This window comes from Vipera ursinii (genome assembly GCF_947247035.1).
Source record: "Vipera ursinii genome assembly, chromosome: Z".
Classification (NCBI taxonomy): Eukaryota; Metazoa; Chordata; class Lepidosauria; order Squamata; family Viperidae; genus Vipera; species Vipera ursinii.
The window spans coordinates 36,702,155-36,774,017 of record NC_139517.1 but is presented as its reverse complement, the minus strand read 5'-3'; the positions used below and the strand labels follow the sequence as shown (position 1 = coordinate 36,774,017).

General features: G+C 45.4%; 2 protein-coding genes and 1 long non-coding RNA gene across 3 annotated transcripts; all 3 read right to left on the bottom strand.

Annotated features, from left to right (window-relative positions):
• Window positions 1–15,299: 15,299 nt before the first annotated feature.
• LOC310650268 lies at window positions 15,300–19,844 on the bottom strand. The gene is made up of 3 exons (XR_014494336.1): window positions 19,795–19,844; window positions 18,201–18,275; window positions 15,300–15,324 (listed from the first exon to the last, which is right to left on the bottom strand). It is a non-coding gene; the product is annotated as an uncharacterized lncRNA (long non-coding RNA).
• A 1,614-nt stretch (window positions 19,845–21,458) lies between these two features.
• Window positions 21,459–29,833, bottom strand: LOC310649269 (leucine-rich repeat-containing protein 37A3-like; the record flags this gene model as incomplete). Its single annotated transcript, XM_083377569.1, has 4 exons — window positions 29,560–29,833; window positions 29,210–29,281; window positions 22,635–22,706; window positions 21,459–21,543 (listed from the first exon to the last, which is right to left on the bottom strand). The coding sequence occupies exons 1-4, from the start codon at window positions 29,601–29,603 to the stop codon at window positions 21,459–21,461; spliced, it is 273 nt and encodes a 90-aa protein (XP_083233695.1). The 5' UTR covers window positions 29,604–29,833.
• Window positions 29,834–33,806: 3,973 nt separating this feature from the next.
• Window positions 33,807–64,981, bottom strand: RDM1 (RAD52 motif containing 1; the record flags this gene model as incomplete). Its single annotated transcript, XM_083376292.1, has 7 exons — window positions 33,807–34,132; window positions 37,164–37,252; window positions 38,328–38,417; window positions 40,428–40,593; window positions 60,574–60,696; window positions 62,707–62,886; window positions 64,898–64,981. 7 exons carry the CDS (start codon window positions 64,979–64,981, stop codon window positions 34,052–34,054), a joined length of 813 nt encoding a protein of 270 aa, XP_083232418.1. The 3' UTR covers window positions 33,807–34,051.
• Window positions 64,982–71,863: the final 6,882 nt, after the last annotated feature.

Genomic DNA, 71,863 nt, shown 5'->3' with positions numbered 1-71,863 from the left:
CAAAGACTCAGGGCGCCTTACAATCTAAGAAGCACAAATCAACGTGCTTAGCAATAGCCTTCATTCTATGTATATGCCTGCTTATTAGGGCTTTTGCGCCCCCCCCCAAGCGGCATTATTACAAAGTCAGCTTTTTGCCCCCAACAATCTGGGTCCTCATTTTACCTACCTCGGAAGGATGGAAGGCTGAGTCAACCTTGAGCCTGGTGGGACTCGAACCTGCACTAATTGCAGGCAGCTGGTGTTACTTAAGGAGGCATTAGCCCACTGCTCCACCAAGGCTCTAAATTAAATTAAATTTTAGCTATAAATTAAACCCCTACAGAAGACTGTTTGAACTTGAGTTTTTCCTCAAGCATTAGAAGCAGGAACTAGGGAGCATAATATATATGCTTATTTTATGGGATTTTTATAGTATGTTTTTGTTATTTGTTTCTTGTATTGGCTTTATTTGAATGATTTTTTTAAATATTGCTTTTGTACAGATGTCACCAACCAGAGTTAATATTTAATATATATATTTCATAACGTAAGTTTTACATCGTATTATTTTCTAAATAAGTAAAACATTCTTCTAAACTGTTCATTATCCCCTTCCTAGAATGGGTCTTTCTGGGACTCCCTATCTCCACCGCCATTAACTGATAGTCTGTGTTTTTTATTACTGGAATAGTCATTTTTTATAGGAAAAAGCTGTCCTTGATCTTGCTAGTTCTTGTCTGAGAGTGAAAATGGGTTTGTGTGCTATCAGCTTTACCTGCAAGGAAGAAAAAGACTGATGTCTCCCCTTCCTTGATGTGGATATAAGGAGACAGGAAAATGGTGGACAACTAGTGTATACCAGAAATCCATGAACACTAATCAAATCACGAACTTCACAAGCAACCACACCATGGCACATAAAAGAAACTGTGTCCAGACCCGCTTTAAGAGAGCCAAAACACACTGCAGCACAAAATGCCTAAGAGAAGCAGAGGAGAAACACCTTTTCAACATTTTGAAAAGCCACACAGCAAGACGCAACGTGGAAACAAGTCCTGCCATCCACGAAAGGAACATCAGATGTAGTCGCCAGACTACTACAGAATAACCATAGTACACAAACCCACTTTCACTCTCAGACAAGAACTAACAAAGCTCAAAGGCAAAATACGGAAAGAAACAACAACAATGTAATATACAAAGTCAACTGCAAAAATTGTAACCAGTTCTACATTGGACAAACAGGATGACAATTAAAAAACAGAATTCTTGAGTGCTAGCTGGCAGTTAAGCAGCATGATCCAAGTCCCTGATCTCCAAACACACTGACAGCGAACAACTCCTTTTCAACTGGGACGAAATCATTGGCCACACCAAAACCCATCATGCACACAAATTCTTTGAAACCTGGCACTGTACCAATGGATCTATCAACAATACTTTGACTTTGAACCAGCATGTTAATCAATAAGGAAATGGACCCCACCCAAACCACCAATCAGTGACAGAATTGACCACCTCCTCCCCAGTTGAATTTTGTGCACCACATTTTATCTGAAACCTCACTGAAGATATTACCTAGTCTGGGAGCGAGCTTAGAGAACAGACCACTGCTGAAACCTACAACTGGAGCTATGAATATTCTCAAGAATTTGAAATGTGTGTGTGTGTGTTCACCAACCCCTTTTGGGAAAGGGGCCACACAAGTGCACAAAGGTGCATTTGGGCAAAGGGCACATGCATGCACAGTACCATCACTCCCCCCCCCCCCCGGCCAGTCTGCAAAGCCTGAAAGTTGAGGACTCCTGGCTTGAAGTATTTATTCAGTTCTGAAGGGGGTTATCACGGAGCTTTCTGATCCAATGTTGTGCCTAAAAGCTTGAGCTTCATCACCTCTCTCATTTTTCCTGCAAGTGACAACTGGCCTATTCTTCAACCTGGGTCTTGAAATTTCAGTTGGCCAAAATAATGCCACAAGATTTTTGGAGACTGAGCAATTTGCCATGTCACTGATTTATTAGCTGTACAGAATGTTTTTGGGCTCAACATCCAGTGCTCTTTTGAACTGAGATCAACATTTTAGAAATATCACATCTCAGTTTGAATCATGGAAGCCTTCTCAAAGGTTGTTTTCAGGTGCTCCTGACGAAGGAAGGAAAACAGAGTGTTTACACTAAAAAAGAATAGCTTTATAAAGTTAATTTTGTTATTTTGCCTTCAAGTGAACATTGTTTTATTCCCCAGCTTTTTTAATATCCTGTTTTTATTTTGCACTTTAAATGTTGTAGGTTCTTAGTTGCACTATGAGTTTTATTTCACTCCCTGCTACTTTTTATGTTATAATTTATAGTCATAATTATAGTCGCAGATATGCACAGATCTGATATTGTATTGTTATTTGGGAACCTGTAAATATTAGTGAACATTTTATAGAGATGCGATAAAAAAAATGACAAAGGTAGTCTTGGCTCCATACAAACATCATGTGAAGGCTCTACACAGTTGTAAAACATATTTCTGGCACTAGGAAATCTGTAGATTTTATCAATGATAGTCACCATGGCCATGAATAATAAGAACCTTAGCCCAACAGAATTGCAGTTGTTCCAAATGGGATAATGGCTATTCTGAAATGTTTTTAAGTATTAGGATAAGGATAGCAATAAAAAGATACATGTCAGATAATATATTTACTATTCAATATAAACCACAAAAAATTGTACAGTGGTTTAGATGATGTACAGCTCTATTCAAGCTAAGGATGATCAAACTATAATAGGTTTTCTTCATCTTCTTCTCCTGAACGTCTGTAGATATAAAAAGAATAAAAGATGATATTGCAATGTGGTTATTAAATTAGATATTCTTTCCATCAGTCTGTTCAACTTTTGTCAACTATTGTCATTATAGTAGAACCAATATCCTTATTCTCAAATGCTTCTAAAATATGAGGGCAATTTGGAAATAAACCTCCGTCTGGTTATCAATGACAGAAACTCACAGATATAGAACTTTTATTATACACATTAGAAAACTACATTACATTACTTTTTGACATAATCGCCATTCAAATTGAGATACTTATAATATCTTACAAGATTTGAAAATAGTCACTCAGTGCCAAATCTGGGCTATAGGGGGTGACCAAAAATCATGAACCAACACCACACTGGAAGTCAGCATGCCCAGACGCTTATTATGGATGGCTTGTCTGAGTTTTCATAACGTTTCACAATAGACTTCTGAATTGATGGTCAAACACGCTCCATGAAGTTCACTTACTTCACTCCTTTGGCATCTTCGTATTTGGTGGGATTATCTGTGGCACCACTTCCGGTGTGGTATTGGTTCACGATGCTTGTCCGTACACCACTAGATACACCCAAGAACTTTTGAAGCAGTTCCGTTGGGATGGTTTTGATCAAACCCCCCCCCCCGCATTGCCCAGATTTGGTGCTGAGCAACTACTACTAAGGAATTTCAAACCTTGTGACAAGTGCCTCAATTTGAATGGCGATTATGTCAAAAAGTAATGTAATGTTGTAATTTTCTAATTTGTATAATAAGAGTTCTGTATCTGTGAGTGTCTGTCATTGATAACCAAACAGAGGTTTATTTCCAAATTGCCCTTGTAATTATCTATATAATACTGTATATCTATATATAATATCTCTATATATTATATATATATTGAGGGGGCATTATTTTTTCTGAATAGAGAAAGAATTTTAGTATTTCAAAACTATTGAATTTCTGCCATGCTGAGTAGGTACCATGCAGAAAAGAGCAACTGCTCATAGCAAAGATCAAAGGAGTCCTAAGACAGGCCTGTCACAATTCATTCTGCTTCTTGATTACTCCTGCTTGGCTTTTCTAATTGTTCAAGCAGCTAAAGTTAGGAAGATAATAGAAAATAAAAAAGATAATGGTTTCCCCCGTCCAGTTGTGTCTGACTCCTTTCTCCATTCATCTGTTTCTTAACCAAGGGAGCCAGTGTGTTCTTGTAGCCCACATGACTACACACCAAAGACATAGGAAACATATACCCACTGAAGTGGCACCTATTTATCTACTCACGTTCACATGCTTTCAAACTGTTAAGTGGACAGGACCTGGGACAAGCTATGTGAGCTCATCATATCAGGGGGTGCTCGGGTCTCGAACCCAGACTGTCAGGTTTCCAGCTGACAACCTCAATAGAAAATCACAATTTCTTTTCTTTTCTTTTTGGTTTCATGTAGAAGCCAATGACTGCTTGAAAAGAATATTGAGAGACTGTAGGCAAGATGGCAAGAATTCAAGTGATGCAAGTGATGCTTTCATCCATATTTCCAATGGACATGTTGCTGCTAAGAATCAGAGCATCAACAAGGTAGCCACTCTTTGCATTCCTATTAGCTTTTCCTACTGATGCCTAACTTGCATTATTGATACAACACACTGCCTTGTGGGAAGTAAACTCATTTACTGAATTAGCCCAGCTTCCTGTGCTGTCACAACACATGGAGCAATAAATTAGCCAACCACATTTTGGCCTAGCATCTCATGTAAACCCAGCCTAAATATGGTTGCTAAGAGGACAATTCAGGTCCTGAGAATATTAACCATTCTAGAAGTTGCTAATACAGAACACCGGATGAGAAGCAATTTCAACAACACTCTAAGAGAAGAGAGCTCGGTAACCACCCACAGAATCTTCTCACAACAGCATCACTTTCTACCTAGGGTAGGGAAAGAGAGAAGGGAAGCCCTAAGGTGAGCAGTAAAACAAGCTTCCAGAGGCTTCCTGCGGGCCTTCCAACAGGACTGAGGTAAAATCTATTGTGCTCAAGCTTCTCTTTCTTGACATGCTTGAATGAAAGCAATCACTTACAACATTAATAAATATTGTAAGCTGCCTGGAGTCACCTATGTGTAAGTTGGGTGGTTAAATGCATTTGTTTAATAAATTAAAAAAATGAAATGCATGTTTCTCTGTCCCACTAAACAAACATATTTTATGTGCTAGTAAAATTATTTCAATAGGTAGGAGGAATACAATGGATGCAGCTAAAACAAAATACTGTTTATTTCTAGTAAACCAGTGTTTGGAAAGATTCTTACTGAGAAATCCAAATGTAAGTTTACTTAGGAGTAAAACACACTTATAATCTCTGGGGTAGATCTGTGAATTGGTTATATAGATCAAGATGCATATTTTTTGTATAAAAAACCCAGATTTGTAACATGTAGAATATAATACTATCTTTGCCTATTCAGATATTTTAACTAGTCCTTTTTGTTTCTGTTTGTTTCCTTTAAACAGCCTGGAATCTTTTCCCCTAGTTTGCCAACTCAGCCTCATCCCTTAGCTTGCAGTCCTGAGTAGTATAGCTAATTCTGTTGCAAGATACTTTCTTTACCAGAAAGTAAAGACTGACTTCTAAATGTGCTTTTCCAGATACTATTAAACCAAGCTAATATGAAAAAAATCATTATATATTTTAGCATACATTGGAAAATATGAAAAAAAACCCAAACTGAATATATTAAGAAAATCTGGAAAGTCTGGTGTACATATACAAATTCTTATATTCCCTCCCTGAACTGCAATGTTCCTAGGCTAGATTTTTTCAGAAAGGACTTTTTCTCTGAGGAAATCTAAATCTGACAAACATAGGAAAACCACCTAAAAATCATTGAAGCATGAAGCTATTTTTTTCACATCTTCACATCTACAAATGGTACACCATCTACTGTACCTTTGCTTTGTATGTCCTATATTCCATTGAAGAAGCACTTAAAGGAAAGTCTTCTCAGGGAAAAAAAACAACCCTTCCATTCTCTCTTTATATTTTTACCCATTTGCATTAGAGAGGAATAACAGGTTTTTTAGAAATTTAATACAAGAGAAAAAAGTTTATTATTTTTAATTATTTATATACACTTCATTTGTTCTTGGTTTGCAGCCAAGCAGATTTTACAAATAAATATAACATACAACTTTGCAAAATCTGTTTGACCAGAGAACTGTATGCAGCTTATCCGAACAGAAATATTGTAATTTCCACATTTCATAATTTAACAAAGCTTCCTGGTCATGTCTGAGATACTGCTTCAACAGACGTAGCAGCCTGATTGTGGAATTCCATGCCACAGCTTCTTTCTTATGGTACTTTACAATACAAAGGCCGCAAAGATTTCAGGGGGAATTCCAGTGAAGGGCATTGCCTTAATCAGGGGTGTCAAACTCAATTTCATTGAGGGCCGCATCAGCATTGTGGTTGCCCTCAAGGGGCCGGGTGGGTGTGGCCAGGGTGGGCGTGGCCTACTGGGTAGGCGTGGCTACAGTGCGTATGGCCTACTGGGTGGGCGTGGCCAGCTCTACATCGTTCGCATCAAGGGTGCCTATGGGGGCCTGGGCAGGAGTGGGACAGATCTGAGGGTCTCTGGCAGAAGGAGGGTCTCTGGGCCAGGGCCAAGGCAGTGGGGGCCGTTCCTTCACTGTTTCCAGGATGGCTTCGTGGGCCGCATGAAACCACTTCGCGGGCCGGATCTGGCCCCTGGGCCTTGTGTTTGACATGTCTGGCCTTAATATTATTCTCACTCTGAAATTGATGTGATTTTTAACACTTATGTTTTATTATTTTATGTTTCACTTTAGTTTTCATGCTATATAGCAGGGGTGTCAAACTCGATTTCATTGAGGGCCACATCAGCATTGAGGTTGCCCTCAAGGGGCCAGGTGGGTAGGGCCAGGGTGGGCGTGGCCTACTGGGTGGGCGTGGCTAGAGTGCGTATGGCCTACTGGGTGGGCATGGCCAGCTCTACATCATTCGCATCAAGGGTGCCTATGGGGGCCTGGGCAGGAGTGGGACAGATCTGAGGGTCTCTGGCAGAAGGAGGGTCTCTGGGCCAAGGCAGTGGGGGTCATTCCCTCACTTTTTCCAGGATGGCTTCGCAGGCCACATGAAACATTTCGCGGGCCAGATCTGGCCCCCGGGCCTTGTGTTTGACATGTCTGCTATATAGTATTGCTCTAGCAGAGTGCTTTATTAATTTACCAAACATTTCCATTTCTAAAAAGAGCAATTTGTCCATAGGTTACTGCAAGTTTTCTGACTGTTCTTTAAAGAGCAAATATAGGATCCAATTTAAACATAAATGCAAAAACAAAACTGAAAAAGCCTCCAATCTGTTAGAATCAGATAGACAGAAAAATTATAGAAAATTTCATCCACATGTATGCAATAGAAACTATACAATGAATGTACTATGTAGTATGTATTTGATACTCCAGAACTGGAAAGGTAAAAACTGCCTTTAAATAGGAGAACTGAAAATCTTTTGAATTAAAACTGTTGCAGTGAAGCATAAAAAGAATCACCAGGTAGGATGAATACAGATATTATGAAGGATGTATGGAACTTTCTCCAATCCACAACCTCTGTATGCATTGGATTATAGTTCCCATTGTTTTGGTCCTTACCCGAGGACAATAAGAGCTAAAGTCTAACTTTAAGAAAACAGAAATATTGTCTTAGTTCCTTAATATCTGCCATGATTTTTTTAAAAACTCCATTTCATATTGTCAGAAATATTCACTGCTCTTTCTGAAATAGCTGGTCCTTTAATACGAGAATTGCTTTTGCTGTTTTCTAGTTTTTCGCCTTCCTTTTCCTACTAGAACTTCTTTCTACTGTTGAACAACGAAATAAACAAGTTATGAGACATTTTACACAGTAGACATCCTGTAAATGTGGATCTGCACATGCATTCTGAACCACTTCAAAAATTCTTAAAGAGAAATAATCCTGACTTGCACACTGAGGCTACTTACACTTTCTTTGAAGTGCCTTTGGTTCCTCTTCTACTATTCCTGACGTACTAGCAAAAAATTAAAATTAAGTATTACTCTGGAAGCAGTTTGAATATTTTATCATTACCTGCCTAGCTTGCCTAGCCATTTATTTATTTATTAGATTTAATTGCCACCCATCTTGTTTCAAAGCAACCCAGCATTAAAAGTATTAAAACCGTAAAAGATAAATATTTCAAAGATGCTAAATTTTTTTACAATCAAAGATAAATAAAAGATAACTAAAAGGGGGAATGAGCAGGAGGTGCATTAAGGGGGAGGTGGGTTGCCTCTTAATTAATCAATTAATCAATGCAGTGTGATGCTCCCCCATTGGGGCTCCAAACCATCTGGCAGGCCCTTATGAAAGGTCAGATGGGTGGGATTTCACCTTAGGAGATAAGATGTTCTAAAGACCTACAGCAGAGAAGGTCCTTCTCCTGGAACTGGCCATCCAACATTCCTTGACTGATGGGGCCTGCAGCACATCTCCCCTGCTGGAGTGAATGAGGTGGACAAATCCCACTGGGGTGAGATGGAACAATGCCATGCAGGGCTTTAAGGGTAAAAACCAACACTTTGAATTGTACCCAGAAGCAAACCAGCAACTAGTGCAGCTTGCAAAGAAGTGGTGTAACATGGCCCTCTAGAAGCCAAGAACTGCTTCTGCACTCTGCACCAGTTGACGCTTGTATGGCTTCTACATTCATTGGATCTATCATTTTATTTTATGTTTCTCATTTTTCTTTCTCCCTTCAACTGCAGTCATGAGGATTTTATGAATGTGACACTAACAAGAAGATGCTCTTTCATCACACATTGTGGTTTCTTCTGTTGGGATTGGAGAAGAGTCAACCTCATATTTAGACCTTCTTATCCAAGTCCCAGTCAAGTTGGAATATACTTCCTAGGTAAATGAATTTAATAATAATAATAATAATAATAATAATAATAATAATAATAACAACAACAACAACAACAACAACAACAGTAATAATTGGAAGGGATCTTGGAGGTCATCTAGTCCAACCGCCTGCTCAGGCAGGAAAGCCTAAATGGCTGTCCAGTCTCTTCTTAAAAACTTCCAGTGTTGGAGCATTCACAGCTTCTGGAGGCAGGTTTGTCCACTGGTTAATTGTTCTAACCATCAGGAAGTTTCTCCTTAGTTCTAGGTTGCTTCCTTCTTTGGTTAGTTTCCATCCGTTGCTTCTTGTCCTGCCCTCAGGTGCTTTGGAAAATAGCTTGAGGCCAGCATCAAAAACATTATACAAGGCATGTCTCCATTCCTATTATGCCATTAAGCAAATAAATTTTGTAGCATCAACTGAATTCAATTCAATTCCAGCTAGAGAGAGTGAGAGGTTTTCATATAATGTTCTTTCATAAGGGTCAAAATTAATTACGCCTCCCTGGATGGGGAGCACTCTCTGCTGCTCAAATTTCGGCAGCAAATTATTTTGGGTGGTTTCCTGCACTCAGTTAGTAACTCTCATTTGAGGGAGGGCAGTCTGTAAAGTTGCTTTTTGCCTTGTAGTTTCAACCAGGTTAGCAAGTGCTAACCTTTTGCCCCTCTGGACCTGAAGTTTTAATCTGAAAAGAGAGGTGTGGTTGTGAGGGATTAACATAAAGATTTTTCAGTGAGAAAAAAGAATCAATGACTGGCACAGAGAACAATGTCTTTTTCTGTTTCTCAGTAAGAAGCTGTTTCTTTTCTCCATCATCTGTTTGTAAAAAGGTTCCAACATGGTCTTTGTAAGACTAATAAGAAGGACCAAATCAAGTCCACCAGCCAGAGGTTCCTTATCAGAATTGGAGGTGGAATGAATACAAGCTCAATATGCCCATTTAGTTACCCCTATTTGCCCCACCACCACCAATAATTTTACAAAAAAAAGTTGCATTCTTCCTGGTGATATTACTATATCACTGCCACATCTGCTGTGGCTCTTTAAGGTTGAACATATATTAAATCCTATCTCCAGCAATGTGGCCATCTTGAGTTACAGTGTTCAAGGAAATGTTAGCTCTTCACTAAAGCAATATATTGAACATTTGGAGAAGTTTATCTTTTCATCACTGGACTGAGATATTGTAGGTTAATAAATTAGTATAAGGATCTCTAGAAAACTTATTACAGCTTACCTTAATCAAAATAATTATTTCAACAATAACCACCATCGTTGTTGCCACTGAAATACCCAACATCAATATTTTGTAATACCCAGATTGTGAAATTCCATGGCTTGGTATCTGCAAAGTTAAACAAAGAGAAGGAATATGGAAGATGGGCCTTCATATATTTCAACATCTTCTCCATCCTGACTAATGATACAGAGAGCAACATGTATTCGTAAGCTAATATTTGGTTAATTTAAATATCTTAGCCATATCACCCCATCGGTATAATTTAGGAACAACTTACTATGGCTTATCTTGAACTTAGAATCCTGGTATATTAGTGGTTTATACTTTGCCATACCCAAGGCCCTTATCAATTCATGATAAACTCAAGGCAAGACAAAGGCAAGTTTCAAAACACTTGCTCCCCCTTGTAATTTTCCCTGGCAATGTTTTTGCCATCTTGAATACCAGACAGATGGAAGAATCTGGAATTTGTATGCCAAATCACGTATTAGCCCCAAAAAACCTAATAAAAAACCCATTTTATTTTTAAAAAATGTAGTTATTTTGAGGAAAAAAACCCACGGGCAGAGTCTTATAAATACATGCTCATAATAAACCCATTTTGGAATTACTAAATTACAGTGAACATGCAAGAGATATATTTTATAAGAGGTAACTTTACAAAACATTAACAAAACTCTTCATAAATCACTGACAAAATAAAGTCCTATAAATATAGATGGGAAAAGTATTATTGCTGCTAGGACATGGGAGATACTACCTATATGTGTGAGATTTTTAAAAGGTTTAAGAAGAGGCAGGAAACAGATAAAGCAAGTGATGATTACTTTATGTGTAATACCGTGTATGATTTATTGGGGAAAAAATCACAAAGTAAATCTTATTTAATATTATGTGAATATAGATAATATGCATATTGTCCAAGTTTTATTTTCATCTACTATTACAAATGTTTTTGCAAAATTTAGCACCAAAAAAAATCTTCAGCTATTCGACAATATTCATTCTGTACCTTTGAAATAGCATGTCAAATTTCAAAAGCAATGATAAATCAGGCCCAAAACAATGATACATCATCATCACCTTAGCAATCAGGCCCAAAACAATGATACATCATCATCACCTTAGCAAAGGGAACATTTGACTATGCCATTGCTCAGTGCATCCATTTTCTTTAATGACCAGTTATTATCTTTATTAAAGAAATACTGCAAACACTTGCACTTCTTTTAATCTATATAAAAGCTCCCTTCCCTAGAAAAGAAGTACATTTGGATCCATCTTCATTTTAAAAGCAATGTTATACAAATCTAGTTTTCTTAAAACCATACCATCATTTCTCAACCACTGATTTAATTCTGATGAACCTCATTCTGCTTTTATTTTCACTTTTCAGTTATTTTAGCTGAATATGCAATATGCCACGCTCCCAAAATGCTGATCGCCATCTGTAAGAACATTACTTATATACACGTCACTTTATCGTAAAGACATGTAAATCAGGCAGAGAAGTGATTTTCGTACATGCACATTACTTTAAACAACCTAACAAGACTTTTACTTAAAAAAAAAGTAATTGCCTTTACAGAAATGCACGTGCAATTAATTTATACCATTTGGTCTCCTGGAAAAAAGAGACACATCTAAGCAATCAGATGTTAGTAAAGCTCTAACAGTGCACTTGTTAGTACTACTTATTTAGGTTTGTCTTTACCTCATCAGAAAGTTTATCCATTTTTCTGGAGCTTGCTGCAATCATATCATTTACATTCTTAGGGGGCGAAAAGTAGGACTTCCTTAGGGCAAATATCTCCTGACTGCTTTTCGCTTTGAAGTCTTTTATGATGAGATCTATTCTAGAGATTAATTTATCACAAGCCATCTGGATATTGGCCTCTTTGCAGGTCCCATTCATAATATGGATCAGGAGGGAAATGAGTTTCCTGATAGGCTTACTTCGGAAGACAGATGCCAACCATGTGTCTAACTCAATTTTATTGAGCAAAGCAGAAGCAGAGGTGGTTTGTTCATGATGTTTCCAATGTGTCTTATGAGACAACGTTATATCAGGTGAGAGTTCATTCAAAGTTTCTGACTCCTCAGCACCATCAGAAGCAGTCAAGGCAGGCAGCTCAGTTGGAAGACGCAAAATGGAGCAATTCTGTAAGGAATGAAGTGCTGCTTGAAGAAACCTGTTAAAGGAAGCAGCCTTCTGAAGCTCCAGTTCCCTTGATAGCATCCCCAATTTTTCTGCCATGGTATACAGAGCAAAATGTCTTTGTTCTCCTGCATGTTTTCCAGTGGTGTTTGCAAATTCTACATTTTCTCTGAGCAACCTGAGAAATAACTCTTTTTCCTCTGGATTTTTCCCAATCCAATGATCTCTCTTTACCCTTTTCAGGTGTCCCTTAAATCTTTTCCCATGGCTTTTAGTGTGCAGGATGATGTTACCATAATCTTCTGAAATCTCTGTAGGCAATTCCTTTTGGATCTTCAACACTTGAGTCTCCTGTTCGCTTTCTGTTAATTTTGCTTTGAGAGCTATCAGTAGCAAATTTGTTAACTTGTACAGCTTTTTCAGCTCTTTTTTATCAGACCACTTCACATCCACATATTCATCAGGGGTGAGTTTACTTAATCTGCTGACTGATTTAAAAATATGTGGTCTGTGTTTATGAAAATGGATACCTAAATGAGTACGCCCGTGAGTTATTAGGAGTGACAGAGTGACATTATAATGTTCCGGTTTTTCAGGGATAATATTTAATATGTTGGTAGAATTTAATTTTCTGGTTTCCAGTACTTTCTTTACTTCATCTTGCATGGTTCCCCAAAGTTCCTCTTTCTCTGCTCAGACAGAAGAAAAAAGAGGTTAAAAAAGGGAACAGGATTTTTCTTTCACTGCTAGCAAATGCTATGGGTGAAACAGATAACTGAATTTGTTAAATATATATCAGTTTATCCAATTAGAATTAGATGTGACCTACAGTTCAGTCTGGTACCCATTTATTTATTTATTTATTTATTTATTTATTTATTTATTTATTTATTTATTTATTTATTTAATTATTTAATTAATTTAATTTGTATACCGCCCTTCTCCCGAAGGACTCAGGGCGGTGAACAGGGCAATACATAATAAAAACAAGATACAAAAATTAAAAATTATTAAAAGTAATTAAATAGCAATGCCCGTAATAAATTAGTACAAATTAAAATTAAAACCAATTTATAAAACCCAACCCCAGCCTATCAGGTCAGGCCGGCTTGTTCAAAAAAGTGGGTTTTAAGATCACGCCGGAATGAGCGGAGATCAGGCGCCACCCGGAGCTCGACCGGAAGATGGTTCCATAAATCCGGCGCGCCCACAGAGAACGCCCTCCCCCTGGGGGCCACCAGTCGGCATTCTTTAACCGGTGATTAGTTCCAATTACTATTAAGCAGACATGTTTCAGATTACACAATGGATGTTAAATAATCAATGCAAATCATCTTGGCATTTGGATGTTTAGGTGATATTATCCTCCAAGGGAAGATGTTATAAAACTGGCTTGCTTGGCCTAACACAGGAGTTTGTGGTGACAATCTGTTTGAAAACTAGAACCACATAGCTACTCACGGTATAATTCTGAGAAGGAAAGTAGAGTTTGCAATAGATAATATGTGGTCATTACATAGATCAGGTTTGATCCATGGACTGTAGCAGTCTTCCCCAACATGGTGCTTTCCGTACAAAAAAGAAAGCACAGATCATGGAAATCTCAGCTAAAGGCTATCTAGAAGGCATCAGATTGGGAAAGGCTGGACCACTTAACATAACCTTTGGATTAAAATGAAAAATCAAGTCCTTTAAATTATAAATGTTTTTACTATTTTCTGCTAACTCAAGTTAAAAAAACAACTGTGAATGAAAGATAATATCTCAGTTATCACAAGTCACAAGATGGAGAAGGAAGAACTAGCCTGAATTCCAGACTTTTAGCTCCTTATAGTTAATGACACCCCTTAATCTACTTTGCTTAGACCGAGCAATTAGAATGTTGGACTGGGTGACCAAGGAGGCAAGTCTCAAAAAGACAACGTAGATCTTTTCTGTAGAGATGGGAGGAGCCCATGTGACTATTGGGAGGAGGGGCTCTGTTATCTGGGAATTTATCATCTTTGGTCTTGGATGGAGTTGCACTACCCCAGGCAGATCTGATGCATAATCTTGGAGTTCTCCTAGACTCATGGCTCCTACTTGAAGAGCAGGGAGCAGTTTGGCCTAGGAAGGCCTTTGCTTAACTTTGTGTTGCACACTAATTATACCCTTTCCTGGGCTGTATACCGGAGGCTCTTTGCTTGGCCATATTCTATTTGCACTATTGCAATGGTCTACATGGGACTATCTTGAAAAATATCTGGAAGCATCAGCTGGTAACAGAATGTGGCTGTGCAAGTAATCTTGGGTGTCCTCAAATGCACGTAACACCCCTGCTGTATGAGTTGCATTGAGTGCCAATTTGCTTTCAGGACCAATTCATGGCTTTGGTTATGACCTTTAAATCTGTACATGACATGGGGTCAGATTACCTGCAAGGGTGTCTTTGTCCCATTGCATCGCCCCATCCCACTCAGTCAGGCAGGGAGGGTATGTTGCAGATCTCATCAGTTAGAATTTCAACTGGTCCGGGGGTCCAGGAAGAGAGCTTTCTCTGCTGCTACCTCCCCCATTTGGAATGTTCTCCCCACAGAGGTGAGGTCGGCCTCCATTTTCCTGGCCTTTCAGAAAAATCTGAAGACCAGGCTCTGCCATATTGCTTGGGTCTCAAGATTGTTTGAAGACCCTCCCCCTCATCTTTTTCACTTTGACTTTTTATTATTTTGCCTCCTAATATTCATATGCAGTTTTTGTTTTTATATTTTACTTGTACACTGCCAAAGTTTCTCTCAGAGGGAGATGGGCATTTCTAAATTAGATAAAAATAAAATAAAACAAATCTATCACTTCCACAAGAATTAATATCTGGAAACAGATACCAGAAATAATAAGACAGTTTAAGGGAAAAAAACTCTCTCTGGCTTAATCAATTTTATGGTGCATGTTAATGCTTGGTTATGCATCCACTTAATATGCAATCAGTAATTTGTAAATCAATCAATCAATTCTCCCACATGCATGTATTATTCTATCACTGGATTTTTGCCTAGAAAGGATTGGAATGGATACAAAATATTTCTGGAAAAGTGCTTTTGGCTTACCATAATCAATAATGTTTGAAACACATCTATTGGTGCAATCCAGCTTGATGGAATTAGATGAGGCTTCAAGGGTATCCTGATTTTTGCAAAGGCAGCAGGACATTTTCCTAGGCAAAATACTGTGGATGAAAAAGGACAAGGGCTTCACAAACTTTGATTATTAGTTCTATAAGCTAAATGATATTTAAACTCTAAGTTAAATCTAGTCCTTTCAATCAGGTGCCACAGTTTAGAACAATCATAAGGAAAGATCTCTCTGTCCTTGTAGCTATGAACTGGGTTGAAGTAATAAGGAGTTAAGATACAGACAGCAAACAATGGCGATAATTGCTCCCCATCATGGGAGCATAACAATATCTATCTACTAGTCAGATATTATATTTCAGTGCAGCATTAGTCAAGAGGATGAAGCAAAGAGCCATCAGGCAAAGGACCTTATTACTAGAGTTAAGTTGTACAGGCAGGAAAGCAAGTATTGAAGTTTCTTAGGCCTTGTGTATCTAGAATTCTACAGAAATTTATGCAGGCTGGTACTACAACTTAAGAGACTACTCTTACATTCAGAATTTAGGTACAGTGGTAGAATCTTGCTGGAATCTGGGTTTATCAGATCCTTGTACATTAAAGGGGTACAATTGCTCAGGAGTTAAAATATGTGAGATTGTCAGTTGGAAAGGTGATTGCCCGTGTCTGAGACCTGAGCATCATGCAATGGAGTGAGCTTCTGCTCTTGCCCAATAATGCCAACCTACCAACCTAGCAATTCAAAAGTATGCAAATGTGAATAGATAAATAGGTGGGAAGGTAACAGTGTTCCATGCACCCCTCAGCTAAGAAACTGGGCAGGGGAAATCTTTATATTTTGCTTCTGGTACATTTAACTCATCAGTTCTGTCTGACTTTAACTGGCAGTAGGTCTTTGGCCCTGCTTCTCAAGGTCTTTTTAACTATAAAGAACCTTTGCATCTACTGTAGCTAAAGTATATGCTCTGCAGGCTGAAGTTTTCATGCCAGAAAGCAGATATTCTACAAGAAACAAAACTTTTTTTTGTAATGTTCAGAATTGGTAAGGAAAAAAGGACGAAGTTGCAATATGTGTTATAGTGACAAATGAAAAGGGGAAAAAGGTACCCATCAATTCAATCCTTGATAATTTCAGATGGGACTGGGAAAACATTAAAATCTTAGCGCTATCAATCAGCAATTATGTTCAAAGCACATTCTTCACAGTAAACTCAATCAGAGTTCATTTAATTAAATCAATTTTCTGGGCTCACATGACACTGTGACTCATAAAGCAATTACACAGACTAGATTATATGCTATCGTTGGTGTCAACCCTTACTAATCACATAGACAGACTTTCTCCAAGATGTTCCCATATGGCTTCTCAGGTCTTCCAACAATACATCAATCCCTGCTGTAATCTAGTCTATCCATATTTCTGCTGATCATCCCCTTCTCTTTCATTCCACATTTCCTAGCATCCAAGGGAACTGGGTCTTCACATACTATGTCCAAAATACGATAACATGGACTTGGACATGCCTTAAGTGAAAATTCTGGACTGATTTGTTTTATGATCTATTTCTTTTCTTGGTTATCTGTGATATTCTCAGGGATGTTCTCCAACATCAAAGTTCAAAAATATCAATATTCTTTCTATGTTATTTCTATCAAAGTCCAGCTTTCACTTAATCTTTGTAGATGTGGACACATCACAGCATCTGAACAGCTCTTCGTTGCTTCCTTACCAAGTGCTACTCTATGGCATATGTCCTGATGGCTAGTTCATTTACGGTTGATAATTCATCCTAAAACACAGAAGCTATTTACCTCTTCAATATCTTCATAGTCAATTCTGAAGTATAACATACCAGACTAAAGTATAGTTGGCTTGTTTGTAATTCAATGTCATACATGCACAAGCAAAGTAAACCAACTTTCTCCCTCCTAGTGAGTTTCAAAATTGTTTGATAAACTAGCCAAATATGAAATTCAAATATCTGGGAGGCTCCCAATTCGGGGCAGCTGGTATAAACAATATTATTGTAGATTGTTTGGGTAAGACAGATTTTTTTATGCTTTCTATATTTTTTTATGAATTTATGACTTATGAAGGTCGGCAGTTTGGCGGGTCGAATCCCGAGTGCCGCGTAACAGAGTGAGCGCCTGTTACTCGTCCCAGCTTCTGCCAACCTAGCAGTTCGAAAGCACGTAAAAATGCAAGTAGAAAAATAGGGACCACTATGGTGGGAAGGTAACAGCGTCCCGTTCGCCTTTGGTGTCTAGTCATGCCGGCCACATGACCACGGAGACGTCCTTGGACAAGCGCTGGCTCTTTGGCTTTGAAACGGAGATGAGCACTGGCCCCTAGAGTTGAAAACGACTAGCACGCATATGCAGGGGAACCTTTATCTTATGGTTTGATCACAGGGATTACTTTCTATATTAACTAGTCTTTTCCAGATCTCCAGAAACATCTGCCACAAAGTCAATATGTATTAAAAGTATTTTAGGTACTTTTAATCCTAACTCCCTACAGGGTTCACTGTTGCACATTAACACTCCTTAGAGATCCCTGCTCTCCCCCTTTTACCTGCAGTTTATGTTGTATATATGCAAAAGAGTAAGATAGACAACAATGTACAAGCTATCTCTAAGGGACTTTTACCTGCCAGTTTTGATGTTTCCATTAATAAATTTTAGTTGGTATTTCTAAGGAACTCATGAAGCATTGTGGAAGAAAATGTTCTGGGACAAGCAACATGTCCACAGCCAACAGCATTCTTGTCAAGAAATAGGAATTAGAAGCGGCTTGAGCTACTAGTTTTAATATTAGTAAAATGCTCCCCATGAGGAAAATGACAACATCTGCATTGCCATTTTCAAAAGGGTGAGGGAGGGGGGAAGGAAGAGAAGGGGGAAGAAGGATAATATGGCCTCCTTCCCATTTTGCCCTTGGAAGTAACAGAAAAAGATTAGAGGTACTTACAGAATTTTCAGCTTTAAGGAGATTTTGAGCAAATTCTCTAGTACGTCTATGGTTATTTCTGTAGAACCAAGGTCCCTGAAAAAAAAAAAAAGACATGCAGACTTTTCCAGAGATAGGCAGAGATAGACAATTTGAAGAATAGAGCCTGGGAAAATAAATTCCTGAAGTTCAGTGGAAGACTTCATTTCATTGGTTATCTCTTGATTTAGTTTATGACTGGACTTACAACACCATTAACCAAGTTAAGACCTAGCAACTACCTAGTCACATAATAGGCAAAACTAGGTTATTTTAAATCTTACTTTGTGCTTTTGTGGCTTAGCATGAAATGCTGACAGTTCAGTATACTGAGCAAACACATGTTCAGTAGCCACTTTTCATATCCATTTACCAATTTAAGTGTTGTGAACTCAGTTTATCTGATTGGATTGTTCAAATATAAAATGAATAAATATTACTGTTTCACTGTACTGAGCTCCTTGAGGAAAAGGACACAAATAACAATATGATAGTTTAACAGTAATCAAATGTTTTGATCAGCTGCTCTAGGCAGGTAGGAATGGAATTGCTACTGGTGAACAATACCTTACACAATGGGAATGGAAAGTTGCCATAACTTAGCCCTGAAGCTGAATTTCAAATGCCAGGATGTCAATCCTGCCACATGTGAAGCAATGCTTTAAATAAGAAAAAAAATACACATAAAGATTTTCCAATAACCACAGCCCATCACAGAGATTATTGGCACTGGTTTCCATAGGAGTGTCAGAGTGGTTAAGATGCCTGTCTGGGCACAGGAAGACCTGAGTTCTAGTCTCCAATTAATTGTCTGAACTCCCTGAGTGACTTTGGACCAGTCACTCATTTTCAGCCATTCTAACCCACAAGGCTTTTGTTGTAGGGGGATTAAAAAGGTCTTGGGATAAGTTCACACCAAATAAAAATACTGTTGATTTTTGAACAAGAATTGAGCTTCAATGCTTATTCTAAAAATTAATTTACAAATCAATTTGCCTAAAGTCTTCCAGTGGGTACAAAATATATTGGGATGATTCCATTTGCGGTGTGCTGACACAACACAAATGTAGAATTAAAGCAACTTCATGTAGTTCCATGGATTCGTTCATAAATTCCAGCCAAGATATGAGATCCAGGACCCAGGATTAAAACTCCGTCATTTAATGTAGTGAAATGCTGCCAACTGCAAATACAATGCATACAAGGCTTTCTTATTCCTTTTCCTCTTCTCTATATAAATAACATAATTCATGCCTATTTTTTTTCCTCCTCACAAAAAAATAATAATCTTTTCCTTGAGACCTCAAGGCCATTTACCTGACAGTCTCAATCAAACATAGTTCTGTTCTTCCTGTGGGATCTTTTCCCCCTGATCTGGACAATTTTAAAGGGCTGACAGCTAATGACTAGTTCATGGTTATGCTATTACATGGCTGTTAAGAAAATCTGGACTGGGTATTTCTGACCCTGATCAAAGACGATATTGATCTCCAGAGGTAATATCTCAAGCCAAATTAATCAGGGGGGAAAAAGCTCCACAAACCCTTAATAAAACCAAGAGCAACTTGACACGTACAGGAATTTCAGTGAGGGCAATTTGTAGAAATGAGAATCCTCAATCTCACTCAGTGGATTATGGTTGAGAATCCTGAAGGACAAAAGAGCTGGTTACCAGTTTGGCACAACTGAGGGTAGCAGAATAAAACAGGAAGAATTCAGGTAGTCTATAAGCAACAAGTTACTTCAAGTTTTCTTTTAGTCTTTGACCTTAAATAACTTTATTCTTAATTACTAATCCTACTAGTAAGAAGTAATAAGCAAAAGAAATTAAAGGCAGGAAATCTGAAAAAAGAAATATAAATCCAGTTTATATCAGCACTTTTACTTTATCTCTTAGTAGTTTCATACCTTGGCAAACATCCTTGTTTCTATGCTCATCCCATATTTTGCCTTTATAATTTTTCCCTTCTCTCTTTTGAGACCTTTGTCAACTCCATCCAATCATGTTTTCCTTTTCAGTCCTGTATTTGCTTTGCATTTCAGTTCCCATTCAATCTAAACCATCTCAACATACTGTATCTCTTCCATACTGGCTAATTACTTTTGTGTTTAATCCTCATTTGCTCATCATCAATTCCTTATGAGCCCTATTTTTTTAAAAGAAGTAATATACTTCTTAAGTAACTCATTTCCACTGCATTTGACTTTTATGTTTATCTGGCATACTTACTTCTCGCTTCCAGTCAAAAAAGTGGCAGGAGCTTTGCTCTTATAGTAAGCAGCATTCCCTGAATGTTCAAGACTTACAGCCATTGATGGATCCTTCCTCCATTTTCCTTTAGAGCTAACAAGTTAATATTTGCTACTTCTTATGATAAGGTTCATTTTGCACCAGAGGAAGTGCTATATTTCAGGTGCCCTAAATCTATTTCTAATTGTCCTGTTCTCCCCTTTCTTTTTCCCCACTCAATTAAAGAACAGGTTCCTCTTACCACCAGATTTATTCGAAACCTCCTAATAAAGAAATTTGCCTCTTTTTAAAAAATCAATCTCTCATTTCTCAGCATCTCCGTTGAGGTCAATATGATTGCATGTATGTTAAATGTAGCAAAGCCACAGCACTCTACTTGTTCTGTACGATTATGTGCTAGATTAAGGGCATTTTAAAAAGATTAAATATTGCCTCATCTTCCCGCTGGTGGGTTCCAAGGCTAATTAGAATAAGGATAAGGTATGTAGAAATTTGGTTTCATTGTCATGGCCTGAGCATGAATATCCAGTATATGAAAATCTAATAATTACAATTTCTCCTTTGCATGCCTTCCTTATTTTACTCATTTTAGAGTAAATAGTGCCAAGAATCTCCACTTATCTGTTATATATTTGTATAGTTCAATAAGAATTCAACACAAAATGCTAGTTATTCTTACCCCTAAGGAAGCAGTGTGGAATAATCATAGGTAGAAGTGGGATGTAAAGTCATAACAATATAAGAAAATATCCCAGATATGCCCTGGTGGATTTAGAGACTAAGTCATCTGTCTTGGAGACCAACTTAGAGACTGTTGGCTGTCCCTATTCAGAGGCCATATCTTCTCCTTCTCCTTCAAAAGAAAAGTGTTTGGGATTGAAATCCACCATACAGGCCTGCTGATCTCCTGAAAGCATTAGGGGAGAGTTTGTGCTCCATTGCTAGAAACCATATGCCTTGCCCACTATCTGAAAGAGTTTCATTTTCACTTACAACTTGGATAGAAACTGCATCCCGTGCCAAGCCTGAAAGGCCCCCTGCGTTATCCGCAAAATACGGTTGCCACTGAGATTGCTGGAAAGGAAAGGAAAGCAAGAGAGCTAATGTAGAGTGTCTTCCACTGTATAAAATAAACAACAGATAAAATAATACAGACCCAAAGGAACTTTTTTCCCCTCCTCGTTGAATGAGGATGTGAAAATTGCATGCAAGGTGAGGGTAATTTCTTTCTTTTCCAATGAACTAGCTGGATACTACCACTCTGGCCTTTTGAACAATCACTCCAGGCTTCCTCCAATTACCATGCTAGTTTTTCAGGCAACGGGACGCGGTGGCTCAGTGGGTTAGGACGCTGAGCTTGTCGATCAGAAGGTCGGCGGGTCGAAGCCCGAGTGCCGCGTAACAGAGTGAGCGCCTGTTACTTGTCCCAGCTTCTGCCAACCTAGCAGTTCGAAAGCATGTAAAAATGCAAGTAGAAAAATAGGGACCACTCCAGTGAGAAGGTAACAGCGTTCCGTGCGCCTTTGGCCTCTAGTCATGCTGGCCACATGACCATGGAGACGTCCTCGGATAAGCGCTGGCTCTTTGGCTTTGAAACGGAGATGAGCACCGGCCCCTAGAGTCGGAAACGACTAGCCCGCATGTGCGGGGCAACCTTTACCTTTACCTATATTTGAGATTGGGGCATCATTACTTAATAGGACAGCAGAGCTCATGATTCAAAGGCCAAATGAAATCCCCAGCAAGCAATATAATTTTGACTCTAGAGATTCCAAGTTCATAGTAAGCCCTGTAGCTCCACCAAAATACTTTATAGTTTTTTTCTCACGTATGAAGACTCAGCTCTCGCACTGGCAACCTAGGGCTGAATCTTGATCTGCTCAGAGTTCAGTCTGAACTCATTACGATACTTCTTAGAAAATGGAAATTTCATCTTGTCTTACGTGGGAACATAGATCAAACCCTCTAGAGGAAAAGCTGCCTCCTTCACCCTCCAGTTCAAGCTCCCCTTCCCCATTTAAAAAATAGTTGAGGGAAGGCCAACCTTTCAGTAATAAGTCATTGGCACACTTAGGGGAACATTGATAGCCATTTGATTTCAATTTGCCTCCTTCCCCAATTTTCACCATGTTTTAAACTGGTGTTTTTTTTGCTTAACGACTTACATAGATTGCAGAAGTGGAACAGGTTCAAATGCATTTTTCTCAATAGTCTGGATTTGATTATATGAGACATCCCTGTTTAAAAAAGTACACACATTATGTTACACCTGGAAGAAAATGTCAGCTTCATTGTCACCTCTCACATTTGCTTTATGTGCTTTTCATTTATTTGCTAGGCTGTAATATGTAGCATGTTTTCCCAAAAATAAGAACAGGTCTTATATGTTTTGGACCAAAAGACCTATTAGGGCTTATTTTTGGGGGATGTCTGATTTTGCAGCTGCTCACCCACTCTATCACATTTTTTTAAAAATTCCATTTATATCCCACCCTTCTCCGAAGACTCAGGGAGGCTTACAAGCTTAGCAGTAGCCTTCATTCTAGGTATATGCCTGCTTATTAGGGCTTTCACACACACCCCAAGTGGCATTATTACAAAGTCAGCTTAATTGCCCCCAACAATCTGGGTCCTCATTTTACCTACCTCGGAAGGATTGTCTGTTGCTCGTGGCCGCAACAGGGCAGGAGACCACATGTCACACCAGTGCCACCGCCACGAGGTGAGGCGAGGCGTGGAGCTGCCACATGCTCCCCGCACCCGCTTACTTCATGGCCCCCGCAGCCACGCCACTCTCTGCTTGGCGATGTCTCCCCGCCCATTCAATAACCCAGCTGCCTTCCCGCCTCTTGCCTTTCACTCCCCTCCTGAGCCAGATTGCCATGCTATAGAGGACATGTACACACACACCAAACCTCCTTGTATCATTGTTTTTTTCCATCAACCCCTTTATAGCTTAATTCTTGTTTGCAGCAGTATTAGTCACAGCAGCAAACAGAATATTCAGTACAGGGAATTATAGCCCCACATACAGCCAGTTTGGTCTAGCGGTTAAGGCATGATGCTAGAAGCCAGGAGAGTGGGAGTTATAGTTCCATCTTAGGCATGAGAGCTGGCTGGGTGACTTTGGACCAGTCTCTCAGCGCACCTCACAGGGTTGTTTTTGTAGGGAAAATAGAACGAAGGAGTATATTGTGAATTTGCTGCCTTGAGTTATTAATAAAAAGTAATAAAGGTGGAGTATAAACAACCTGTCTGGAGGGCTTCAGCTTGAAGAAGGCTACCCTAAAACTTTATAGATTGTCTGTCTCTCACGTTGCTGCCATTAAGGAAAGGTTGAAAATAAGCACATTTCTGCAGGGCTTTTGAGGACTGATGGCATATATTTGTTTTTATTTTATTTACTGCTTTTTTACCCTTTATTGTATTTTTGTATCTTGTTGGTCACCAAGAATGTTGTGATTGTGTGGTCGCATACAACTTTGATGCCTAAGCAAATAAGTAGGATGAAGTCCCCCCAGAACCATAAGATTGGGGAACTCCAATGCCAATCTGCAAATGACATCAAGTAGCAGGGAGAGATTCCTATAGGGAGGTTGGTACCAGCAATCCCATCTAATCCCTAATCTCACAAGTAAGATCTCATACCCAGGTATCAAAAGGCAGCACCCATTCTCAACTCAAAACATGGCAATTCTGCTAACATAGCTTTGGTGCCATACTTCTTCTTCATGCTCAGCCAGGTCTCCACAATACATAGCAAGATGGCTGCCTGAATCTAAAATTAGGGTTAGGGCTTTATTAGAAACCAACCTGTTATTCAAAAGCACCAGCCAGAGTCCAAAGCCACTTAAGGATTGGGGATGAGCACAGGGACTCAGGACCCAGAACTAATACAGTACATTGAGGCTATATTCTCTGTGAACAGCCCACTCTCTACCTCCAACTCTATCTCTCACTGCCCATTACCACCACCACATTTCTACCTACCCCCAACATCCCCCCTCCAATTCCTGGCCCTTGCCCCTTGTGATTGGTACTAGAAGGCTTCTGACAGGTATTGGACAAAAACCACGACTTTTCCATCCAATCATCTAATCACCCACTGTACTCCCAAGTTCCCTGCTCTTATTAAAGAATTGAAGGTAAAACAGCCACCCACCAAAACTACGGCAAACTGCTACCCCCTCCAACTCCCAACATGCACTGGATTAGGCGGTCAAAGCTTCTGTTATCCTTAAACCACTGTTAAATTCAAGCAACTCATCTATAGCCAAGATTTTCTAACTAAAGGTTCCTTTAGCCTTTGATGAAACCCCAGGGAGCAGAGTAGCGAAATCTTAAGACCATGAGGTCTTTGGACACAGGTCTATTTTGGCTGCTCAAGTATCCTCATATCCCTTCATGATGTGAAGTAGATGAAATGGCTGCCTTCCCCTTCCAGGCAAGATAGCTACTATCCTTAAGCTAATGAAAAACCATGGCTGACTTATGAGATCCATAAGATGCTTGAAAGCATGGAATGTGGCTTTTAAAACCGGTGATATGCTGGCACTTAGAACAGCCAGAGCTAATTTGAAGTGTCATAAAAGGAGCAAAGGAAGCCCATTATCAGAAAATTCAGAACTTTTTTCAGGATCCTACAAACACCAGGCACATGTGTCAATGCTGCTAACATTAGATGTTCTCGCTTTGACAACTGATGAAATGCAGCCATTTTCTCTTCTTTAATGTGCTTTTTCTGATATTTAGAAATTAGAGTGGTTGGGATGAGAATGTTGTGATTCAGGGTCAGCCTGTGGGTTCGGCAGTTGGGTCAGACGACTCAGAGGAGGAGGGGGGTGTTGAAGAGCTTGCTGAGGGGGTTGAAGATCTTGCTGATGAGAGTCCTCAGCCAGGCCCCTCCCATCTGGTCATGACGGAGACCCAGCTTTGTGAGCCTGACAGCATGGATGAAGATGACCCACAGCTGGCCCTGTTCAAGGACGCCCGACGCAGGAGGCAGTCAATCAGGAGTAAACAGAGGAAGGCAATGGGGCACCTCGGAAGGATGCAGAGAAAAGCCACGCCCTGAACTGTATAAAAGGGGAATGCGTGGGAGGGCTGGTTTGCCGAACACAACCGCTTGATTAGTTCTTGTTTCATAGCTCCTGTTTCATGGTTGGTGTCTTGTTTGCTCTGTTTTATGTTAATAAATTTGGCAGGCTTAATTCCAGCCTCTTGCCGTTTGTAAAGGGGTTGTCCCTGCCTTTTCTGCAGGGACAGTAGCAGGCTGGTACAGAACAGAGAAATTAGAGTGGTAAGGGTGGTTGGGATGAAAACTTGAGCTCAGCTAGCCATAACAATAACTCTGCTTTGTGGGAACCCAAGGACAAGCTGATAACATTTTGGCGGGTTGAGGAGCTGGGGAGAAGGCCTGCGTTTTAGGCTAATTGGAGAATGTGATTTATGACAGCTTATTGGGGGTGGGAACTGCACTTTGTTACTTTGTATCTGGGGGAAGCGAATTTAGTTTTGGGGTTCAGCTATGTAGTGCCGATACTTTGTTTCCCCAAATAAAATGTTCTTTGAGGAAGAATTTTGCCTTAGGGTTCTTTTGATGAGTTTCGCCTATCAGAACCATGACAGCATGTAGCAAGGAATCCTGACCATTAGGGATTATAAGGTAGTTCCATGAAGATGCAAGGGCAACACAGACTTCTTAAACGAACTGAACAGAGTTTTTGGAAGATTCGAGGTATCAAATAGCACCCATGCAAGAAAAGTTGTGCCTCATCCTGACAAGCAAGTGCTTAGCTTTGAAGTCACCTCTGTCCAGAGAACATTGCAGAAAGTTAACATCTGGAAGGCAGCAGGCCCAAATATCCCTGGATGTATTCTTAGGGAATGCGCAGATGAGCTGGCTTGCTTTCTTAGATATTTTCAATCTCTCATTGTAGTAGGCAGCGGCCCCATCATGTTTTAAGATGGCCATTATTTTGTCAGTGCCAAAAAAGTCTGTAATTACAGGTCTCAGTGATTACTATCCAGTTGCACTTACAACCATCATTATGAAAATTATGAAGTTTTGAGAGGCTGATAAAGGACATTATTGTATCTAGCCTCCAGTCAGCATTTGACTCGCTTCAGTTTGCTTACTGTCCAAATTGCTCTACAGGGGATGTTATTTCTTCTGTTCTCCATCTGAGCTTGGAGCACTTAAAGAAATACTCATGTGCAAATGCTGTTTGTCGACTTCAGTTCAGCATTTAATGAAATCATTCCTCAGCATCTAGTAGACAAACTAGGCCTTTTAGGCTTTAATATTCCTTTGGGCAACTGGATTCTTGATTTTTCTATTGACAGACTCCAGTATGTACGAGTTGGGACTAATATTTCTAACACTATTTTCTCCTCAGGGCTGCGTCCTAAGTCCGTTACTGTTCAGTCTGATGACCCATGACTGTTGTGCTAGGTTTGCCACCAGCCCTATTTTGAAGATGATACAACAGTAGTGGGCCTTATTCAAGATGACAATGAGAGCGCTTACCGCAAGGAAGTAAAGTCAGGTGAACTGGTGTAAGAAAAACAGCCTAGTTTAAATGCTGACAAAACTAGAGATCATTATAGATTTCAGAAAAAGCAGGGACAGGCATACTCTTCTGTGTATTAATGATTCACCTGTGGAGATGGTTACCAGCATTAAATTTCTGGGTGTGTAGCTAACAAATAGGCTGGCTTGGTCGCTCAACAGTGAGACACTGGTGAAGTGGGCACAGCAGCACCTGAATTTTCTGCTTTGCCTGAGAAAATCTTCTCCTATCTTTGCCACTTTCTATAGAGGGACGGTCGAGAGCATCCTGTCATTTTGCATTGCAGTCTGGTTTGGAAGCATCACTGCTTCAGACAGGAAGGCAGTGAAGAGAGTGGTGAGGATGGCAGAAAAGATTATTGGCAGTTCCCTCCCTTCTATTCAGGACACAGCATATAAGTGTTGCTTGAGCAGGGTCCGTAAGATTATCTGGGACACTACCCATCCTCTTCACGACTGGAGGAGGCTTTGTGGTATCCGAAGCAAAACATATAGATTCAGTCAGTTTTGTTCCATACAGTATTAACTTTATGAACTCTCAAGCTTCCTCTTTTCACTATGTATTTAAGATGGATAGTGATTAATATTTATATGTATTTATATGTAAGGGTGTAGGTATATACATATGATGTATATAGTACCGGTATGTTGATATGTGTGTTATATATGTGTATACTTTTGAGAGCAGGCAATAGAATTTCATTTTTAATGTTTGCCAGTGTGCCCAAAGTAAAAAATGACAATAAAGATTATCTTATCTTATTTTAAGCTCTCACCAGACTATAGTCCTCAAGGCCCCCGTCCATACTCCATTCCTGGGGGAAAAAATGTTATGAAAGGCACAAACCCCAAAAGTTAATGTTAATGGAGTGTTATTTCCCACAAATTCTTATGTGGTTTTTGCAGCAAGGAGTGTAGCTATTGCAAAACATTCTCACCATGTTACATTTCCTAGAATAGAGTTTGACTGAATAATCAGCACTTCAAATTATGTCCAGTGCTGGCACATGCTGATTCAGTTCAAATTAACTTTGCTAGAAGGATGAAGATAATTCTAGAACGCCAAACCTTTTAACTGATTTAATATTGCTAAGCACATTGATTTGTGCTTTAGATTGTAAGCCGCCCTGAGTCTTCGGAGAAGGGTGGGATATAAATGGGATTAAAAAAAAACCTATCAGCCTTCCTGATTCTGTTAGCCTAAGGCTGATTTGGACTGTTTTGACTATTTTCAATACCAAGACAATTATAGTAACAAGATAATTATAGGCATGTAAGATTATAGACGCGGTGGCTCAGTGGGTTAGAACACTGAGTTTGTCGATCAGATGGTCGGCAGTTTGGCAGGTCAAATCCCGAGTGCCGCGTAACAGAGCGTCTGTTACTCGTCCCAGCTTCTGCCAACCTAGCAGTTCGAAAGCACGTAAAAATGCAAGTAGAAAAATAGGGACCACTACAGTGGGAAGGTAACAGCGTTCTGTGCGCCTTTGGCGTCTAGTCATGCCGGCCACATGACCACGGAGACGTCCTCGGACAAGCGCTGGCTCTTCGGCTTTGAAACGGAGATGAGCACCAGCCCCTAGAGTCGGAAATGACAGGGGAACCTTTACCTTTACCTTAAGATTATAGAAATTGTAAAGAAGAGCTAATGAATGTTGGCCTGGTTTGATTAGTAGTTGAACTGAACACAGAATTCTCAGCCAATCAACATCCATTCACTGGTCAATTCAGTATCTTTTCTCATCCTGCCTTCTTTGGTCAATGCCTACATTTACACTGATTCACCCTCTGCACAAAAATAATAATTTTAATAAATCTTAATTTCCCTCCCTGTGTCTGTGCTCATTGAGAAGGCATCTGGACACTTCTTCCTTTTGGCTTTTTCACCCAGGAATGCCAGCCTATCACTACTGAGCAATTTCAGTGTCAGAAAATCAAAGGAGGCAATCATTTCAAATGAGTGCCAGGAATACAGCTTCAAATGCAAGGAAGGAAATCACTTCTGCAAAAGGGAAGACCCAGGCCAAGAGAAATCATAGGAATAAAGAGTAAGCTTTAAAATTGCATGCCCTACTTGTTAGAAACTTGATTAGGAGTTTGACTCAATTTAAAAGTGGGACAGTCCTTTGGAAGATAGCAAGTAATACACTGCTAAGGTTAGAAACTTACAGATGTGCGAGTGAAAGCAAGCCATCTAGAGACGTATTATCCAGTCTGTGCAAGCGATTGTTCTTGAGAATCCTAAAGAAATGGGAGAAAATTTAGAAAAACATACAGACAAAATTGCAGCCTTTCACTGTGGTGGAAGGTGGACACCATACTGTCTCTTTCACTAGTTTATTTGCAGTGGTGAGACACTTGTGATGCAGTAATCATCAAAGGCTCTAGTGGACAGGGAGGATTCCCCCTTTGCATCCAGCTACATTAAGGATGACGAAAGCCCAGGTCACAATAAATGGGATGGAAATGGATATTCCTTCCACGTTAGTTACATAGGATGAACATGAGAGTATACTCACAAGTCTTCAGTCCAAGGATAGGCCCACCACACCTGTTTATTCATGGAAAAAATTGTGTTTCCAGTAAAATCCCTGGAAGGAAAAATGAATATAGGAGAATACAGTTCAAGTGGATACTCCCAGGCAAGAATGTCTTGAAAAAAGCTTTGTGTTCTATCTCTGATTTGTACATATTAATCCTACACACTAGAGGTACATCTGAAAAGGAAATGGTACAACTCAAACCTCCACAGAACCTTCTCAAGGACAGCCACAGGTGTTTAAAGAAAAGCAGAAAAGGGGCTTCAGATGGGTTTCTCCTTAGAGTTTAATGATTTCTAGACCAGACCTATAACCGTTATATTAAACTGGCTTTTATGTAATAAAAATAGATGAAGTTCTGTTTTATTGTTTTGTCACCTCCTTCTAATATGTACTGATATTCCTGAGTCTACGTTGATGATTTATATATATACATGCAGATGTTTCTAAGTAATATAGATGAACACATTTCTTGAAATTTCATAATTAATTTTTATTATTTGATAAGCTGTATTTTTTAAGTGCCTTTGGCTTTTCTAATAAACTTCTTTGTCTAATCCGAAATATAATCTTAGAGTATGTTAATAATGAATCGAAAGGTCTATTTTATGCCCCTCTGGGTGCAGTATTCAGAATAAATATCTACTTTAGTTTCAGATTAGTTTTTGAACTAGGTCCTCTCCAGATATTTTGAACTAAACAGTTATTAGGCTTCCAGAGCTATTGATCACATTTCCCATACCTGCAATTAGAAAACCCATGTTAAATGGGGATGATTGAGGCTGTAATGTAACAAACTATAATTTTGCCACTGCCCTTTGTAACAAAGAAACAAAAAATCAAGTTGGTTGCTACCTCTTCTGTTTTTGTATGTCTTCAAGTCATTAATGGCTGCCTGTACTAGTACCTCTAGTACCTGCAATTTTCTTTGAAGGATTTAGGAAATGATTTTCCATAACTTTTTTTCCTAGGGCTGAGAGAGTGTGACTGGCCCATAGTCACATTTAGAGTAAGGTAACCTTTAAGATATATAATTTTTTTAAAAAATTATCCTGGCCTCTGGATATTACCTTTGGCTAGATAACAAGGGAAGGAGATAGCAAAACAATTATTAAACCAGGAAAAAACCAAGGAAAAAAACCCAACACCTCCCCCCCCCCAAAAAAACCCAACAAATCCAGCTGCCTTTTGAAAAACACACCTTTGGGACAACCATGACATTAGTGTCTAAAAATCTCCATACATATTAAACCGGACAATTCACATCTAATACATGGTATATAAACCAGATATGTAGGTTACCAGCTACTATGATTGACTTCACATAACATGAAGGTCCAAAAATACAACCCACATTATACAATGTTTAAAACATATTTATGATTTAGTCCAGTGGAAACATGAACTAAAAGTGCTTAACTGATTTTGACAGTCAAATCCTAAAATATATTTACAAACCAATGGCTAACTTCACCAAACTACCTGCCAAAACAAGAGGCCACAATGTGCCAAACATTATGAATAAGCCCTGTACAACTTTCTAACTTTATGCTTATTGTATCTGAGAATATTATGCCCCATTTTCCTCTTACTTGTAAAATTTCCTCCTCTCAATTATAAGAGTATGGTAGTTTGCCCCCAGGTTTTAAATACTCACAGCATGACAAAAACATAGGGATGATTGAATGGCTTCGGAACAGGCACACGGCCGAGACTAGGAAAACTGGTAGTCCTGCTGCAGTTGAGGTTTTTTAACGTACAATGGCATGATGCTGGGCACGGCTGTATCGCTGCATCCAACCACCTAACAGGCATCAATAGAGTTCCAAGGAAGAAAAGGAGGGTAGTGGAGGCCGCAACCTGTCCCATCTTTCTTAGGTGCCCCAGTAAAGGATGCCTTGGGAAATGGCATCCAGCCTTGGAAGTGACTCTATGTAGTTACCAAGCAACCACATCCACATCATTCCATATGGAGTCTGCACAATGAGGCTGCTGGTGGTAAAGGCCATTGCATTCCAAGTGTTCCATTTGTTGTGATATCATTTCATCATGATTCCTGATATCATAGAATTGCCAGAACCATGGCAATATAGGTAGGGGTCTCTTTTATAGATAATGAGTCGATTTCATGAGATCACTCAGATATTTGTGATTAATTTTTTGGGGTCGGAGCCACAGTGGAGAATACTGTATATTTCAAGTGGAAAATCAGATTGTGAGATCTGGCTAGCATTCTACAGCTAATAAAAGACACTGCAAATTACCTAAGGCTCAAAAAAAGGGGGATTAGTGGAGGAAGGTGGGTACTAGCACTTATATACTGCCCCACAGTACTATACAGTATTCTGACTTTACAATGTCAGTATATTGCCCCCAACCATCTAGTCCTCATTTTACCAACCTCGGAAGGATGGAAGGCTGATCCATCTTGATCCCATCAGGATTGAACTCCAGACTATGAGCAGAATTAGCCTGCAATACTACATAACCATTCTCAGAAGGGAAGATAAATTATAAACAGAAACTTCACGTGCAACATCTAGTTTCTTCCTTTGCACCTAATTTATTTATTGCATTTGTTTCATAGCAGCCTAATTCTTGGAGACTTGGATGACTACCAGTGTGACAATTTACAATACCCATAGTAAATCTAAAAACAAACCTTGAGACTATTAAGAGTGACAAACAAAAAAAAATATGATCCCAAATAAGTTAAAATGCTATCCAGAACAATTTGATCTTAATCAGAGACATAAGCCGGATTTCCATAAAGTCTTTTTCAAAGAAGAGTTAAACTCTTCAAAGAAGAGCCTTGGTGGAGCAGTGGGCTAATGCCTCCTTAAGTAACACCAGCTGCCTGCAATTAGTGCAGGTTCGCATCCCACCAGGCTCAAGGTTGACTCAGCCTTCCATCCTTCCGAGGTAGGTAAAATGAGGACCCAGATTGTTGGGGGCAATTAAGCTGACTTTGTAATAATGCCGCTTGGGGTGTGTGTGAAAGCCCTAATAAGCAGGCATATACATAGAATGAAGGCTACTGCTAAGCTTGTAAAGCCGCCCTGAGTCTTCGGAGAAGGGCGGGATATAAATGGAATTAAAATAAAAAAGTAAAAAAAAAGAAACTGAAAAGCAGTAAATGATTGCTGGAGGCTTTGTGGTAATTAAATTACCACATCATTTTGCGAGTGATTTGCTATGGCTGCTATTGATACATACAGCCCTCCCAAAATCTACTTTTGAAGAAAAGGGAGGATGCAGCACAAAAATAATTTATTTTATTTAATAACCAATTTAAATTTCTTGTCTGTAAAATAGTATAGTGTTATTTATAACATCCCAATCTCGATCAATGTCCACTGACTATTCTTACAGAAACCTCTCTTTTACAAACATACAATCATACTGACCATAACACCCCCCCCCCCGACATTTTTCCTTACTTCTGACAAGAACACAATAGGGTGGAATGAGATGAGTAGGAGCTGCACTAGAGAAAAAGCTGAGGTAAAAACTTGAGAGAGAAGGAAAAAATAACTGGAAAAGGGAAAAAGTTGTCTCTTGCTTCTTTCTTTCTTTCCAACAGTTCTATTTTTACTGGCCCATTCCCTCATTTCACAATGATTTGGGGGTGGAAAAGAATAATTGGATATTTATGATAGAAAACTGCTATCCAATTTATTTAAAACATTTTGGGGGTCTCCCGATACTCCCATAATACACCTCTGCTCCGTGAGCTGCACTGGCTTCCAGTTGCCTTTCGGGTGAAATTCAAGGTGCTGGTGATGACATACAAAGCCCTACATGGCATGGGTCCGGATTACCTACGGGAGCACCTACTGCCGGCGTCAACTTCCCTCCGTCCTGTACGTTCCCACAGAGAGGGCCTCCTCAGGGTACCACCGGTCAGAGAATGTCGGCTGGTGACCCCCAGGGGGAGAGCATTCTCGGTGGGTACACCAATCCTTTGGAACCGCTTACCGGCTGAACTCCGGATGGCCCCCGACCTTCGCTCCTTCCGGCGTGATCTAAAAACTTATCTATTCGAACAAGCCGGCCTGGCCTAATGGATTTGGGTTTTAATATTATTTTAACTAATGTATTCTTATTTTATTGCCCTGTACACCGCCCTGAGTCCTTCAGGAGAAGGGCGGTATATAAATCAAATAAATAAATAAATAAATAAATAAATAAATTTGCTGCATATGAAACAAGATATATCTTGTCAAGTCGCATTTTCTATCAGTAAGCCATTTATTAGAAAAATATAAAAACCAGAGAAATAATACTGCATTTCTAATCATCAGATTATAAATAGGTAATCAGTTTTTTCTTGGAAGAGTTTGCATTTTGTAGCTTCATCACCCAAATGCTCTAAAAACAAGGAGAACCAATTTCCAGGACGGATAATGGACAGGAAAAAGACACCCTTCCAGATCAGCAAGAAGAAAACAGAATCTGTGTCAATAATCTGCTATTCTCCATCCATGTTAAAATTGCACAAGACCTCTTCTTCTTCTAGAGGGTCCTGCTGTAAATATGACAATTCAGTTACCTGAGAAGAGAGGAAAGGAACACCTTGATAATTTACAAGGATAATTTGCAAAGGCTGAATTCTTCAATTCTCACAGATTTTTAATATAGTACATTTTGAACAATCCCAATATCTTAGATGCTTTCTGCAAAGCTTAACAGAAGCCCTAAACCATGAGAATGGGCTCCTTTTACATACAATTTCATTTCATTTCCAAGCAACTGTCTTTCCCTCTAAATTTTCACAAGGATCTCTTGGATTGACATAGGATGTTACTTACGTTAACCCAAAATTCTCTATCTTTCAGATAAAGTCTGCTTAATATATCATACAAAGCCTTTTGTAGTTGTTTTAGTATGTGAATCAAGCCATCCTAGTTTAAAAATTGTAGCAGATGCAAATACTGTAGCTAAGTCAACAACACAACTAAACCATGACTCAGTCCACCCTGCAAATACTATCTAAAAATCATGATTTAACAGTGCAAACATATTCTAAAAGACCAACTGCTTACTCGAATGTTCTACTATAGCTCTGCAGATTTAGCTCCAACAAATCCCATAATATCTGGATAAATAGTACATAATGAAGGTAGCCTTATTTTTCTTCTCTTTGGGAAATAGGAGTATACCTAAGCTGATCGTCTGGATCATATGTTTTGTCCTGTTCTGTATTGGTCACTTTTTAGTCATGCTTACCTGCTGGCTAAGCAACTAGGACATTTGATATATTTTTGTGTATGCATGCATACATTCACTATTTCTTTTGCTCTTTTTGCTAGTTCTATTCCAGTTTCCCAATCTTTCCAGATTGCAGACTGGTGGGAAGGGGGAGAAAAGGGGTGGTTCTGTGCAAGCAGCTGGCAAGCGTGCGCATGCAACTCTATTTGCATATGCACGCATCCACTGCTCGGACAAGTGGGAATGTGCATGCCTGCCACTTCCACAGCCCGGATTCCAAACAGTTCAAGGCCTTGTAGTGGGCTGCGGCCCGGGGGTTGGGACCACTGCCCTATTCCAGTCAATTGAAAAAAAATCTAGATCAGATAAGAAGACAATTCCATCTTTGAAAAGGAAGACTAGTTTTATGTGTTAGATCAAAGTGCAGCTAATTATAGAGTTTCACGAGAGGTTGGACAGATGCTTCTAAGAAACTCAGAAAATTTGATAAGGATCAATCTCCTCTGCTTTTGTTAAGCTTCAATTCTTATTTTACCAGGATTATCAGAATTGTATTGTACATATCTGGAGGACTTCAGGTTGAGAAATGTTAAGGGTGACAACTATTCCCATTTATCCATTAGTCCCCAGCATATGTTGCTTAGTGATATTTTTCTTCTAAATACATAAGGTCCATACTTAGCTATCATGGCTTTATAATTTTGCTTATAATGGCTCTTGCCAAGTAGACTGCTTTCAGATAAGTTAGGCTGCAGTTTCCAGAATTTCCAATCTATACCTCTGTATGTTTTCTAAGAGGACTGCCAACAGAGTGATCACAGCTTGTCAAATATGCATAAATTCTAGAGTTTTTCCATACTCTATTTGAAATGAATATAGAGCCTATGGGCAAAAGAGGTAGCCAAAGAACATTTTAAAGATTAGACAGAAATCCTTTCAACAGCACTTCTTTCTATTCTGTCCTGTACATGGTAATAGGGGTTGTAGAGAGAAACCTATACATGAGATGCTTGCACTTTGTGCTTCTAGGGATGCTAATTAAATTAGACACAATTCTTCTCAAGAATTCACCACTCACAATCCTTCAAGCCTGGGACATCAGCAGTCCTGAAGCTCCAACCTAAATTGCTAAGAAGAGCTGATGAGTGACCTGTTATACATTGTAGCACCTCTAGTTTCCAGACTACTTGTCCCCCTTGTTCCAAGTCTGATAAACTGATATAAATGCCCCAGTAACAATTGCATTCTGTATTCTAAAATGATTAAGGCATAATTATTTATATTCATTCCTTTCAGCTTATGATGTCAAGAGATGAGGTCGTTAATTGAAAGCAAGTTGAAGGATTATGTTGTTTGTTGTTTGGAATGGTTAAAAGACTGGATAAATTTGAAAAACGCAGATTACTTAAGATGAATCTGGAAGATGAATTTGTCAAAGATTGTATGGGAAAGTGGGCAAACAAATTGGGTTATAACCTAATATTGGATAAATGGGAGAATGTATGGACTAATTGAGTTACAATTTGAAAGGAATTTTTTATAAAAATGATGTATCATTGGTATTTGACCCCAGACAGAATAGTGCAAAAGTATAGAGGAATCTCTAACAAGTGTTGGAAACGTTAGACTATATTGGATTAACATAATAATGATAATGCTGAAAATATTTAAGATACAAACACTAATGAAACATAAAGATTTTCTTGTAGCTATTATGCATAAATCAATTACAAAATAGTTTGGGATCCTATTTCTTTACATGGTGACTGTTGCAAGGATTGGACTTGCTAAACACTAGAAAGGAAAAGAGATATCGATTGTTGAAGAATGGATTTTAAAATTGACTGAATTAGCAGAGATGGCAAAATTAACTGGATGGACAATTGACTAGACAACTTTACAGGGATTGGAAGCCGTTGGTGGACTTTTTATGTGTAAAATACAAAAGATTATCGGAAAGATTTGAAGATTAGTATGTTTGGCCTTTTTTACATATATATTATAATTATATGTGGGATTGATTTGATTATTAGACAGAGATTAACTCATCTAATATTTCTTTATTTAATATAGTATTTTTTGTTAAATAAGGATGGGAAATCTGTTATGTAAGGGGAGAACTTAACAGTTTTTTTTTAACTTTACTTTTGAACATTTAGCCAGGTCGATTTTTTATTTTCAAGGTTAGATCTATTTAACATGGGGGGGGGGAGGAGGAGAGAGAGAGATTCTACATAAGATTTTTTTTCTCGTTAGTGTTGAATGTTCATTTTTCTGTTTTGTATTTTATTCTTGTTCATAAAAGAAATAAATTAATAAAAAAGGAAGCAACTTGAGGGCATGCAAATGTATTAGGAAAAGGGCTTGTTTACCTGAATGAGACCCCTGAGTTCGTCTTCTGATACACAGTCAATGAGGTCTTTCTCAGGATAGTTGTACTCCACTGCCAACTTTCCATTTTCTGAAACAAGCAATCAAAAATAAGGCCAATTTGAACAAATCAACCATAAACGAATGTACATTTTGAAACATGACTGAAATTTATTTAGGATTTTATAGATTCTCAGTTAAGGACTTTTGAACTAAAATTTATATTTTTTATTATTTCTAAAGTGCTAATGTTTATAATCAATTACTATAATCCATTTATAACCTGACTGAAAGTTAGATTTAGGATTAATTTAGATGCGATATGAGAGATCTGTGGGCAAAATCTCCTGAGCTTTGGCTAAAGTTGGTTCTCAATAACAATCAACAGTAAGGCGCTCCAGAATTGGAGTATTTAGTGAAAAGAAAGGTCAACTGGAAAATATTGGTGTGAGCATGAATATCAGCAACGTAAATACCAACAAAATGATTCAGGAGTTCCAGTGATTGCAGGAAAAATGACAGAAATGAAAAGCCAGGGGATGAAGTTATTTTATGATTATTGACGTGAATAAAAACAAAGTTTCTATGAAGGCAAATAGAAAGACATCAGGGCAGAGAAAGGATATATGGAAGCATGAAACTGAATACATTGCGAAGAAAAAAGTCAAAGTACAAAGCAGATAAATGTGTTCATAACAATGAGAATAAGTTAAGTCATTGTACCCTCCAACTTGCCAATAGCTAGTTGGAATAACGGAAGCTTTTATGCAATTCATCTGGATGTTGAAAATGCTATATTAGGCAACATGAACAATCTAAACCAGATGAAAGAGATTTTAGAGAAAGTGTGTACAAAATAAGTAAAACATTGCTTCACTGCAATTTAGTATAATGAATAAGAATACAATGAGCCTTGGCTTTGCACTCTTGCTTCTTTTATTACAGAAAGGCTTTCAAGAACAATCCAGGGGAAAACACTTCTGTTTTCATTTGCAATTTATTGTTCAAACTGACAAAAGGATAGCAAATTACATGATTAAGCCATAAGCCTTAGAGCCAACAAATAGCATGTATATTTAATTATACAAATATTCAACCATTTTTCTTGGCTGGGAGATGGAGGAAAGTATGGAAGAAGGAATTATAAGGAAGGTTGATGGTCTTGCCTAGGATTATGAAGAGTATTTTCCGAAATGCATCTGAGAGTGCCTGCTGCACTGCAAACTTCTGAGCACTGCGGGTGGCCATGAGAAACTCTGAAAGACATAAATCCAAAATAATAAATTGATTCAAATTTTGAAGCTCAAGCACTACTGAACATTTTTTTATTTTTTATTATCTTATAGTATAAAATACAAAAATACAAAAGCAAGTAGTAGGAAACAAAGGGAAAGAAAAAAAAGGTGTTGACTCACTCTATTGCAGTAGAATAAGGCATTAACACCAGATCTCAACTTTTCACTTTTCCATAATAATATAAACTAGCCATTTCTATAACAGCAAATCAATCTAATCACTAAAACCCAAAATCAAAGTTTCATTTTTTTCCACCTCAAGCACAAAGTCCAGAAGCAGTTTCCAAGTAGAAACAAAAGTACTTATATTCTTTTCTTTGATCAAAGTGGTCAATTTAGCCATCTCTGCTAACTCCATCAATTTTGGTAGCCATTCATCCATGGTGGGAATCAAAATGTCCTTTCATTTTTGTGCATATAGAAGTCTTGCTGCTGCCAACATATATAAAGATCAGAGTTCCATTTTTCTCCCCCAAGTCTTTTCCCATTAAGAAGTTTCTAATTTTATCTTTATATTCACCTTAAGAATTTTCTGTATTAGAATATGAATCCTACTCCAATGTTTCTTTGCTTTATCACATGTCCACCATAAATGGTAAAAGGTTCCTTATTTACATTTCCAATATTCACTTAAAATATCTTTATAGTTTAGATAGCTTGTCTGGTGTTAAATACCGGCAATACATCATCTTATAGAAATTTTCTTTTAAATTATAGTTTAATGTAAATTTTAAACCTTTCATTCACATATTCTCCCACTGTTCAAGAATCACATTATATCCAAAGTTCCTTGCCCACTGAATCATGTTTTACATGTTCACTTTCCAAATTCAATAACATTTTATAAATCTTAGCAATAATATATTCATCACTATTCAAGTACTGCTGAATATTTTTGAATCAATGTTAGCTTTGCAAAAAAAAGGCAGTTCTGACACAATAGCCAGTTCAAATTTAATTCAGATTCAATATTTTAAAATTTTTATTTGGCATAAGAAAATAAATGAAGTTAATAAAAATTGGTCTATTTATATTTTATTTAAGCTAGTCATTTTATGTGGCAAAGACTGATTTAACAGCCTTTTATCCCTGTAGTAGATTTAAGTTGGAGCATAGTGCATTCGAGCACTATGTGGCTGTGAAATTATGAAAGTCAGTGAGTTTGCACATTTAAATTAAACTTAAGCCTTATTATCAGTTTGTTGAATAGTGCTGTGCTGTGATCTTAATAGAATCATTTCTTCAGTTTAACCTATTCAATTTAACCTTTCAAGGATAATGGTGACTATATCCCATCAAGGTGGTGTATGTAACATTTCCTTACAATAGTTTTTTGAAGTGAGTTGGAGTGAGAGTGACTAGCTCAGTCACTGAGCCAGATATATGCCTAAGGGAAGACCAGAACTCACAATCTTCTGGTTTAATTGTGGGACTTCTCAGAGGAAATATGGCATGAATATAATGGAACACATTTCCATCTATCTACAATCAAGCTTTCTTCAATCAAGTTAGCACTAACCTCACCGCCCCAGTGACTCCAATGTTCTACAGACTCTTAGACTTTCCAAGCTAGATGGGACCTCAGAAAATTACCCCCCCCAAAATAGCTGGAAGATACCTGGCTAAGGAAGGCTACTCTAAAAAACTACATCTAGTAGACTATTCAGCCCTTTTTTTAACTTGCTACAGATTCTCACCATTTTTAGGAGCTAACCCACAGGCTCACTCCACATTTAACATTGAATGACAACTTAATATATACTAAAGACTTTTTATTGGAATGGAAATGTCATTTGAGTCCCTAATAGCCCTCCATCAAGAATCATCCTCAAATGTGATTTTTTTTTAGAACAAAACCCCACCCCAGTAGTGAACAAGCCTATTTATGACTGCACTGTAAGTGATAGTATTACTTTTATTTTGATTTGGGTACATCACTCCAGCCTCCACTCCCATCTCCATTCCTGTTACCTTGACTGGGGTTCGCCTGAAGTTCAGCCACACCAATCCCTCTGGTATAAATCCCATACCGAGGGATGCTTAATTCTTGCACACAAAGATACTTTGAATGGTGGTGTCTGGGCAAAGTTCCTCTTTCTTCTTTCTCATTATCTTCAAAGCCAGGTATATTCTGCAGCTGTTCCGTTATGCAGGGAATACACAGAAGGGAAAGCAAGAGCCCATGTCTTTATCCATCCTACAATGGTTCTTCTCCATTCCCCTTCCCGTAATGCCATTGCAGAACATTTGCATCCTGTAGATTAGTGTTCTAAACCAGGAATGTAGTTTTTGTTTTGCTTGCACCCTGGCAGCTCCCTATACACATGGAACAAGAAGCACCTGGTCTCTCACATAGAGATGCAGTCTAGGACAAGTCAGAAACAGCTACAACAAATGGAAGACTGTTCCCCTGACCTCTGGAATTCAAGGCATGGCAGTGGTTTTTTTTAAAAACCAAATACCTTGGCATAGCTTCTGAGTAGTTCTTATCCCTTTCCTCAGGAGAGAAAAGGACTACAGGGCCCAGACCAGATACAAACAATGAATAAAATGGAAGAAGAAAAAAAAAGGATGTTTACAAGGAAGGACAAGCCTTTGGGGCTTAGAGCGGTCCTTGTTACACCATTGCTTTGTGAACTGCATTGGCTGCTAGTTTGCTTCTGACTGCAATTCAAGATAGCAGTAATCACCTTTAAAGCCCTTCACGGCACGGGTCCAGGATACTTGAGGAATTGTCTATTGCGATAGGATTGGTCTGCCCCACCCGTGGTAGCAGAGGAGGCATGCTGTGGGCCCCTTTGTCCAGGGTATTCCGGCTGTTGTGGTCCAGGAGAGCCTTCTCTGCCATCACTCTTACTCTTTGGAACATCTTGCCCCTTAGAGCAAGGCCGGCTCCCACCCGCCTGACCTTCCGTAAGAGCCCAAAAGGTGGCTCTGCCAGTTAACCTGGGGCTCCAATAGGGGAGTGTCACACCGGTGCTTCTTAATAACCAACCTCCCTGCTCATCCTGCTCCCTCCCGATCTTTTATTTAGTTGACCATTTGTACTTTTATAGTAATTTATTCACATTATAGGCATGTTTTATCCTTTTTAACATTGCAAACCGCCAAATGTTACCCTGTGATAAGATGAGCAGCAAGCAAATCTAAATGAATAAATATCTACCGTACTGTATATACTTGAGTATAAGCCGAATTTTTCAGCCCACTTTTTGGGCTGAAAAATTCCACTTCGGCTTATACTCCAGTCAACAAAAAAACTTACCGAGGACTTGTGCGCGGCCGAGGCTTTGGTGCTTCCGGGATCGCGCGCACCTCTCCCAAGCCACCGCCATCCGGAGACCTGCCGAAGTTTGGGGAGGTGCGCGCGCACCTCCCCAAACCTCCCCAAACGTCGGCAGGTCTCCGGACCTCCGCGCCTTGCCTGCCTGCTTCTTTCCGCAGCGGAAAGAAGCAGGTAGGCAGAGCGCGGAGGAACGGAGACCTGCCGACGTTTGGGGAGGTTTGGGCGCCTCCCCAAACCTCCCCAAACGTTGGCAGGTCTCCCTTCCTCCTGCCGACGTTTGGGGAGGTTTGGGCGCCTCCCCAAACCTCGGCAGGTCTCCGTTCCTCCGCGCAGACCTGCCGACGTTTGGGGAGGTTTGGGCGCCTCCCCAAACCTCCCCAAACGTCGGCAGGTCTCCGTTCCTCCTGCCGACGTTTGGGGAGGTTTGGGCGCCTCCCCAAACATCGGCAGGTCTCCGTTCCTCCGCGCAGACCTGCCGACTTTTGGGGAGGTTTGGGCGCCTACCCAAACGTCGGCAGGTCTCCGTTCCTCCTGCCGACGTTTGGGGAGGTTTGGACACCTCCCCAAACCTCCCCAAATGTTGGCAGGTCTCCGTTCCTCCGCGCAGACCTGCCGACGTTTGGGGAGGTTTGGGCGCCTCCCCAAACCTCGGCAGGTCTCCGTTCCTCCTGCCGACGTTTGGGGAGGTTTGGGCGCCTCTCCAAACCTCCCCAAACGTCGGCAGGTCTCCGTTCCTCCGCGCAGACCTGCCGACGTTTGGGGAGGTTTGGGCGCCTCCCCAAACCTCCCCAAACGTCGGCAGGTCTCCGTTCCTCCTGCCGACGTTTGGGGAGGTTTGGGCGCCTCCCCAAACCTCCCCAAACGTCGGCAGGTCTCCGTTCCTCCGCGCAGACCTGCCGACGTTTGGGGAGGTTTGGGCGCCTCCCCAAACCTCGGCAAGTCTCCGTTCCTCCGCGCAGACCTGCCGACATTTGGGGAGGTTTGGGCGCCTCCCCAAACCTCGGTAGGTCTCCGTTCCTCCTGCCGACGTTTGGGGAGGTTTGTGCGCCTCCCCAAACCTCGGCAGGTCTCCGTTCCTCCGCGCAGACCTGCCGACGTTTGGGGAGGTTTGGGCGCCTCCCCAAACCTCCCCAAACGTCGGCAGGTCTCCGTTCCTCCGCGCAGACCTGCCAACGTTTGGGGAGGTTTGGGCGCCTCCCCAAACATCCCCAAACGTCGGCAGGTCTCCGTTCCTCCTGCCGACGTTTGGGGAGGTTTGGGCGCCTCCCCAAACATCGGCAGGTCTCCGTTCCTCCGCGCAGACCTGCCGACTTTTGGGGAGGTTTGGGCGCCTCCCCAAACGTCGGCAGGTCTCCGTTCCTCCTGCCGACGTTTGGGGAGGTTTGGGCGCCTCCCCAAACCTCCGCAAACGTCGGCAGGTCTCCGTTCCTCCGCACAGACCTGCCGACGTTTGGGGAGGTTTGGGCGCCTCCCCAAACCTCCCCAAACGTCGGCAGGTCTCCGTTCCTCCGCGCAGACCTGCCGACGTTTGGGGAGGTTTGGGCGCCTCCCCAAACCTCCCCAAACGTCGGCAGGTCTCCGTTCCTCCGCGCAGACCTGCCGACGTTTGGGGAGGTTTGGGCGCCTCCCCAAACCTCCCCAAACGTTGGCAGGTCTCCGTTCCTCCTGCCGACGTTTGGGGAGGTTTGGGCGCCTCCCCAAACCTCCCCAAATGTTGGCAGGTCTCCGTTCCTCCGCGCAGACCTGCCGACGTTTGGGGAGGTTTGGGCGCCTCCCCAAACCTCCCCAAACGTCGGCAGGTCTCCGTTCCTCCTGCCGACGTTTGGGGAGGTTTGGGCGCCTCTCCAAACCTCCCCAAACGTCGGCAGGTCTCCGTTCCTCCGCGCAGACCTGCCGACGTTTGGGGAGGTTTGGGCGCCTCCCCAAACCTCGGCAGGTCTCCGTTCCTCCGCGCAGACCTGCCGACGTTTGGAGAGGTTTGGGCGCCTCCCCAAACCTCCCCAAACGTCGGCAGGTCTCCGTTCCTCCGCACAGACCTGCCGATGTTTGGGGAGGTTTGGGCGCCTCCCCAAACCTCGGCAGGTCTCCGTTCCTCCTGCCGACGTTTGGGGAGGTTTGTGCGCCTCCCCAAACCTCGGCAGGTCTCCGTTCCTCCGCGCAGACCTGCCGACGTTTGGGGAGGTTTGGGCGCCTCCCCAAACCTCCCCAAACGTCGGCAGGTCTCCGTTCCTCCGCGCAGACCTGCCGACGTTTGGGGAGGTTTGGGCGCCTCCCCAAACCTCCCCAAACGTCGGCAGGTCTCCGTTCCTCCTGCCGACGTTTGGGGAGGTTTGGGCGCCTCCCCAAACATCGGCAGGTCTCCGTTCCTCCGCGCAGACCTGCCGACTTTTGGGGAGGTTTGGGCGCCTCCCCAAACGTCGGAAGGTCTCCGTTCCTCCTGCCGACGTTTGGGGAGGTTTGGGCGCCTCCCCAAACGTCGGCAGGTCTCCGTTCCTCCGCGCAGACCTGCCGACGTTTGGGGAGGTTTGGGCGCCTCCCCAAACCTCCCCAAACGTCGGCAGGTCTCCGTTCCTCCGCGCAGACCTGCCGACGTTTGGGGAGGTTTGGGCGCCTCCCCAAACGTCGGCAGGTCTCCGTTCCTCCGCGCAGACCTGCCGACGTTTGGGGAGGTTTGGGCACCTCCCCAAACCTCCCCAAACGTTGGCAGGTCTCCGTTCCTCCTGCCGACGTTTGGGGAGGTTTGGGCGCCTCCCCAAACCTCCCCAAACGTTGGCAGGTCTCCGTTCCTCCGCGCAGACCTGCCGACGTTTGGGGAGGTTTGGGCGCCTCCCCAAACGTCGGCAGGTCTCCGTTCCTCCTGCCGACGTTTGGGGAGGTTTGGGCGCCTCTCCAAACCTCCCCAAACGTCGGCAGGTCTCCGTTCCTCCGTGCAGACCTGCCGACGTTTGGGGAGGTTTGGGCGCCTCCCCAAACCTCGGCAGGTCTCCGTTCCTCCTGCCGACGTTTGGGGAGGTTTGTGCGCCTCCCCAAACCTCGGCAGGTCTCCGTTCCTCCGCGCAGACCTGCCGACGTTTGGGGAGGTTTGGGCGCCTCCCCAAACCTCGGCAGGTCTCCGTTCCTCCTGCCGACGTTTGGGGAGGTTTGTGCGCCTCCCCAAACCTCGGCAGGTCTCCGTTCCTCCGCGCAGACCTGCCGACGTTTGGGGAGGTTTGGGCGCCTCCCCAAACCTCGGCAGGTCTCCGTTCCTCCGCGCAGACCTGCCGACGTTTGGGGAGGTTTGGGCGCCTCCCCAAACCTCCCCAAACGTCGGCAGGTCTCCGTTCCTCCGCGCAGACCTGCCGACGTTTGGGGAGGTTTGGGCGCCTCCCCAAACCTCGGCAGGTCTCCGTTCCTCCGCGCAGACCTGCCGACGTTTGGGGAGGTTTGGGCGCCTCCCCAAACCTCCCCAAACGTCGGCAGGTCTCCGTTCCTCCTGCCGACGTTTGGGGAGGTTTGGGCGCCTCCCCAAACCTCCCCAAACGTCGGCAGGTCTCCGTTCCTCCGCGCAGACCTGCCGACGTTTGGGGAGGTTTGGGCGCCTCCCCAAACCTCCCCAAACGTCGGCAGGTCTCCGTTCCTCCTGCTGACGTTTGGGGAGGTTTGGGCGCCTCCCCAAACCTCCCCAAACGTCGGCAGGTCTCCGTTCCTCCGCGCAGACCTGCCGACGTTTGGGGAGGTTTGGGCGCCTCCCCAAACCTCCCCAAACGTCGGCAGGTCTCCGTTCCTCCGCGCAGACCTGCCGACGTTTGGGGAGGTTTGGGCGCCTCCCCAAACCTCCCCAAACGTCGGCAGGTCTCCGTTCCTCCGTGCAGACCTGCCGACGTTTGGGGAGGTTTGGGCGCCTCCCCAAACCTCCCCAAACGTTGGCAGGTCTCCCTTCCTCCTGCCGACGTTTGGGGAGGTTTGGGCGCCTCCCCAAACCTCGGCAGGTCTCCGTTCCTCCGCGCAGACCTGCCGACGTTTGGGGAGGTTTGGGCGCCTCCCCAAACCTCCCCAAACGTCGGCAGGTCTCCGTTCCTCCTGCCGACGTTTGGGGAGGTTTGGGCGCCTCCCCAAACATCGGCAGGTCTCCGTTCCTCCGCGCAGACCTGCCGACTTTTGGGGAGGTTTGGGCGCCTACCCAAACGTCGGCAGGTCTCCGTTCCTCCTGCCGACGTTTGGGGAGGTTTGTGCGCCTCCCCAAACCTCGGCAGGTCTCCGTTCCTCCGCGCAGACCTGCCGACGTTTGGGGAGGTTTGGGCGCCTCCCCAAACCTCCCCAAACGTCGGCAGGTCTCCGTTCCTCCGCGCAGACCTGCCGACGTTTGGGGAGGTTTGGGCGCCTCCCCAAACCTCGGCAGGTCTCCGTTCCTCCGCGCAGACCTGCCGACGTTTGGGGAGGTTTGGGCGCCTCCCCAAACCTCCCCAAACGTCGGCAGGTCTCCGTTCCTCCTGCCGACGTTTGGGGAGGTTTGGGCGCCTCCCCAAACCTCCCCAAACGTCGGCAGGTCTCCGTTCCTCCGCGCAGACCTGCCGACATTTGGGGAGGTTTGGGCGCCTCCCCAAACCTCCCCAAACGTCGGCAGGTCTCCGTTCCTCCTGCTGACGTTTGGGGAGGTTTGGGCGCCTCCCCAAACCTCCCCAAACGTCGGCAGGTCTCCGTTCCTCCGCGCAGACCTGCCGACGTTTGGGGAGGTTTGGGCGCCTCCCCAAACCTCCCCAAACGTCGGCAGGTCTCCGTTCCTCCGCGCAGACCTGCCGACGTTTGGGGAGGTTTGGGCGCCTCCCCAAACCTCCCCAAACGTCGGCAGGTCTCCGTTCCTCCGTGCAGACCTGCCGACGTTTGGGGAGGTTTGGGCGCCTCCCCAAACCTCCCCAAACGTTGGCAGGTCTCCCTTCCTCCTGCCGACGTTTGGGGAGGTTTGGGCGCCTCCCCAAACCTCGGCAGGTCTCCGTTCCTCCGCGCAGACCTGCCGACGTTTGGGGAGGTTTGGGCGCCTCCCCAAACCTCCCCAAACGTCGGCAGGTCTCCGTTCCTCCTGCCGACGTTTGGGGAGGTTTGGGCGCCTCCCCAAACATCGGCAGGTCTCCGTTCCTCCGCGCAGACCTGCCGACTTTTGGGGAGGTTTGGGCGCCTACCCAAACGTCGGCAGGTCTCCGTTCCTCCTGCCGACGTTTGGGGAGGTTTGGGCACCTCCCCAAATGTTGGCAGGTCTCCGTTCCTCCGCGCAGACCTGCCGACGTTTGGGGAGGTTTGGGCGCCTCCCCAAACCTCGGCAGGTCTCCGTTCCTCCGCGCAGACCTGCCGACGTTTGGGGAGGTTTGGGCGCCTCCCCAAACCTCCCCAAACGTTGGCAGGTCTCCGTTCCTCCTGCCGACGTTTGGGGAGGTTTGGGCGCCTCCCCAAACCTCCCCAAACGTCGGCAGGTCTCCGTTCCTCCGCGCAGACCTGCCGACGTTTGGGGAGGTTTGGGCGCCTCCCCAAACCTCGGCAAGTCTCCGTTCCTCCGCGCAGACCTGCCGACATTTGGGGAGGTTTGGGCGCCTCCCCAAACCTCGGTAGGTCTCTGTTCCTCCTGCCGACGTTTGGGGAGGTTTGTGCGCCTCCCCAAACCTCGGCAGGTCTCCGTTCCTCCGCGCAGACCTGCCGACGTTTGGGGAGGTTTGGGCGCCTCCCCAAACCTCCCCAAACGTCGGCAGGTCTCCGTTCCTCCGCGCAGACCTGCCAACGTTTGGGGAGGTTTGGGCGCCTCCCCAAACCTCCCCAAACGTCGGCAGGTCTCCGTTCCTCCTGCCGACGTTTGGGGAGGTTTGGGCGCCTCCCCAAACATCGGCAGGTCTCCGTTCCTCCGCGCAGACCTGCCGACTTTTGGGGAGGTTTGGGCGCCTCCCCAAACGTCGGCAGGTCTCCGTTCCTCCTGCCGACGTTTGGGGAGGTTTGGGCGCCTCCCCAAACCTCCCCAAACGTCGGCAGGTCTCCGTTCCTCCGCACAGACCTGCCGACGTTTGGGGAGGTTTGGGCGCCTCCCCAAACCTCCCCAAACGTCGGCAGGTCTCCGTTCCTCCTGCCGACGTTTGGGGAGGTTTGGGCGCCTCCCCAAACCTCCCCAAACGTCGGCAGGTCTCCGTTCCTCCGCGCAGACCTGCCGACGTTTGGGGAGGTTTGGGCGCCTCCCCAAACCTCCCCAAACGTTGGCAGGTCTCCGTTCCTCCTGCCGACGTTTGGGGAGGTTTGGGCGCCTCCCCAAACCTCCCCAAATGTTGGCAGGTCTCCGTTCCTCCGCGCAGACCTGCCGACGTTTGGGGAGGTTTGGGCGCCTCCCCAAACCTCCCCAAACGTCGGCAGGTCTCCGTTCCTCCTGCCGACGTTTGGGGAGGTTTGGGCGCCTCTCCAAACCTCCCCAAACGTCGGCAGGTCTCCGTTCCTCCGCAAAGACCTGCCGACGTTTGGGGAGGTTTGGGCGCCTCCCCAAACCTCGGCAGGTCTCCGTTCCTCCGCGCAGACCTGCCGACGTTTGGAGAGGTTTGGGCGCCTCCCCAAACCTCCCCAAACGTCGGCAGGTCTCCGTTCCTCCGCGCAGACCTGCCGATGTTTGGGGAGGTTTGGGCGCCTCCCCAAACCTCGGCAGGTCTCCGTTCCTCCTGCCGACGTTTGGGGAGGTTTGTGCGCCTCCCCAAACGTTGGCAGGTCTCCGTTCCTCCGCGCAGACCTGCCGACGTTTGGGGAGGTTTGGGCGCCTCCCCAAACCTCCCCAAACGTCGGCAGGTCTCCGTTCCTCCGCGCAGACCTGCCGACGTTTGGGGAGGTTTGGGCGCCTCCCCAAACCTCCCTAAACGTCGGCAGGTCTCCGTTCCTCCTGCCGACGTTTGGGGAGGTTTGGGCGCCTCCCCAAACATCGGCAGGTCTCCGTTCCTCCGCGCAGACCTGCCGACTTTTGGGGAGGTTTGGGCGCCTCCCCAAACGTCGGCAGGTCTCCGTTCCTCCTGCCGACGTTTGGGGAGGTTTGGGCGCCTCCCCAAACGTCGGCAGGTCTCCGTTCCTCCGCGCAGACCTGCCGACGTTTGGGGAGGTTTGGGCGCCTCCCCAAACCTCCCCAAACGTCGGCAGGTCTCCGTTCCTCCGCGCAGACCTGCCGACGTTTGGGGAGGTTTGGGCGCCTCCCCAAACGTCGGCAGGTCTCCGTTCCTCCGCGCAGACCTGCCGACGTTTGGGGAGGTTTGGGCGCCTCCCCAAACCTCCCCAAACGTTGGCAGGTCTCCGTTCCTCCTGCCGACGTTTGGGGAGGTTTGGGCGCCTCCCCAAACCTCCCCAAACGTTGGCAGGTCTCCGTTCCTCCGCGCAGACCTGCCGACGTTTGGGGAGGTTTGGGCGCCTCACCAAACGTCGGCAGGTCTCCGTTCCTCCTGCCGACGTTTGGGGAGGTTTGGGCGCCTCTCCAAACCTCCCCAAACGTCGGCAGGTCTCCGTTCCTCCGTGCAGACCTGCCGACGTTTGGGGAGGTTTGGGCGCCTCCCCAAACCTCGGCAGGTCTCCGTTCCTCCTGCCGACGTTTGGGGAGGTTTGTGCGCCTCCCCAAACCTCGGCAGGTCTCCGTTCCTCCGCGCAGACCTGCCGACGTTTGGGGAGGTTTGGGCGCCTCCCCAAACCTCGGCAGGTCTCCGTTCCTCCTGCCGACGTTTGGGGAGGTTTGTGCGCCTCCCCAAACCTCGGCAGGTCTCCGTTCCTCCGCGCAGACCTGCCGACGTTTGGGGAGGTTTGTGCGCCTCCCCAAACCTCGGCAGGTCTCCGTTCCTCCGCGCAGACCTGCCGACGTTTGGGGAGGTTTGGGCGCCTCCCCAAACCTCCCCAAACGTCGGCAGGTCTCCGTTCCTCCGCGCAGACCTGCCGACGTTTGGGGAGGTTTGGGCGCCTCCCCAAACCTCGGCAGGTCTCCGTTCCTCCGCGCAGACCTGCCGACGTTTGGGGAGGTTTGGGCGCCTCCCCAAACCTCCCCAAACGTCGGCAGGTCTCCGTTCCTCCTGCCGACGTTTGGGGAGGTTTGGGCGCCTCCCCAAACCTCCCCAAACGTCGGCAGGTCTCCGTTCCTCCGCGCAGACCTGCCGACGTTTGGGGAGGTTTGGGTGCCTCCCCAAACCTCGGCAGGTCTCCGTTCCTCCTGCTGACGTTTGGGGAGGTTTGGGCGCCTCCCCAAACCTCCCCAAACGTCGGCAGGTCTCCGTTCCTCCGCGCAGACCTGCCGACGTTTGGGGAGGTTTGGGCGCCTCCCCAAACCTCCCCAAACGTCGGCAGGTCTCCGTTCCTCCGCGCAGACCTGCCGACGTTTGGGGAGGTTTGGGCGCCTCCCCAAACCTCGGCAGGTCTCCGTTCCTCCGTGCAGACCTGCCGACGTTTGGGGAGGTTTGGGCGCCTCCCCAAACCTCCCCAAACGTTGGCAGGTCTCCGTTCCTCCTGCCGACGTTTGGGGAGGTTTGGGCGCCTCCCCAAACCTCCCCAAACGTCGGCAGGTCTCCGTTCCTCCGCACAGACCTGCCGACGTTTGGGGAGGTTTGGGAGCCTCCCCAAACGTCGGCAGGTCTCCGTTCCTCCTGCCGACGTTTGGGGAGGTTTGGGCACCTCCCCAAACCTCCCCAAATGTTGGCAGGTCTCCGTTCCTCCGCGCAGACCTGCCGACGTTTGGGGAGGTTTGGGCGCCTCCCCAAACCTCGGCAGGTCTCCGTTCCTCCTGCCGACGTTTGGGGAGGTTTGGGCGCCTCTCCAAACCTCCCCAAACGTCGGCAGGTCTCCGTTCCTCCGCGCAGACCTGCCGACGTTTGGGGAGGTTTGGGCGCCTCCCCAAACCTCCCCAAACGTTGGCAGGTCTCCGTTCCTCCTGCCGACGTTTGGGGAGGTTTGGGCGCCTCCCCAAACCTCCCCAAACGTCGGCAGGTCTCCGTTCCTCCGCGCAGACCTGCCGACGTTTGGGGAGGTTTGGGCGCCTCCCCAAACCTCGGCAAGTCTCCGTTCCTCCGCGCAGACCTGCCGACATTTGGGGAGGTTTGGGCGCCTCCCCAAACCTCGGTAGGTCTCCGTTCCTCCTGCCGACGTTTGGGGAGGTTTGTGCGCCTCCCCAAACGTCGGCAGGTCTCCGTTCCTCCGCGCAGACCTGCCGACGTTTGGGGAGGTTTGGGCGCCTCCCCAAACCTCCCCAAACGTCGGCAGGTCTCCGTTCCTCCGCGCAGACCTGCCAACGTTTGGGGAGGTTTGGGCGCCTCCCCAAACCTCCCCAAACGTCGGCAGGTCTCCGTTCCTCCTGCCGACGTTTGGGGAGGTTTGGGCGCCTCCCCAAACATCGGCAGGTCTCCGTTCCTCCGCGCAGACCTGCCGACTTTTGGGGAGGTTTGGGCGCCTCCCCAAACGTCGGCAGGTCTCCGTTCCTCCTGCCGACGTTTGGGGAGGTTTGGGCGCCTCCCCAAACCTCCGCAAACGTCGGCAGGTCTCCGTTCCTCCGCACAGACCTGCCGACGTTTGGGGAGGTTTGGGCGCCTCCCCAAACCTCCCCAAACGTCGGCAGGTCTCCGTTCCTCCGCGCAGACCTGCCGACGTTTGGGGAGGTTTGGGCGCCTCCCCAAACCTCCCCAAACGTCGGCAGGTCTCCGTTCCTCCGCGCAGACCTGCCGACGTTTGGGGAGGTTTGGGCGCCTCCCCAAACCTCCCCAAACGTTGGCAGGTCTCCGTTCCTCCTGCCGACGTTTGGGGAGGTTTGGGCGCCTCCCCAAACCTCCCCAAATGTTGGCAGGTCTCCGTTCCTCCGCGCAGACCTGCCGACGTTTGGGGAGGTTTGGGCGCCTCCCCAAACCTCCCCAAACGTCGGCAGGTCTCCGTTCCTCCTGCCGACGTTTGGGGAGGTTTGGGCGCCTCTCCAAACCTCCCCAAACGTCGGCAGGTCTCCGTTCCTCCGCGCAGACCTGCCGACGTTTGGGGAGGTTTGGGCGCCTCCCCAAACCTCGGCAGGTCTCCGTTCCTCCGCGCAGACCTGCCGACGTTTGGAGAGGTTTGGGCGCCTCCCCAAACCTCCCCAAACGTCGGCAGGTCTCCGTTCCTCCGCGCAGACCTGCCGATGTTTGGGGAGGTTTGGGCGCCTCCCCAAACCTCGGCAGGTCTCCGTTCCTCCTGCCGACGTTTGGGGAGGTTTGTGCGCCTCCCCAAACCTCGGCAGGTCTCCGTTCCTCCGCGCAGACCTGCCGACGTTTGGGGAGGTTTGGGCGCCTCCCCAAACCTCCCCAAACGTCGGCAGGTCTCCGTTCCTCCGCGCAGACCTGCCGACGTTTGGGGAGGTTTGGGCGCCTCCCCAAACCTCCCCAAACGTCGGCAGGTCTCCGTTCCTCCTGCCGACGTTTGGGGAGGTTTGGGCGCCTCCCCAAACATCGGCAGGTCTCCGTTCCTCCGCGCAGACCTGCCGACTTTTGGGGAGGTTTGGGCGCCTCCCCAAACGTCGGCAGGTCTCCGTTCCTCCTGCCGACGTTTGGGGAGGTTTGGGCGCCTCCCCAAACGTCGGCAGGTCTCCGTTCCTCCGCGCAGACCTGCCGACGTTTGGGGAGGTTTGGGCGCCTCCCCAAACCTCCCCAAACGTCGGCAGGTCTCCGTTCCTCCGCGCAGACCTGCCGACGTTTGGGGAGGTTTGGGCGCCTCCCCAAACGTCGGCAGGTCTCCGTTCCTCCGCGCAGACCTGCCGACGTTTGGGGAGGTTTGGGCGCCTCCCCAAACCTCCCCAAACGTTGGCAGGTCTCCGTTCCTCCTGCCGACGTTTGGGGAGGTTTGGGCGCCTCCCCAAACCTCCCCAAACGTTGGCAGGTCTCCGTTCCTCCGCGCAGACCTGCCGACGTTTGGGGAGGTTTGGGCGCCTCCCCAAACGTCGGCAGGTCTCCGTTCCTCCTGCCGACGTTTGGGGAGGTTTGGGCGCCTCTCCAAACCTCCCCAAACGTCGGCAGGTCTCCGTTCCTCCGTGCAGACCTGCCGACGTTTGGGGAGGTTTGGGCGCCTCCCCAAACCTCGGCAGGTCTCCGTTCCTCCTGCCGACGTTTGGGGAGGTTTGTGCGCCTCCCCAAACCTCGGCAGGTCTCCGTTCCTCCGCGCAGACCTGCCGACGTTTGGGGAGGTTTGGGCGCCTCCCCAAACCTCGGCAGGTCTCCGTTCCTCCTGCCGACGTTTGGGGAGGTTTGTGCGCCTCCCCAAACCTCGGCAGGTCTCCGTTCCTCCGCGCAGACCTGCCGACGTTTGGGGAGGTTTGGGCGCCTCCCCAAACCTCGGCAGGTCTCCGTTCCTCCGCGCAGACCTGCCGACGTTTGGGGAGGTTTGGGCGCCTCCCCAAACCTCCCCAAACGTCGGCAGGTCTCCGTTCCTCCGCGCAGACCTGCCGACGTTTGGGGAGGTTTGGGCGCCTCCCCAAACCTCGGCAGGTCTCCGTTCCTCCGCGCAGACCTGCCGACGTTTGGGGAGGTTTGGGCGCCTCCCCAAACCTCCCCAAACGTCGGCAGGTCTCCGTTCCTCCTGCCGACGTTTGGGGAGGTTTGGGCGCCTCCCCAAACCTCCCCAAACGTCGGCAGGTCTCCGTTCCTCCGCGCAGACCTGCCGACGTTTGGGGAGGTTTGGGCGCCTCCCCAAACCTCCCCAAACGTCGGCAGGTCTCCGTTCCTCCTGCTGACGTTTGGGGAGGTTTGGGCGCCTCCCCAAACCTCCCCAAACGTCGGCAGGTCTCCGTTCCTCCGCGCAGACCTGCCGACGTTTGGGGAGGTTTGGGCGCCTCCCCAAACCTCCCCAAACGTCGGCAGGTCTCCGTTCCTCCGCGCAGACCTGCCGACGTTTGGGGAGGTTTGGGCGCCTCCCCAAACCTCCCCAAACGTCGGCAGGTCTCCGTTCCTCCGTGCAGACCTGCCGACGTTTGGGGAGGTTTGGGCGCCTCCCCAAACCTCCCCAAACGTTGGCAGGTCTCCGTTCCTCCTGCCGACGTTTGGGGAGGTTTGGGCGCCTCCCCAAACCTCCCCAAACGTCGGCAGGTCTCCGTTCCTCCTGCCGACGTTTGGGGAGGTTTGGGCGCCTCCCCAAACCTCCGCAAACGTCGGCAGGTCTCCGTTCCTCCGCACAGACCTGCCGACGTTTGGGGAGGTTTGGGCGCCTCCCCAAACCTCCCCAAACGTCGGCAGGTCTCCGTTCCTCCGCGCAGACCTGCCGACGTTTGGGGAGGTTTGGGCGCCTCCCCAAACCTCCCCAAACGTCGGCAGGTCTCCGTTCCTCCGCGCAGACCTGCCGACGTTTGGGGAGGTTTGGGCGCCTCCCCAAACCTCCCCAAACGTTGGCAGGTCTCCGTTCCTCCTGCCGACGTTTGGGGAGGTTTGGGCGCCTCCCCAAACCTCCCCAAATGTTGGCAGGTCTCCGTTCCTCCGCGCAGACCTGCCGACGTTTGGGGAGGTTTGGGCGCCTCCCCAAACCTCCCCAAACGTCGGCAGGTCTCCGTTCCTCCTGCCGACGTTTGGGGAGGTTTGGGCGCCTCTCCAAACCTCCCCAAACGTCGGCAGGTCTCCGTTCCTCCGCGCAGACCTGCCGACGTTTGGGGAGGTTTGGGCGCCTCCCCAAACCTCGGCAGGTCTCCGTTCCTCCGCGCAGACCTGCCGACGTTTGGAGAGGTTTGGGCGCCTCCCCAAACCTCCCCAAACGTCGGCAGGTCTCCGTTCCTCCGCGCAGACCTGCCGATGTTTGGGGAGGTTTGGGCGCCTCCCCAAACCTCGGCAGGTCTCCGTTCCTCCTGCCGACGTTTGGGGAGGTTTGTGCGCCTCCCCAAACCTCGGCAGGTCTCCGTTCCTCCGCGCAGACCTGCCGACGTTTGGGGAGGTTTGGGCGCCTCCCCAAACCTCCCCAAACGTCGGCAGGTCTCCGTTCCTCCGCGCAGACCTGCCGACGTTTGGGGAGGTTTGGGCGCCTCCCCAAACCTCCCCAAACGTCGGCAGGTCTCCGTTCCTCCTGCCGACGTTTGGGGAGGTTTGGGCGCCTCCCCAAACATCGGCAGGTCTCCGTTCCTCCGCGCAGACCTGCCGACTTTTGGGGAGGTTTGGGCGCCTCCCCAAACGTCGGCAGGTCTCCGTTCCTCCTGCCGACGTTTGGGGAGGTTTGGGCGCCTCCCCAAACGTCGGCAGGTCTCCGTTCCTCCGCGCAGACCTGCCGACGTTTGGGGAGGTTTGGGCGCCTCCCCAAACCTCCCCAAACGTCGGCAGGTCTCCGTTCCTCCGCGCAGACCTGCCGACGTTTGGGGAGGTTTGGGCGCCTCCCCAAACGTCGGCAGGTCTCCGTTCCTCCGCGCAGACCTGCCGACGTTTGGGGAGGTTTGGGCGCCTCCCCAAACCTCCCCAAACGTTGGCAGGTCTCCGTTCCTCCTGCCGACGTTTGGGGAGGTTTGGGCGCCTCCCCAAACCTCCCCAAACGTTGGCAGGTCTCCGTTCCTCCGCGCAGACCTGCCGACGTTTGGGGAGGTTTGGGCGCCTCCCCAAACGTCGGCAGGTCTCCGTTCCTCCTGCCGACGTTTGGGGAGGTTTGGGCGCCTCTCCAAACCTCCCCAAACGTCGGCAGGTCTCCGTTCCTCCGTGCAGACCTGCCGACGTTTGGGGAGGTTTGGGCGCCTCCCCAAACCTCGGCAGGTCTCCGTTCCTCCTGCCGACGTTTGGGGAGGTTTGTGCGCCTCCCCAAACCTCGGCAGGTCTCCGTTCCTCCGCGCAGACCTGCCGACGTTTGGGGAGGTTTGGGCGCCTCCCCAAACCTCGGCAGGTCTCCGTTCCTCCTGCCGACGTTTGGGGAGGTTTGTGCGCCTCCCCAAACCTCGGCAGGTCTCCGTTCCTCCGCGCAGACCTGCCGACGTTTGGGGAGGTTTGGGCGCCTCCCCAAACCTCGGCAGGTCTCCGTTCCTCCGCGCAGACCTGCCGACGTTTGGGGAGGTTTGGGCGCCTCCCCAAACCTCCCCAAACGTCGGCAGGTCTCCGTTCCTCCGCGCAGACCTGCCGACGTTTGGGGAGGTTTGGGCGCCTCCCCAAACCTCGGCAGGTCTCCGTTCCTCCGCGCAGACCTGCCGACGTTTGGGGAGGTTTGGGCGCCTCCCCAAACCTCCCCAAACGTCGGCAGGTCTCCGTTCCTCCTGCCGACGTTTGGGGAGGTTTGGGCGCCTCCCCAAACCTCCCCAAACGTCGGCAGGTCTCCGTTCCTCCGCGCAGACCTGCCGACGTTTGGGGAGGTTTGGGCGCCTCCCCAAACCTCCCCAAACGTCGGCAGGTCTCCGTTCCTCCTGCTGACGTTTGGGGAGGTTTGGGCGCCTCCCCAAACCTCCCCAAACGTCGGCAGGTCTCCGTTCCTCCGCGCAGACCTGCCGACGTTTGGGGAGGTTTGGGCGCCTCCCCAAACCTCCCCAAACGTCGGCAGGTCTCCGTTCCTCCGCGCAGACCTGCCGACGTTTGGGGAGGTTTGGGCGCCTCCCCAAACCTCCCCAAACGTCGGCAGGTCTCCGTTCCTCCGTGCAGACCTGCCGACGTTTGGGGAGGTTTGGGCGCCTCCCCAAACCTCCCCAAACGTTGGCAGGTCTCCGTTCCTCCTGCCGACGTTTGGGGAGGTTTGGGCGCCTCCCCAAACCTCCCCAAACGTCGGCAGGTCTCCGTTCCTCCGCGCAGACCTGCCGACGTTTGGGGAGGTTTGGGAGCCTCCCCAAACGTCGGCAGGTCTCCGTTCCTCCTGCCGACGTTTGGGGAGGTTTGGGCGCCTCCCCAAACCTCCCCAAACGTCGGCAGGTCTCCGTTCCTCCGCGCAGACCTGCCGACGTTTGGGGAGGTTTGGGCGCCTCCCCAAACCTCGGCAGGTCTCCGTTCCTCCTGCCGACGTTTGGGGAGGTTTGTGCGCCTCCCCAAAACTCGGCAGGTCTCCGTTCCTCCGCGCAGACCTGCCGACGTTTGGGGAGGTTTGGGCGCCTCCCCAAACCTCCCCAAACGTCGGCAGGTCTCCGTTCCTCCGCGCAGACCTGCCGACGTTTGGGGAGGTTTGGGCGCCTCCCCAAACCTCCCCAAACGTTGGCAGGTCTCCGTTCCTCCTGCCGACGTTTGGGGAGGTTTGGGCGCCTCCCCAAACCTCCCCAAACGTCGGCAGGTCTCCGTTCTTCCGCGCAGACCTGCCGACGTTTGGGCGCCTCCCCAAACCTCGGCAGGTCTCTGTTCCTCCTGCCGACGTTTGGGGAGGTTTGTGCGCCTCCCCAAACCTCGGCAGGTCTCCGTTCCTCCGCGCAGACCTGCCGACGTTTGGGGAGGTTTGGGCGCCTCCCCAAACCTCCCCAAACGTCGGCAGGTCTCCGTTCCTCCGCGCAGACCTGCCGACGTTTGGGGAGGTTTGGGCGCCTCCCCAAACCTCGGCAGGTCTCCGTTCCTCCGCGCAGACCTGCCGACGTTTGGGGAGGTTTGGGCGCCTCCCCAAACCTCGGCAGGTCTCCGTTCCTCCGCGCAGACCTGCCGACGTTTGGGGAGGTTTGGGCGCCTCCCCAAACCTCGGCAGGTCTCCGTTCCTCCTGCCGACGTTTGGGGAGGTTTGGGCGCCTCCCCAAACCTCGGCAGGTCTCCGTTCCTCCTGCCGACGTTTGGGGAGGTTTGGGCGCCTCCCCAAACGTCGGCAGGTCTCCGTTCCTCCGCGCAGACCTGCCGACGTTTGGGGAGGTTTGGGCGCCTCCCCAAACCTCGGCAGGTCTCCGTTCCTCCGTGCAGACCTGCCGACGTTTGGGCGCCTCCCCAAACCTCCCCAAACGTCGGCAGGTCTCCGTTCCTCCGTGCAGACCTGCGGACGTTTGGGGAGGTTTGGGCGCCTCCCCAAACGTCGGCAGGTCTCCGTTCCTCCTGCCGACGTTTGGGGAGGTTTGGGCGCCTCCCCAAACCTCCCCAAACGTCGGCAGGTCTCCGTTCCTCCGCGCAGACCTGCCGACGTTTAGGGAGGTTTGGGCGCCTCCCCAAACCTCGGCAGGTCTCCGTTCCTCCTGCCGACGTTTGGGGAGGTTTGTGCGCCTCCCCAAACCTCGGCAGGTCTCCGTTCCTCCGCGCAGACCTGCCGACGTTTGGGGAGGTTTGGGCGCCTCCCCAAACCTCCCCAAACGTCGGCAGGTCTCCGTTCCTCCGCGCAGACCTGCCGACGTTTGGGGAGGTTTGGGCGCCTCCCCAAACCTCCCCAAACGTTGGCAGGTCTCCGTTCCTCCTGCCGACGTTTGGGGAGGTTTGGGCGCCTCCCCAAACCTCGGCAGGTCTCCGTTCCTCCGCGCAGACCTGCCGACGTTTGGGGAGGTTTGGGCGCCTCCCCAAACCTCCCCAAACGTCGGCAGGTCTCCGTTCCTCCGCGCAGACCTGCCGACGTTTGGGGAGGTTTGGGCGCCTCCCCAAACCTCGGCAGGTCTCCGTTCCTCCGCGCAGACCTGCCGACGTTTGGGGAGGTTTGGGCGCCTCCCCAAACCTCCCCAAACGTCGGCAGGTCTCCGTTCCTCCGCGCAGACCTGCCGACGTTTGGGGAGGTTTGGGCGCCTCCCCAAACCTCGGCAGGTCTCCGTTCCTCCGCGCAGACCTGCCGACGTTTGGGGAGGTTTGGGCGCCTCCCCAAACGTCGGCAGGTCTCCGTTCCTCCTGCCGACGTTTGGGGAGGTTTGGGCGCCTCCCCAAACCTCGGCAGGTCTCCGTTCCTCCTGCCGACGTTTGGGGAGGTTTGGGCGCCTCCCCAAACCTCGGCAGGTCTCCGTTCCTCCGCGCAGACCTGCCGACGTTTGGGGAGGTTTGGGCGCCTCCCCAAACCTCGGCAGGTCTCCGTTCCTCCGTGCAGACCTGCCGACGTTTGGGCGCCTCCCCAAACCTCCCCAAACGTCGGCAGGTCTCCGTTCCTCCTGCCGACGTTTGGGGAGGTTTGGGCGCCTCCCCAAACGTCGGCAGGTCTCCGTTCCTCCGCGCAGACCTGCCGACGTTTGGGGAGATTTGGGCGCCTCCCCAAACCTCCCCAAACGTCGGCAGGTCTCCGTTCCTCCTGCTGACGTTTGGGGAGGTTTGGGCACCTCCCCAAACGTCGGCAGGTCTCCGTTCCTCCGCGCAGACCTGCCGACGTTTGGGGAGGCGCCCAAACCTCCCCAAATGTCGGCAGGAGGAACGGAGACCTGCCGACGTTTGGGGAGGTTTGGCGAGGCGCCCAAACCTCCCCAAACGTCGGCAGGTCTGCGCGGAGGAACGGAGACCTGCCGACGTTTGGGGAGGTTTGGGCGCCTCCCCAAACCTCGGCAGGTCTCCGTTCCTCCTGCCGACATTTGGGGAGGTTTGGGCGCCTCCCTAAATGTCGGCAGGTCTGCGCGGAGGAACGGAGACCTGCCGACGTTTGGGGAGGTTTGGGGAGGCGCCCAAACCTCCCCAAACGTCAGCAGGAGGAACGGATACCTGCCGACTTTTGGGGAGGCGCCCAAACCTCCCCAAATGTCAGCAGGAGGAACGGAGACCTGCCGACGTTTGGGGAGGTGCCCAAACCTCCCCAAACGTCGGCAGGAGGAATGGAGACCTGCCGACGTTTGGGGAGGTTTGGGGAGGCGCCCAAACCTCCCCAAACGTCGGCAGGTCTGTGCGGAGGAACGGAGACCTGCCGACGTTTGGGGAGGTTTGGGGAGGCGCCCATACCTCCCCAAACGTCGGCAGGAGGAACGGAGACCTGCCGACGTTTGGGGAGGTTTGGGGAGGCGCCCAAACCTCCCCAAACGTCGGCAGGTCTGCGCGGAGGAACGGAGACCTGCCGACGTTTGGGGAGGCGCCCAAACCTCCCCAAACGTCGGCAGGAGGAACGGAGACCTGCCGACGTTTGGGGAGGCGCCCAAACCTCCCCAAACGTAGGCAGGTCTCCGTTCCTCCGCGCCCTGCCTGCCTGCTTCTTTCCGCTGCGGAAAGAAGCAGGCAGGCAGGGCGCACAGGTCCGGAGACCTGCCGACGTTTGGGGAGGTTTGGGGAGGTGCGCGCGCACCTCCCCAAACCTCCCCAAACTTTGGCAGGTCTCCGGACGGCGGCGGCTTGGGAGAGGTGCGCGCGATCCTGGAAGCACCGAAGCCTTGGCCGCGCACAAGTCCTCGGTAAGCTCCGGGCGGTCACTTGCTTCGCGTCTCCTGAGGGAAGGGGGGGCGACTGGAGCGGGCGTGTTTCCTCGCCTGCTGGGCGCCGCGATTTGCCCGGGGAACGCGCGGGCCCCGAATGGCAGCGTGGAGCGAGGAAGCGGACAGCCAGGGCTTCCCCGAGAGCCGCGGCCACACAGGGTATTCCTGTGTATTCAGGCTTGCAAAATGGCGGATCGAGCCTCTGCTGGCGGCAGAGGCTTGCAGAACGGCGGATCGGCTTATACTCGAGTCAATAACTTTTTCCAGTTTTTGGGGGTGAAATTGGGGGTCTCGGCTTATACTCGAGTCGGCTTATACTCAAGTATATACGGTAAATGGATAAATAAATAAGCAGACCATAATAAGAAAATAAACATCCAAAGATGAAGAAGTACAACTACCAAAATAGATTTGCCTGAATTAATACTTTTCTCCAAACGCTTCTTAGAATATCACAGTGCTGTGACTAGAAAATGAACATTTAAATTATGTATCAAAAAGTAAAATGAGGACCCAGATTGTTGGGGGCAATTATGCTCACATTGTAAATTGCTCAAAGAGTGCTATCAATGACTATGAAGTGACATATAAGTAAATGCTATTGCTATATTTAATCTCAACATCCTTATGAAAATAAGAAACAAAATGAAAACCTAAGTCATTCTTACAGTGATGATGCGACTGGACCAACCATTGAAACCAAGGTAGTAATTGGCTAATTCTTGGCTTTTGTGACTGTTCAAAGGTAATGTTTGCTTTGTAAGAGCCCTCTGTCTGGTACAAATGCAAACCTGAAAAAGAAGAATCCCATATCTCATTAGAGGGATGTACAGAACTCCCCATTTTCTCCCAAAAGAAATAAAGTCATCAAAAACTGAATTTCAGTCTTGCTAAGAACTTAACAGGATACCAATCCATACATGTATATTCCTGTCTTTTACAGATAGGTAAAATAGACAGGCATATTTTTATGTTATTTTTTTGCTTTTCATAAATATTTATTAATATTTTTCAATAAAACAGGTAGGAATTGGAAGGAAAACTGTTAACAATATAAAAACTGATAAACAAAACTCCATTCCCTGACAAAACCCTAACCTGAATTGGTTGTCTTCAGATATGCTGAATTTCAACCTATATAATTTTTAGTCAATGCATCTTGATACTATAGCATTTTATATTCTAAGACAGCTCATCATTTTAATCCCAAGGCTATATGTGTCCCCAAATCTGCAATTGGACTGCTTGTACACAGACTATGGTCACAACTCAGCATCCTGTGATACTTCAGAAATTTTAAAAACAGGAAGTATTGAAGGACACCAAGAAATCAAAGAGGGTCAGCATGGATATATTGTATACCACCTGTAATGACTTCTATCAGAAGTCATTAAGAAGTGCAACCAATGCCTTCTTCATGTTGGAATTCAATCTGAAACATGACCGAAGGAGACTGAGATAATTTGCTAAAATGTGGGCTCTTTGGAGCCACAGCACAACAGCTTCTCAACAACTGTATCTAAAATGGGAAAGTTAGAGATAGACTGAAAATTACCCAGTACAGTCAGTTTTTGAAGAAGGAGTGGGACACTGCCTCCTTAACACGTGAAGTGTTAATGCCTTGGTAAGGCCACACTTGGAATACTGCATCCAGTTTTGGTCATCATGATGTAAAAAAGATGTTGAGACTCTAGAAAGAGTACAGAGAACAGCAACAAAGATGATCAGGGGATTGGAGGCTAAAACATATAAGGAACGGTTGCTGGAATTGGGTATGTCTAGTTTAATGAAGAGAAGGACTAGGGGTGACATGATAGCAGTGTTCGAATAAGAAGAGGGAGTCCAGCTATTCTCCAAAGCACCTGAAGGCAGGAAAAGAAGCAACAGATGGAAACTAACCAAAGAGAGAAGCAACCTAGAACTAAGAAGAAATTTCCTGACCGTTAGAACGATTAATTAGTGGAACAACCTGCCTCCAGAAGTTGTGAATGCTCCAACACTGGACGTTTTTAAGAAGAGACTGGATAACCATTTGTCTAAAATGGTACAGGGTTTCCTGCCAGAGCAGGGGGTTGAACTAGAAGACCTCCAAGGTCCCTTCCAACATTATCATCATCATCATTAAATGCAACCAGAACCACTCCTTCAAGGAAGCATTTACCTCTGCTTGGACTTAGTCACAAACCATCTTCTGGGAGGCCTTAATCAACTGTGAAAAGCATGGCTGTAAGATATAGGTGGCATGCTTTTAGCTTCAAAGATCCTGTCACTTCTTCAGGGCCAACAGGATCAAAGTCTTCCAGATAATCATGTAAGGCTAGTGATGCGACATTATCAACAATACTGAAATAAGCCCTGACTATTGATGGGGCTGCTTGTATGTGAAATACCAGGGGGAATACTCTTTTGAACATTGGATCAGAGAACAGGGTATCTTTATAACCTTGACATTCACTTACTCCAAACAAAGTCCACTGCAGGGTCAAGCAACTTGCCTGCCAAGGAAAAGGTCAGCACACCGCTTTAGATTATCTGCTAAAAACTATTCACAATCTTGATAAAATCAGGCTTCAAATCACTGAAAGTTATCCAATGGCAGTAATTCATTACTTTAAAAGACCTTCGCTGTAGCATCTGGTTCACATATTGTACTAATGCAGTTTCTTAGGTGTTGTATGAACATAGCCACAGAGGTCAGTAAAGCTTAGTTATGTTTCATTGTGTAAAACACCATTAAGCAAATCATGGTCCAGTATGAGCTGTGAATGAACTCCATGATCTTAGATTATGCAGTGACATACCTTCAGAGCAGTTTTCTGAAACAATGACCTCTCATTGCAAGCCTGTTGTGCTCTGCTGGCATCTTGGGCAGAGTAGAACTTAACAAAAGCATGATAGCCAGGACCAGCTACTGGAGCATTTCTGTGTAGTCTTACAGAATGGAGCAGTCCAAAGGCAGAGAAGGTAAGGTAAAGAGCATGCTGGAGGAAAAAAAAGGCAACCACATGAAGGAATCTGCTAGAAAAGACAATATCTGTGAAAAAGCTAAAGGGTCTCAGATTGTAGGTTGTGAACTAAGAGTCACAATTTTCCTGAAAATTGATTAGGTCTGGACAGGAGGCAAAATGAAGACTACTCATTCTTGCATTATTGGGCAAAATCACTTTCATGCTGGCTGATGACATGCATTATGCATACCTGTAGTCCTTGGAGTACAGGTAGTTCTCAACTTACAACCACAATTGAGCCCAATATTTGTTGCTAAGTGAGACAGTTGTTAAATGAGTTATGTCCCATTTTACAACCTTTCTTAATACAGTTATTAAGTAATTCACTATAATTATTAAGTTAGTAACATGGTTGTTAAGTAAATCTGGTTTCCCCATTGAGTTTGCTTGTCACAATTGTCATAAATAGAAGCCAGCTGCCAAGGACTGCATTTTGATCACATCACCATAGGGATGCTGCAACAGTCATAAGTGTAAAAAAGGTCATAAGTTACTGTTTTCAGTGCTGTTGTAACTTTGAATGGTCACTTAACAAACTTTTGAAAGTCAACGACTACCTGTATCTTTGGAATTATACAGATGAGTAAAGTTCAGTGTTTTTATTTGTAAACCCATCTACCTTTATTAAAAGTAAGATTTTGCTGGGTGGGAAGAGAAATAGTAAAGAGTATGATACCAATAGCATTGATAAAATAAGCCTAAATCCAGGAAATGTGATGGAAGTTGCTTATCTATGAACATAAGATAATCTTCTCAATGGTGGTTTCCTAGCTTACTGTAGGGATTCTTCCCCACTATTGTATAGTACCTATACAATAATTTTTTCTCTTCCACTTTTTGATATATAAACATTTCAACAACTCAGTTGTGCTATTGGAACCTCTTAATTAGCTTAAGTCTTTTTTTTGAAGTGGGGTTAATTAGACATTGTTTGTTGGTTGACATTGTTTGAATTTTTAGATGTGCTTTAAAATTGTGTTGTAAGCTACCATGGGAAAATGCTTGTTTTTGAACTATATCATTTATAAAACAGATAAAACTGTCAGCATCCCTGCTTAGCTATATATCTTACCACCAAATGTTCATGGAACTAGGGTGTGTTTCATGTACTGTAGGTGCAAGTCCCTGCCATAAATCAGACGTTGAGCATTGTTTCCAAGCCCGGGTCTACTTCCTTAATACATTTCCCCAAGAACTTTATGTGTTTATAACAAGACTATGTTTCATTACAAACTTTGCTAAATAAGCAAACAAAAAATTAGCCATTTAGTCTGAGGCAACAAAAATCAAGCCTTGTAAATGAATGAAAGTCCATGTTTTCAGACAACAGCTAACTTCTGTTGAATTGCACTTTATGAATTTATTTTTCATCTTTAAATGGAATATGATATGGAAACTTCAGCCACAAATATGTGGTTCAGCAGTATGCTAAGATGCTGTCTTGTTTCAGAAAGAACAGCTGTCCCATTGAACAGCCAGGCCTATACTGCTTTTTAGAAAGCAAATGATGGATGCTCCAGAATTGTTACTTGACCGATGCACCATTTGAAAACTGGCTTCGGCAAATTTTAGGCACCTAAATATTTTACAAGAGTATACGAATTCCTTGCACAAAGCGTATTGCAGTTTAGCTACGACCGCATTCAAACTCGCCTTCACTCTCGCCGTCCGCAAGGGGGCAACGCAGCAAAATGCCGCTATACCCAGTTATCCCCATACTGATGAGGCAGGATCGCTCTAACCGCCCCCAACGCTTAAGGCGGGAATAAGGCGTTTTTCAAACACGGTTCCCACAGGCACAAAGCACTCCCTTGCCAATAAATATTCTAAGATGAAGCAGCGGACGGAGAGGTAGCAATAGCTGCTTTTGCTGGCTGACACAAATTCATTGAAAAAGAGCCCGGAAGCTCTGAAAAGATGCCGACACAAGGAAGTGGGGGTGCATGGTTGGAGGAAAACCCAACCCTGCTTCTTCGTTACTTGCCTCCGACGCATCTGACTCCAGCCCCAAGACGAGAAGAGTCCGGTCATTCCCGGAGGGGACGCGGAACTCCACAATCTCAGCCATGCCAGGCAGGAGGGTCAGGGGAAAGGGGTGAATTCAGAGGGGGGAAGACCCGCCTGCTCTTCCTGCTATTAGGCTGGAACCGGTCTCTGGACGGGTTGAGGAGGCGGATGGATGTCAGCACTTCAGTATCAGTTACTGCTGCAGCACGTCTGGATTCCACTCGGGGATTGATGGGAGAAAAAGAACCCACGTGATGCAAGAAGACAAGCCCTATTAAAAGCAGCGAGCCTTTAGCGTCAGAGGGCGTAGGCTTGGTTTTAACGTTTTCTTGAATAATTTGGAAGCGGAGCGAAGGAAAGCAAAGCAAGGATGAGGGAGAAAAAGGATTCCCATCTGAAGGATGATATTTCCTCGTTTTTCTTTCCTACAATTGAAATCGGGAACGCATGTGCAAACTCTACTTGCGTAAGAACGGCAATCCGTTTTTCTTCTTGAATTCTGTTCTTCGCTTTTCTTTCTATAAGGTAATCCTCGATTTAGGATCACAATTGAGCCCAAAATTTCTGCTGCAGAAGGAGACAGTTATTGAGTTTTGCCTCATTTTTTGACCTTTCTTTCCACAGTCAGGTGAATCACTGCTGTTATTAAATTAATAGCACAGTTGTTAAGTGAATCTAGTCTCCCTCTTGACTTTGCTTATCCGAACTTTGCAAAAGATGATTACATGATCCCTGGACACTGCAACAGTCATAAATATGAACCAGTTGCCAAACGTGAATTTTGGCCACGTGACTGGGTCTACTTTAGTGGTCGTAAATGTGAAAAATGTTCATAAGTAACACTAAACAAATGGCAGTAAGGCAAGGACTACCTGTATACAATGCATTTCTGGGATGTCAGCCCCCCTCCCCAAGGAAGGAAGGGCAGAAAAATATATTTCCTCAAAGGATCTTAAAGAGACAGAAAAGCATGCCCAGGTCTCCCTCCCCCAAGCAGAAACCAGCTCTGTAGAAACGCAGGTGGAGGTCCCCAGCTAGAAGATTAAAAAAACAAAGGCACCTAAAATCTGCATTCCTCACCCAAACTCTTAAAGAGTCATCAACCCCAGCCCCAGGGAAGCAGGATATGACCTTTGGGACATAGCAGGATTAACCCATGAGAATACCAGAAAGGCACACCCAGTCTCAGGTCAGAATACATGACACAGGAAATAGCCACAAACAGGAACACGAAACAACTCCAAACAAAAAACTCCAGAGGGTATAAAAACCCACTCTCTACATGTGCTCTCTCTCTTTCCTGCCAGAACCATCTTTCTGTCTGGCTCTCTTCAATAAACTGCAACCTTCTTTCTAAAGCAGTTGTCATGTTTATTTCCATCTTGGACTGAACCACAATGAAGAGTTTTCTTCCAACACGTTAGCCCTGAAAAGTTTTTTAAATGCTCAGCTGCAGATTGCCATGCCATCTGTTGGTTGAATCAATCATTTTGGTTATAAATCATAGCCAGTATTAATTTGTTCACTTATACAATTTAGGGCAACTCATGAACTTAATTAAAAGGCCAGAGGACTTATGTGTCTTCTGAGCTTACACAGTATGCTGAACTATGGCTAGCTGCTTATGAAATAAGCTATTACAAATGACAGGACTGAGTTCACCCAACATGCAATCTAAAGCTACCTAGTTGTGATTTATTCATGAAATGAAATTTATTCAATGAAATTTACATTTGACAGAATAGGTACTGTGGCTAAATTGACTTTTCTTCTATAAATATAGTTTTGCCTCATTGATGTCACTACATTTTAGGGCAGACATGTCAAACTTGTGATGTCACGTGACGTATTGGGACTATTTTGCCATTGCCGGCAATGGGGTGGGCGCGGCTTCCGTGTGACGCATCCGGTCTGCGGTCTGGTAGTTTGACACCCGTCTTAGGGAATCTTTATTTTAAATGTTTTAATTTAATTCAAATGTTTTAATTTAATTTTGTGTTAAATGTTTCAATTTTGTTTTTGTTTTTTTTCAAATAGAGCCTGTTTGGTCTAGTACAGGGGTCAGCAACCTGAAACAGTGAAAGAGCCACTCGGAACCAGTTCCCTCACAAAAGGAAAAACTGGGAGCCGCAAAAAATATGTGCGCATGCACGTACATGCGCACATGCGCAGAACAGGGTTTGACTGAAGAGTGGAGCCAAGGCGAGATATGCACCTACCCTGCATATTTGAATTGATTGGTTGAACTTTTTTAGTCCCACTTTTTTTGGGGGGACTGCACATGGCAGAGGGCCGGGAGCCGCAGGAGACAGCTGAAAGAGCCGTATGCGGCTCCGGAGCCGCGGGTTGCAGACCTGTGGTCTATTAGTTAAGACACCTGGCTAAAAACTAGGAGACAGTGAGTTCAAGTTCTCCCTTAGCCATGAAAGCTAACTTGGGTGAGTTTGGGCCAGTCACTTTGTTTCAGTCCAACTCACCCTCAGGTTTGTTGTTGTACGAAAAATAGGAGGAAAGAGATGTGCTGGATATTTCCTTAAGTCTTTTGTAAAAATAATAAAGGTGGGATAAATATGAATATTCATCTGAGCTTACAATTACAAATATAAATTGGACCTGATCATTTTTTACCACATAAAATGTATTCTGGGGGATATTTTTCAGTATGAGGGTCACATGAAATAAAATTTGACAAGGGAACTATTTAGACCTTGTCCATAAGTTATTCAAATGGCACCTATGTTATTGGTGTTTTGAAGTTTTGCCCAGGCCTTTGTTGAGGATAAGTGTTACTCTCTTTTTCTTTGTTCCCATCCAGATTTTTTTTTCTTGCCATCTTTTAGTTTTTCAGCGAAGTTACTTCATTACGGAGATTGAACTCAAACTTTTTTTATTGAAAAGTTTTTAAATACATTTTTAAAAGCATAAACTCCCTCCCCCTCCCCCCCACTTCCCCTCCCTTCCCCTCCCCCCCTGACTTCCCAGAGCTGAATACAGGGTATAAACTTTAACCAACTTAAGCTAAAATATGCTAACCAACTAAAATAAGACACTTTAGATTCTATCGCACTTTAACTCCTCTTAACATGACTAAATAACTAAATAATAATAACTAATTAATAATACATCATATAATACTAATACTTATTCATATACTAAATGAAACTTTCTAGTCCCATATTTATTCTGAATATAATCTATTCATCTTCTCCATTTCAAAATATATCTCTGTTGACAGTGTTCTTTCAAATATAATGAAATCTTTGCCCTTTCCGCCAGGTTGGAAACTTTTAAAGTCCACTCTTCTATAGTAGGCAGTTCCTCCTTCTTCCAATATTGCGCTACCAAAAGTCTTGCTGCCGTAATTAAACTTAACATCAATTTAGTATCTATAACAGTACAATCTGTAATAATACCCAACAGAAATAACTGGAGAAAACCTTATCTTTTTCTTAAATATCTTCTGCGTATTCCACCAAATTTTAATCCAAAAAGCTTTAACTTTTTTACAAGTCCACCATATATGATAATAGGTTGCATCATCACAACCACACCTCCAACATTTAGGCTGATAATTCGGATACATACATGCTAATTTTTTTGGATCTAAATGCCATCTATAAAACATTGTATAAAATTCTCTCTTAAATTTTGTGCCTGTGTAAATTTCACATTTCTGACCCATATCTTTTCCCAGATATCCATCGCTATGGGCTCCTGAAAATTCTGGGCCCATTTTATCATGCAATCTTTAACAAGTTCCGTTTCTGAATCTATTTCTATCAGTGCATTATATATCCTCCTTATATACGCTGGACTTTGATCTCTTATTTGTTTAACCAAATTTTCATCGGTTGTCGAAATACCAACTTTCTGATCCTTCTTCCATCTAGCTTGTAACTGACCATACTGAAACCAAGTTTGCACTATTCTTTCTTCTTTTAAAATATTAAATGGCTTTAATTGCCATACATTCCTTTCCATTCTAAGAATTTCTTTATATGTAATCACATCATGTTTGAATTCCACACTTATATTTTCTATTACATGTTTAGGTATTGCCCAAATTGGTATTTTATAATTTAGCTTATGTCGATATTTTTTCCAAACTCGCAACAGGGCATACCTTAATATATGTGTCTTAAAGATATTATCCACCTTCTTATCATACAATAAATATGCGTGCCAGCCAAATAATAAATCAGATCCCTCAATATTCAGTAATCTCCCTTGTGTTAGATTAAACCAATCACTAATTGATGATAAAGCTGCAGCCTCATAATATAGTTTAAAATTGGGCATTTTAAGACCACCTCTTTCACATACATCTTGCATTGTCTTAAATTTTACTCTTGGTCTTTTCCCTGCCCAAACAAATTTATTAATACCTTTCTGCCATTCTTCCAAATTTGAATCTTTTTTAAGTATAGGTATCATTTGAAACAAAAATAAAAATTTTGGTAAAACATTCATTTTCACTGCTGCGATTCTTCCCAATAAAGACAATTGTAATTTTTTCCAACTATCTAACTCTTTTTGTATTTTTAACCATAACAATTCATAATTATTTTTATATAATTTCGCATTTGAAACTGAAAGATATACCCCCAGATATTTAATCTTTTTAACTATTTCAAATCCTGTTAATTTTTCTAAGACTACCTTTTGTTCTGTGGCCATATTTTTAGGCAATATTTTAGTTTTTTGCATAGTTATCTTAAATCCAGAAACTTTTCCATATAACAATATTATCTCCATCAGGTCTACAACCTACTGAGTCGGTTGACTTAATGTAATAACCAGGTCATCCGCAAACGCTCTCAGTATATAATCTTGATCTCTTATATTAATTCCCTTAATTTTATTTGAATCACGTATATTAATAATATTTCCAGTGTTAAAACAAACAACAAAGGTGACAACGGGACCCCTGTTATGTACCATTTTCAATATTACATGCTTCTGTCAAACTACTATTAACTTATTTGAGCTGTTTGCTTCTGATATATTCCTCTAATAGGTTGTAAAAACTCATCCCCAAACTTCATCTTCTCTAATACTTTAAATAAAAATTGCCAATTCAATTGATCAAAGGCCTTTTCAGCATCCAAAAAGATCAGCGCTGCAGAGACCTAGTTATTTCTCTCCAAAAATTCCAATAAATCTACAATATGTCTCACATTATTTTTCATTTGTCTACCACTTATAAATCCGGTTTGATCACTATGAATCATTTGCTGCATAACCTTCATTAATCTATTTGCTAAAATTTTTGCAAATATCTTATAATCAGTATTTAAAAGCGATATTGGTCTGTAATTTTTGGTTTGGGTAAGATCTTGATCTTCCTTGGGAATCAATGATATAAAAGCTGTTTTCCACGATGGAGGCACTTCTCCTCCAGATTGAATTGTTCTAAATAACTCTTTTAGAGGTTCCACCATTTCTAACTGTAAATTTTTATAATAAATGGCAGTCAAACCATCTGTTCCTGGTGCTTTACCCACTTTTAATTGTTTAATTGCTAAAATAATTTCTTCAGCATTTATCAATTGATTCATCCCTTCCCTTTGCTCTTGTGTAAGTACAGGGATATTCACTTCTTGTAAATATCTATCTATATCTAAACCTTGAATTCTATCCCCCGGCATATAACTTAGAATAAAATTCAACAAAAGCTTTTTTAATATAATTTTGTTGAAACATCTCTTTACCCTTGTATTCTATCTTATCTATGTTACGTGACCTTTGTTTTTTCCTTAACAAATAAGCTAGCCACCTACCCGGCTTATTAGCATTACAAAAAGTATTGTGTTTAACATACCGCAGGTTTGATGCCACTTGATCTGCCATCAACATATTAAACTGACCTCTTAACAAAGTAATTGCTTCCTTCACCCTCTTATCAGATGGGTTCAAAGTTAGAGCCTTCTCTTTTGAACTCAAACTTTTCATAGGTGGGTCTAAGCAGCTGAAGGCTCCTGGAAGTACCATCTCCACCTCTTGGAAATAGATTGTTTAAGTGGAAAAAGTACCACAAAAGCATTAAGCATCTCATTTTGCTTTAAAAAACCTCTCTCTCTCTCTCTCTCTCTCTCACACACACACACACACATACCTCTGTACACCTTATCCTCAATTCAGATTTAGCAAATTGAGTACTTAAGCTAGGAAATTAAGTTAATTTATAATAATGTATAATTCATAATATATTTTGTGTAATTACATAATGAAATATATTTTATATATAGCTATAATTTCTAATAAGTACTTAAGTATTGGGACATATTGTGTTTTGAAGATTGTAGTTTCTGTTTTCTGTCTCTACTTGGGAGGTATTTGTTACTCGTGTTTTATATGTTTTGTATAATCAGAAATACATACATACAAATACATAAGTGAATATATGAACATAAAAGGGATAGTGAGCCTGTAGCCGCATCATTGTGACCCTCTGAATTCCATTCTACCAGGGTCCACGGGTGGATTTACAATTGTGGGTGGTGGCAGAATTCTCACTACCCAACTTTGGGAAAGCATCTGAATATAATTTGGGTTCCATATTGTTTAGCAACTTTTGAATTCTGGAGTAGAAGGCTAAAGGCTGTCCTGGTGGGACATTAATGGGAAAGTTAAATGTGTCTGGAAGACACTGAGTTGAATAAAACTACAACGACTAATCTCATTGACATTCTGCAGATCATTGAACACAGGTGCTTGTGAATTCATTTTGGAATTTATTTTTCGTTTAATCTTATGGAAGACCTTAAATTTGTACACTTGCCAGCTACAAAAATCAGATAATTTTCTTTATCCTTTCTCAATAACCCTATTCATGTTATGATTTTATACAAGTAATCTTCAATATATGATTGTAATTGAGCCTAGAATTTATGATTCCAAGTCATGGTGGTAATTACATGATCAGCCTGATTTTACCTTTTTT